At 46.8% G+C, this 71,081-nt stretch overlaps 1 protein-coding gene across 1 annotated transcript; it reads right to left on the reverse strand.

Moving 5' to 3' along the window:
* Positions 1–35,628: 35,628 nt before the first annotated feature.
* On the reverse strand, positions 35,629–55,762 carry LOC136003559 (zinc metalloproteinase-disintegrin-like NaMP). Its single transcript, XM_065659272.1, has 24 exons — positions 55,586–55,762; positions 53,044–53,144; positions 52,593–52,669; positions 51,004–51,082; positions 49,946–50,022; positions 48,767–48,962; positions 48,430–48,492; positions 48,140–48,211; positions 47,488–47,657; positions 46,752–46,836; positions 45,414–45,544; positions 44,463–44,640; positions 43,633–43,722; positions 43,042–43,237; positions 42,236–42,338; positions 41,505–41,661; positions 40,777–40,857; positions 40,153–40,231; positions 39,945–40,035; positions 39,507–39,606; positions 39,187–39,252; positions 38,822–38,899; positions 37,799–37,867; positions 35,629–37,697 (listed from the first exon to the last, which is right to left on the reverse strand). The coding sequence occupies exons 1-24, from the start codon at positions 55,635–55,637 to the stop codon at positions 37,665–37,667; spliced, it is 2,424 nt and encodes an 807-aa protein (XP_065515344.1). The 5' UTR covers positions 55,638–55,762; the 3' UTR covers positions 35,629–37,664.
* Positions 55,763–71,081: the final 15,319 nt, after the last annotated feature.

A 71,081-nucleotide genomic window follows, 5' to 3' on the forward strand; every position in this document is an offset into this window, starting at 1 on the left:
GAGAGTTACCTGGAAGGGCTAGTTCACTGCTCGGTCGGGCTGAGTATCGGTGGTGGTATTGTGTTCTCTTCCCTTGTTATTTCCCTTATCATTGTTATTACTGGTGGTAGCAGTACTGGTTTGGGTTATACCTTAGTTACTGAACTGCTCTTATCTCAACCTGTGGGAGTTGCGTTCTTCCAATTCTCCTTCCCATCCTTCTGGGAACGGGGGCAAGAAAGGCTGGGGTGAGTACACAGTGTGGTTCTGATTTACAGCCTGGGCTTAAACCACGACAAAAAACTACTCTGAGGGTTTGGTGACGTCCAGTGAGACTTCAACTCGAGTTCACTGCGCGTTAAGCTAGGTTGTGTTGCACAACTCTACACTAGTACATAGCATACTCCTAGCTCGGTAACTGTCTGTGTGGATGCTCATGCCTTTGTAAATGTTCTGATCACGAGCTGTAATGAAAGAAAATGTTGGTTTAGAACGGTTGATTTCCACTTGGGTGGAAATGATGAGTCCAGAGCAATTTAATTATCTTAAACCCCCACTAAACTCTCCACACCCCCCCTCATTGTAATCAAATCAAATAGAGGATTTAGAGAGGAAGATTAGCTTCATCCCCCAAGTCAGGCTGCTGCAAAAGATTAATGCTTTCAGATGCTTCTGTAGTTACTTTCCATGCTAAAGAACATCGTTTGGCTTTGATTATGCATTGTATTTACGTTGTGTTCATTCAAACAAGTATTAATTTAGAACTGCAGCCTATTACTTTCTAATTTCATTTTCCTTTGCATGGTTGCGGAAGGGCTGTTACTGCTTGTTTCAGTGAGTGCTGTAGATTGCATCCTCCTAGACAAAGAGATGCCCATTAATCTTACCGTTTAATCCTGTAAAATGTGATGTGGAAGTACCAGCTCCTGATGTCCTAGGGCAAGACCTTCAGTGGAGATCATGAAATAGAGGATAGGAACCGCTTTGGGAGTTCTCTGCTTTGCTGCCCCTACCTTTCCTATTTTGCGGTGTGTTGCTTCAGTAGCTTTAGCATATGAAAGCTGCAGTTGAATACAAAGTTCGTTTCAAAGGGGTTTTTAAATCAAAAGTTTCTTCCAGCGCTCATTCCTCATAATGTGTCATTTTGTTTCAGTTTCTCTTTTAAAGTAGCACAGAGCATCCTTGTGTGAAGGAGCAGGATGGGTTGGAATGGGAATGTTTTGAAGAGAATAGTGCCTCTTTGTTATTTGGAATAAAAGCACGAGAAGAAAGTAGTTCTTGCATTGAACTAGAGGGACTGCTGCCTCAGCCAAGATGAGAAAGTTCTAAATTGCTTACCAAGGCAGGATTATGCTTCCACTTCATAGGTCTAGCGCTTGGCTGAGATCAGAAGAGTGTGTATGGTGAAGCTGGGAGCTTGCTGAATGTCTCATGCACCTTTGGGTGCTAACTCGGTGTCGAGGCTGTGCTGTAGCACCAACGAAAGGGTGCTCTTCAGGGCAGGCAGAAACCACCTCTTTGTCCATCCCTAAAGGATGGATGTGGCTAGGGATGAAGGATGCATTCTGCTGTCCTGATTAACTTTTCTTTCTAACTGAAAGCTGTTCTGGTGCTGCAGTTCCAGAGGAAATGCTGCCTGTAGCCTTAACATTTGGGGGTGATCATGGGAGGAACTCAGTGTTATCTAAATTAAGCCACTCAATAAGGAATGCTTCCTGCATTAGCTTCGCCCTAGCCTGGGGCCAGGCATCACTGGATCTCTAAAAGGCTCCCTTTTGTGTCTCTAGCCATGATAAAATTATATCCTTGTTAGCTCCGCAGGGGATGGCTTATTTCGGTCAGGATGTCAGAGCTGATGCACAGCTGAGTTAGCTCCTGGCTTTTTCCTTAGGACTCTTTCTGCTTTTCTTGATCAAAAGGTTTGCAGTTTTCCAATGGAAAAGTAATCTTGTGGGAAGTCTGATTAAAGCATAAGACTTGCTATAGCTGACAGGGATATGGTTGGTGCCACGTTTGGCTGCCTTTGATTTCTTATCCTGAGGGATCAAATACCCATTCTCAGCAGGCAGAGAGCAGACCTTGTCCTAATGCTGCTCTTGGTGCTGTGAGATGCCTCCCATCCCTTGCTTTATCTTCTTTTCTGCTTCCTTTTATACAGGAAGGCACTGCAGGGGCCATGGCAAAAGTACTTTGGGTCCCAAGTGGGGGCAAACTCAGAATCCTGCTGAATTTGTCATCTTCCCCTGCTCAGACAAGGAGCTTGCTGTGGGTGGGAGTATAAAATAGGTCTGGTTCTTCTTCCAAGTTGGAAACAGTAAGATGCCTTTGCCATAATTACTCTTTATGTTATAAAACTGCAGTGATTTTTTACTCGGAGCATTGGATGCGGGGCGCTGAGAAGCAGCATCATCAACTTGTGCTTTCTAATGGCTTCATTGCTTGCTGCTGTTTAGTTTAGTGTTTGCTTCCCTCCATCATGTCATCCTCTGACCTGTGGCTATTACTACACTGGATCATTCCCAAGGGCAGTGACACTAAAACTCTTGGCTTTGCAATGAGCTTGGTTGAGTTTTCTACAGCATCACGCTATCTGTGGAGCTCTGAGTACAAGCTTCTGATGTACTGCTGTGGTACCCAGGCCTGTTCAGAAGACCCAGTTGGGATGGGCTTGTAACTGCTGGTGTAACAACACAGTGGTCATTTACCTAATGGATGTGGGATCAGCACAGTACTCAAGGGATAGTTCTTTGGGAAGGAGCACTGGAAGATGCACACTTGCTCAGGGTGCAGTAAAGTAGTTAATCTCATTTGATCCCTGGCTGTTTTCATTACTGGCATAGCTGTAGGACAGTCTGCTGCTATGAATTAAACCAAAATCAAACCCAGACAATGCCCCTTAACTTGGTTGATGAGAGGAGATCTCCAAGGCTTTAAAAGGGGAAACAAAGTCAAGAGTTTACTAAAATGCACCGTTTATTCTTTGCCATCATTTCCATGATGAACCAGTTTGTGCTTGTCCTGCAAGAAATGTCAGCAAAGGTTATTGTGACCACCGGGATCTACTCAGAAGCTCTTCCTCGAGATGCAGCGCACAGCCCTCTTAATTAAACACCCATCCTCATAATCAAATCCCTGGCTTTTGGAGATGTCACCTTGTGTAACTTGATTAGATTTTACTCTGCTAGAGGCTGGAATCAATTTTTCTTCTAAGTTGTTTGCTAAGAGGTTTTTTATTAATAACGCAAATGGCAATCTGACTTGGAAGGTCTCCTCCTCATATAGATCTGGTTCTTCTTGCCAAGTCTATGTTCTTGGCGCTGTTGCTGAATCAGTGATGACTTTGGCTTGTTCTGGGCCCTGTTTTTCCCTACATCATTTCCTTGTGCCAGTTGCTTGTCTGTAGAATCCAAGTAGCTCTTCCCTAAACTCAGAATGTGATGCCCACAGCAGTGTTCAAGGCCACATTGGATGGGGCTTGGAGCATCCTGCTCTAGTGGAAGGTGTCCCTGCCCATGGCAGGGGGTTGGAACTGGATGAACTTTAAGGTCCCTTCACCCCAAACCATTCCACGATAATCTCTCGCTACTTTCAGGTATCCCAGTTCGCTGGCAATGGGGGTTGTAGATGGGTACAACCTCATGGGGTTTGTCCCTTAAGGTTTGCTTCAAAATCTCAGGTTACACCAATCAAACTTGGGCGAAGACGCAAATGCCTTGCAAACCCAAACTCTGACACTTGACAAGCAAGCAGGTTTCCTGGGGTAAAGGCAGGCCCGTCTGGATTGAGTGGCTCGGACGTGTTGCGTGACTGCCTCTTTCTAGAGCTCCAATTCACTGATGCAGTAAAACATTTATGTTGCAGAGCAGCAGGGCATGTTTGCAGGGGTGAAGGGAAATTGCTCAGGTAGCAAATGCTCCTCTGGGCTTCTCGTCCCTTTAGGCAGCAAATCTGTGTGCGGATGGGCAGCCCGGACACTTGAGAAGCCCCTGCGTTTGATGCCTGCTCAGCGCTGGGATGTATTATTGATGTATTGGGAGCAGATGTGAAGGGCTACGTGTGTTGTGGGTCTTAATGCTGTTCGTCTCCGTGCATTTATGAACCTACATAGCTCTGCAGGTCCTCTGTGTGTGTGTGTGTGCTAGGAATGAATTGTAAATCTTCACTTGTTTTAAGATCCCTTTATCACATCTGAGAGCTCATTAAACAAAGCAAATGCAATCAGTCAAATTCACTGCTAAAATGTGATGGGCAGTTACATTAGGGGATTAGAATCATGGATTCCTGGAGGTGCTGTGGAACAGAGCAAGCAAAGGGCTCAGTTCAAATGGGCTGCTGGAAGGATTCTTGTTGGACTATAAACCATTAGTATAGAGTTTTCCAAAGTATCCTAAAGGAAATTCAATGAGCTTTCAGTATTTAAGTCCCTTCTTACCTCTTTGCCTTATGTGCTCCATTTCCCCCTCTGTATCCCCCAGCATAGCGATACCTTCTTCTTCCTCTGGTTGTTTTTGGATGTAAGCATATACTGCAAAATAGGATTTTACTCTACGGTTGATGGTTTGAGGCTTCAAAGTCTAACGCCAACCCAAACCAATGTCCCTGCAGGAGGAGCTGGTATGATATTCGCTTAGAGAAACTGCAAGCCTGCTTTAATGATGCACCAGATTTGTTGCTCTGTAAGCCCCGATGTAATTGTTATAATAAATAGATACTGCAGATAAGCGTATACTGTAAATAAATGTGACTTTTAAGTTTAATTTCCTTTGGCTGGGGAAAAGAAACACACCAGAGTGCCATGGATACCCATATCCCTTGATTTACTTTGGTCCCAAATATGAATACGGCTGGCTTTGAGTCTAAATTGGAGATGCAAATCTTGCCTTTTAATGACTTCAATGTCACTTTGTCCCATGAGCCTCCGTTTTCTATGTCTAAAGTCTTAATTCAAAAGGTGTATTTTCAAGTGCAGATCAAACAACCCTCATTCTTACTTCTTTCATCCGCTTGGATCCCAGCATGCGGGTGCCAGAACATCAGGCTAGAATTAATAGGCACTGAGCAATTAAAGTCAGTGTGGATGCACTAACATTGTATTTGGATAGAATAAAGCAGGCATGGTCCTAAGCTCCCCACACCATCCATTAACTTCTGGTTAGTGCTTAGTTTGTATGCGAACACAACAGCAGCAGTAGGGAGTTACCTGTTTATTACCCGTCACCCTTTCATAAGGCTATCCTTAGTGCAGAGTGCTTTCAAATGCCCTGTGAGTCAATGGGATTTGAAAGGTATCCCTAGATCTCAAGGTCTGGCCCCATGATTCCTTTGATTTAAGGGACCTTTTCGCAGCCCGGTGGGTCTGCTCCACTCTGCAGCAGATTAGCTCATCGTTAGATCTGTCTCCTGTGCACACAATGATTAATGGTGCCATCAGAGGCTTGAGACTTGCATAAGCTCCAGTGACATACTCTGCGGTAAGTGGGCTAACTCCTGCTATTCATCAGGGTTGGGAGGAAGAGAGGTTCCAGGAAGCTAATTGGAGGTTTGCGATGGGAGTTGGAAGTCAAGACTCCAGGCTGCTGCTCCCTTGAGTCTGCGGCCACGCTTCACTTCCTCATCAGTTAGGAAATGTTAATCCGCGTGCTACAGCTTTCATGGAAAGCCTTTGTGCTTTTGTAGTGTACAAAGTAAAAGCACTGGAAAGCCCGAACGAGTTCGGTGAGCCTGGGGGAAGGGAATGGAAAGGGGACTCGGAGCCTTGACTCGATGCTATTAAAGTTGTATGATGCTTTGCGGATGGCTGGGTATAAATCTCTGAGCTGCCCACCTATTGCTTTTGCATCGTGTAGTGGCTAAATATAGACAAGTGTTTCTTTGACTGGCGTCGATAGTACAGCTCTGCTGAACACAAGGGACCTTCATCAGTTTGTACCGGCACCGGCTTATTTTGTGATGGAAAGTAATAAACTAGAAATGACCAGGGCAAGTTTGTGTTGTTTCACTGAAAACACGCAGTCTGGGTCCTTAAGCACCTGCATCCCCTGCTTCCCTTCTCCATCTCTGCTGGCATCAATTCCTGTGGCTCTGGGTACCGAATTCTTGGTGCTATCTGGGCGCTGTGGACGTGGTAGTGATGGGGAGACTGCCAGAGGCAGCAGCTTTAATGGGCAGAGAATGTTGTAGCTGGGTTCTGAAAGATGGCAAATCTGAGACATACGCACATCCGACAGTCCCCTGAACAAAACGCTTCCTTGCATCATGATGAGTTTGGACTTTTTAATCTATACATTAACAAGCAAAGGTACCTGAGGGATGATGGGGGAAGACGGGAAAGGGGAAAGGCAGGCACTTAGCCTCCACAATTGTGATGCACATGCAGATATTGAATGATTCTATGTATCAAACTAATTACAGTAATGAAAGCATAATAATAATCCTCTAGCAGCCTCTGAGATTGCTTGATGACATATTGAGCATTGTTTAGTTTCCACTACTTTAATCCATATTTAGTTGATGACTAATGAAATACAACCCAGAGCTCTTTGTTATGAGCCCTTTTATTGAAATAACTTGGGGAGCTATTTATTATCCAGTTCCTATTTTAGTTCCCAATCGCTTTCTGGGGTATGGCTGCAATGAGTGTTTAGAGTGAAAGAGAGGGCTCTGATTTGTGATGCGGCTCCACGTGCAGACAGAAATCACCATTCTGGCCCCCCAGCAATGATGGAGCCGGGGTCAAACTCCACTTGTGCGCTGGGTTTGCTGCTTCTGGTCTGGAGACAAACAGACCTTCAGGCATGGAAGGTAATTTTGTATGTTATTCTATTAAGGTGGGCATTTCCTTCCTGACAGCTCTGCCTTGAAGCAAGAGAACTGATTGATGGCCCGTGTAGCTGATACATGGCTTAAATTTGCACTTCAGTGCGATGGACAATAAATGGAGCAAAAAGTGCTTGGTGCTGAATCAGTACAAGCTGGAATGGTGCGAAGTTGTCACCTTCCCTGCGCGCTGCTGCGTGCAGGCTTCCAGCCACATCTGTCACATAAATAGGATGCGCATCTTCTGAGGGACCACGGGGAGTCAAAAGGTGGTGAAAAATCAACTGCTCACTTGAAGCTGAGGCTGGAGGCATCACTGCTGCTGTGCTTCCATGCTGCAGGGTTGCTCAGCCTACGTAGGGAGGGAGTAAAGTGGAACTGAACCAGTAGAATAGCACATTGCTTTGGTGTAAACGCCAACAAGCTGCGGAGCAGGGAAGAATCAGTTCCACAGAGTGCAGGGGTTTGTAGTGAACCTTCTAAATCGCTTCTTTCCCAGAGACACTTTGGATTTATCTGTGGAGTCAGTGTGGAAATTAAGGCAAGCAGCCTCTAAGTGCGGTTTTTCCCTCGGGGAGCTGAATGAGGTTTATTCTGGGATATGAAATGTCAGTCAGCCGGGGCAGCGTGTAAAGAGGCAATGTTATTTGTGAGGCTGCAGCGTTCCACTTTGTACTTATTGTTCTGTGCCTGGTGATAATGTTTGCATTTCAGCCTGCCTGACCTTGACTAGCAGCACTAAGTCAGTGTGTGTTTCAGTCAGTACTGATACAGGAATATGGATATCTATTATACTAGACAGGGAGCGGGTACTGCAGCATTCACACATCACAGTACCCTTCGCTAGCCCCGGAGCTTGCAGTGTGGTTCCTTCCCATAATTAGCTGAGTTGTTAAGTGCCTGAAATAGCTTTTATGGAGTGAAGAAAGTAGCAGAAAGCAAGAACTAATGGGGAAAAAGGGCTATGAGAGAAACAAATCCCGAGCTCCAAGGCAAAATAGGTAGGAACGTGCCTGTTCATCCTTGTGGGATCCAGCCCTGCAGAGCTTTAGCACGGCTTTGGTGCTATAGGAATGTCTGTAACAGGCAGCTTTGGGGCTCTGAGCCCATCACCGAGTCCCATATGGCTCTGTGGCCCAGAAAGCATGTGAAGGGTTAAAATTACTGCTGGGCCCAAGCACAGTGTCAAATAGAGCAGGATTGCAGTACTCTGTGGTCGGGGATCTTGCATTGCTTCTGAGAAGTCTGTGGAAGGGAGCTCACATGCCCTTCTGTGCCAGGGCTGGTGGAAGCTGAAGCAGGTTCTTACTAAGGATGCTCCTGCCAGGACCACCTTTGTTCCGCACGGGGCAGGCAGCTTGGTCCTGCTCCTGCTGCCTTTGGTGCTCCAAAGAGGGCTGCAAAGGTGAGAAAGGGATTTTCCCCAAAGCACAAAGCGAATCGGTGGCTGCTGCAGCAGGAGCTCTGGTTTCCCAGCATCGAGCTGCCTCAGAGGGAGGGAGTGACTCTTTACAAGGACAAACCCCTCTAACACTGCAGAAATCACAACCCAGGAGCGTCTCTTTTTAGCAGACACCTTGAAGTTTTCTTGTTGATGCTGCAATTGTTGCATAAAGGGCTTGGTCTGGTGTTGCCGGGCACAAGCAGCTTTGTCTAATAGGATGCTGAGGACTGGTACCCTGGAATAACAGCAGTGATGCTCCAGCCCAGTTCCACTTGCAGGGCTGGGCTCTAACCAGGCTCTTTGCTCCAGCTGACTTGCAGGCAAGGAGCAGCACAAAGTGCTCTATGTATATTAAGGTGAAACTTTAACTGCCCAGAGCAATTTTCTTGCTGATCCTTTTGTCTGGCCTGCTGCTGTTTCTTGTGTTATCCTTCGGTCTTGCCAGCGTAGTGGTAGTGAGGGAGAAGCTGCCTTAATTACTGCAGATAAAATAAATCAGGGGAATCTCATTGCAAATGCAGGGAGACGAGACAAGCCTACAGCTCCCTGAGTCATCCTGCCAATAAGGCTATTAATTTTAGTGCGAGGGAACAGGCTGCATATTCAGAGGCACTCTGAAGAGGTATTGCAGGCTTTCGGGTCTGTGGGATGCTTGTCCCCATACTGATGGCTAAAGGATCCGGCCAGATCATAGGTGATGTAATGCTGTCTGAGTTGCCAAAATGAAGAGACAATGCATGGAAAGACTCCTGGGTAGAAGATCTTAAACCTTATTTTCTTTCGTGATAAGATTGATGGAGAAAGTCTGTCATGTCCCTATCTCTGTAATACCCACAGTAAGATGTGCTTATTGTATTGTATTGGATCCAGTGGTCACACACCCAGATTTGCTAATTTGATTGTACGAGTAAATGAATCAAAGGCGGATTAGAGCAGTGACTTCAGACATGAGGGAATCGTGTGTCCATTCCCAACTCCAGCCCTTGGCGAGTCACCTTCTTTCTCACTGCATCAGTGTTCGCCTTACCTCTCGCTGAGATTATTGTAGCAGTGGGTCCTAAACTGTGTCCTCAACATCTGGTGCTTGCCCAGGGTGTGGAGGGAGGGCCATGCCTGAGGTCTTGTACAATGTAGTTTGGTCTGTGACCAGTATTGGACTAATGGATCTGCTTTGTAGGTTTTACAGTATTAGCCAATGGAAAGGGTGATGCTTCTGCCTTCAATCTTTTATGCGACTGAAGTTTAGGACCAGAAAAGGCAAACTGAGGTGGAAAGCACAAAGGTGGGAGGCAGCTGGTGATGGCAGTGCCAGAAGTGTGTCAGGTGCTTTAGCAGGGGTTAATGCTGAGGTCTGAGAGCTCTCTGCCTACAGTGAGCACAGGGGAAACCAGAAGTGTCCTGCATTGTGCAGGCAAACTCCAGGCTGCCTGTGACTGGGTTTCGCTGCCCTGTTCACTGGGTATGTCCCCCCGTTCCTGCTATGCACAGCTGTAATTTCCACTCGCACATCCCTATGCGGATGTCTTCTCATCTCCTTCCTGTTATGCATCCTTTTCTGGCGCTGGTTCACAAGTGTAAATTGTCAATAAGGGTTTGGGGTTTTTATCTTCAGGGTTTTTTCCCCCCTCTTCCTTCTCCCCTGTGGCTTATGGGAAGTTCCCTCCCATCTGGTCCTGCCATATGTTTCTGGTGGCAATTTGCCCCCTGGATTAGAACATGGGGATGGTTGGGACATCGCTTTGCAAAGTGGGATTCAGCTGCGCCTAAAAAAGAGCCCAACCCAAGCCCCAAACGTGCTGGTTTTCCTCTCTCTGTGTGTTCACGCACACAAAATCAGTGGTCGGCTACGTTAAAATCAACAGGAGGCAGGTTTTAATCACCCCTCCTTAGCTATGAAGGAGTAAACCAACACTCCATAAGGCTCTGGATATGCAGACATCACACACAGCCCGCTTCAGTCCTGGAGGTAGTGAGCAATCACTGCAGCTGCATTAATTGCAGTAATCATTAGGCTCTACTTCTCTAAATGCCTTATCTGAGAGGCAGCTTGGTTTGCTCTGACCGTGTTCTGTACCTGCTGCATCACTCCTGGAAGATCTCTTTTCCTGCAGTGGAACAAGGGAGAGCTTCCATCACAATAAATGACAACAAACAGCAGTGCTTCTGCATTGCTTGTAAGGTCATTCTGTCACTTTAACGTAACGTTTTCATTTGATGATACCAGTGATTTACTAGTGGTATTTCTTCTAGTTTTTCCCTCCCCGTATCTTAGTGTGGACCTGTTTCTCTGCTTGCGTTTCCTTCTCAAACCCCCAAATACAGCGTGTGTTTCTAGGTGCTAAAACCCAAAGTGGTGGTGGAATTTAACCGGAACACAAAGGCACTGTGGGGTCAGCCTATTCGTTATTATAATTAGCCCTGTACAGTTATTAACGTTGCATAGTCCTGCCAAGAGGTTTTCTTGGGCTCGGAGCAGTCCCGAGGGTCAGCGAGTGGTTTTCTGGTTGTCTGCTAAAAGGAAAGCCAAGCTCGTTGCTGGATGCTGCTGTTCCAAAGGCAGTGCTCTATTCCTGCTCTGCATTGCTGCAGATCAGTGCCATCTGCCAACAGGCCCATAGATGTAATGGACTTGAGTAGGTTTGACCTGGACAGCCTGGGTTTGAGGTGTGGCAACTGAGAACCCAGCTGAGATGGCCAAAGAGCGATGCTCACACAAGTGGAGGAAGCGGGGACGCTTTGCACCCAAGACGTAGAATCATAGAATAGTTACGGTTGGAAAGGACCTCAAGATCATCCAGTTCCACCCCTCCTGCCATGGGCAGGGACACCTCACACTAAACCATCCCACCCAAGGCTTCATCCAACCTGGCCTTGAACACCGCCAGGGATGGAGCACTCACGACCTCCCTGGGCAACCCATTCCAGTGCCTCACCACCCTAACAGGAAAGAATTTCCTCCTTAGATCCAATCTAAACTTCCCCTGTTTCAGTTTGAACCCGTTACCCCTTGTCCTGTCACTGCAGTCCCTGACGAAGAGTCCCTCCCCAGCATCCCTACAGGCCCCCTTCAGGTACTGGAAGGCTGCTCTGAAGTCTCCACGCAGCCTTCTCTTCTCCAGGCTGAACAGCCCCAACTTCCTCAGCCTGGCTCCATACAGGAGATGCTCCAGTCCCTGCTCATCCTCGTGGCCTCCTCCGCACTTGTTCCAGCAGTTCCATGTCCTTTCTATGTTGAGGACACCAGAACTGCACACAATGCTCCAGGTGAGGTCTCACAAGAGCAGAGCAGAGGGGCAGGATCACCTCCTTCGCCCTGCTGGTCACGCTCCTCTGGATGCAGCCCAGGATGCGGTTGGTTTCTGGCCTGCAAGCGCACACTGCAGCCGGCTCATGTTCATTTTCCATTGACCAGCACCCCAAGTCCTTCTCTGCAGGACTGTTCCAGGCATTTCCATACCCCAGAGCACAGATTTTAAGCTAATAACATGGCAAATTTATCGCTCTCTGAAGTTGCCAGCCCTGGGTGAGGCTATTTTAGAGCCTATACTCCAGCGTGTGGCAGGCAGAGCTTCCTGCTGTGGGGTTATGCTCACACACAGCATAGCTGCAGAAGTCCCATTTGTTTTCAAACAAACCTGCTAAAAATGCATCAAAACGGAAAGGTTTGGGTCCTGTTCCTTCCGCTTGTAGCAGGAGGTGAATGTGTGGGGTGGTTATCCCACGTTTGCATGCTCTGTTGTACCTCTTGTTTGCTGGATGCTCCTAATTTAGTTTGAAGCCTACAAAACAGAAGTAACAAAAGGCTCTAGAATGAGTTTAAAGCTGAATCTGCGTCATACAAGCAGGATTTAAGCAGGTTTCTTCAAAGGCACAGCAGACCCATGGGCACTGTGTGGTTGCGTCTTTAAATCTCCTTCTTCTACAGCTGAAGGGTGGTTTTTCTTTCCCCCATGTAGAAAACCCCACCCATATCTCTGCAGTATCTGCAGCAGGAATTAGAAAGTCCACTGGGACATCTAGGTCAGCATGAGCAGATCTGACATCAGCCTGCAGATTATGCCCACGATCAACAGTGCTGCAGTTGTTTCTCTTCCCCCTCCCTTCTTTGTACTAGGGGAAAATGAGTCTCCAATGGCAATGCTGAGAAATGCGAGAATGCCTTCACAGGCAGCCCTGTCAAAACGCCATCCTCTCATCAGGAAAACCTCCCATTGCCTCCTGTGTGGCGAATGGATATAACCAAATAGGGTATATAACCCTAATAATGTATATAACCTTAATAATGTATATACCCCAATAATGCATATAACCCCAATAATGCATATAACCCAATAATATATATAACATATTAGTGTATATAACCCAATAATATATATAACCTATTAGTGTATATAACCCAATAATATATATAACCTATTAGTGCATATAACCCAATAATATATATAACCTATTAGTGCATATAACCCAATAATATATATAACCTATTAGTGCATAACCCAGTAATATATATAACCTATTAGTGCATATAACCCAATAATATATATAACCTATTAGTGTATATAACCCAATAATATATATAACCTATTAGTGCATAACCCAGTAATATATATAACCTATTAGTGCATATAACCCAATAATATATATAACCTATTAGTGTATATAACCCAATAATATATATAACCTATTAGTGTATATAACCTGATAATTTATATAGCCCAATAATGCATATAACCCAATAATGCATATAACCTGATAATATATATAGCCCAATAGCGTATATAACCCGATAATGTATATAACCCATTAATGTATATCTGCTAATGCAGCATTGACTGGAATTCAGAAGCCCAGCAGACGTCAGAGGAGCAAAACTGAACGCTGCTGATGATGCAGGGAGGAGAAGTGAGCCTGTGTTATCTGCTAAGCAAAGCTTTCAGCAACAGGAGCAGTGGCCAGGTTCAGAGCTCAGCTGCACTGTGTCAAACCAGAGCTGCTCCACCAGCTCCATAGAATCGCTCTGCCTGCTCTGCAAGTGGATTTGCCCTGAATTGGCAAATCTACACCAAAACATAGGCCCTGCCTCTGTTCCAGTTCCCCCTTCAGATCCATACATTAAGATACAGTTCTGAACTCTCCAATTTCCTGTGCTTTTCCCAGCCCCAGGGGCTGTCTCTTGCATCCTATTTTTACACTATTCTAATTATGCTGTCCTCGGTGGAACGAAGCCCGATGTGTCCTAGGGTAAAACTAAACTCGAGCTCCCCGACTCTAAGCCCAATTATACATTGGTGTAAATCACTGGAATTAACCTTAATTTTACCACATCGTATCTTGGGACCAAATTTATCCCTCCAGATATTGTTAAAGCAGCTGGGAATTGTCACGTTCTCTCACAACTTGGCTTTGAAGTGAGGTAGAAACCTTAAAGATTGCCTAATTTCCTACAGAATGTGAATGAGTGTTATACCTTCACTATGGGCCATCTGAAAATGGAATAGGGTCTGGAAACAGAGTCCACATCAAATCACACTCCCTATTAGAATAAACCCCATTTACCCACTGGGAGATTTTGCACAGTGTAGGCAGCACTTCCCTTCTGATCGCAACCCATTCTTTTCCAGTACATGAGGTCTGGACTGTATCTTACCACTCCTCTCACCTGGTGAACATCCATGTCTGGGTCCTTTCAGCAAGCTGCAAGAGATGTCAGCGCTTCCAGTGCCCTTAAATCCGGTGATGGGCCAATAAATCTGCACAATGAACTTAAACGTGCCCATGCAGAGACAGGCCAGGAAAACCTGGGTGACTTCATGTCAGCTTGAAACAAGCCTGCCTTCATTGGGTTTATTGCTGCAGTGCTGATGATCTAGTGGGGAATCCTGGTATCTTTTCCTGCTATTCTCGACGCAGAACAGCAGCGCCAGATTGAAGCTGCAGAGATTGATGCCACTATGCTGATAGTGGGAGAAGTAATAAGTCCAAGCCGGGTGCGATGGCTGTTTCTTAAGCAAAGGGCAGGACTGGATGGTGCCTTTTTGTCACTGGAGCGGTGACATGCTTGGATTACTGTCCTGAGGAGCCTCTTTGTTCCCCTGCAGAGTGCCATTAACTTCCCGTAGGCAAACGGGTCTGTCTTTGAGGACTCGGTTGCAGACTCTATCTCCTGCTCGACATGGCTATGAGTACTTTGTCTTATTATTTTCCTGACTTGAACACCTTCCAGCGCTGGAATGCAGTAAAAATGACATTTAGAGAGCAAATTGTGACATAATTCTGGGTTCTAAAGTATATTGGAATAGAAAGCTCCGTGGAAGGACAGAGTAAGAAATTATTATTCTCCCTCTAAATGCAATGACCTTTCTGTCCTGTGAGAAGACAAATATTTTTAAGTTCCTCTCCTTTCATAAATGCAATGCACTAACTTTATTCTTCCTTTTTTCCCTCTTCTGGAAAGTAGGACATCAAAAAGGTGGCAGCTAAAGACCAGCCAGCAAATTATGGTGGTACTGCTGCCCTTTTCCTTCTGATGATGGTTTGGGGAGGGGAAGTAAAAGCTTTGGATGGGATTGTAAAAGGCTTTCCCTAGCATATCTTTCTTGCAATGCTTGAAGTATTACATACCAGTACCTTGATGTAGCTTCTGTACGCCTAGATCAAACAGGACATCTGTCTTTAATGCCTGTGAGTCCTTCAGCAAAACTCTTTGGGTTCCTACACTTAAGGGTTAGCTCCGTGATTTTATAGCAATAAGTGGTCCAAAAAGCTGGCACAAGAGCAAGGGCTTCAACACAAGGATTCCTTCCGAATGGAAGTGTTGCTGGTTTGGATCTGGGTAATGGAAGGGTGAAAGAGTTTTGGGATGAAGATGAGAGGAATACGAGTGAGCAGCCGGACACGGCTGCATCAGTCACAGGACAGCTGTAGAGCACGAGCAACGTTGTGGTTCTGTGCTCCCTGACTAATGCTGGGTGTGAGAAGCACAAAGAGCTGTGTAGGGCCACTAAATCCCCGCACTGGGGAGCGAGTCTTTCTGCTGGGAGAAGGAGGTAAAACTGGCCGCAAGCTGTACCTTCCTTCAAGGCTTCACACTGAGACTTAAATAGGAGTCCTGGGGCTGCCAGGCTTTGGGTGAATTTGACCTACAATGCATACAGATGATCTAATTGTGCAGCATCTGTTTAATAGATGCAATTAGATTGAAGTGCTGGGACTCACCTGGAGCTCTGGGCCATGCTGGGAAGTGTTTGGGTTGGCATTTATTGCTGCGTGACTATTAATTCCTTTTTCATTTCATAATCTGAAACGTCATTAATTAAAGCACCTTTCTCTCATGGATGCAACGCTGTATTGAAGGCCATTGGGTTGAATAAGCCTGAAGAACATCCTATATTGATAGATACAGCCGTAAGGACCTGATTAGATTATTAACAAGTAATGAGTAATTTTCTCCCAATTACTGTGCTGCAGCTGCAGTTATACCCTTTAGGAAGGGGCTCCGGTGTTCCAAGGCACAGGACTGCTCCTGCCAGCCCTTTCCAAGCGTTGGCAGCACAGTCGGTGCTTCCCTGACAATAGCGACACATCAATTTAGTCCCTTTGGCCCCTGTGGGTTGTATTGGACAAAGCCGAGGTACAGCAGGAACTGAAGGCTGACATTTCCAAATGGTTTGAAAGCAGTGCCCTTGGTTTGCAGGTGTGTTCTGAGCATTCACGGTACACAGATGGGAATTAAATCCTGTCTCACCCCGGGATCTTGAGGGGCTTTAAGTGCTCAGCCTCCCTCTTAAGTTCATATCAGGAATTATCACTAAACCTAGAGCAGAGTGAGCTGGCAGAGAGAAGAGCACAGCTTGGACCCAGAGGTGCAATGGGGCTGACCCCCAGTCCTGTCCACCAGGCATGAAGGGGACCACAGAGCACGGCACTGGAGATGATGCCACCAGGTTCCTAGCTTCTGTGTGAGTTTAGTGCTCTCCTTCAGGGCTGTGCGCTGGGGTTTAACCATTGTGTTTCAAGAGCTGTTCAATAGCAACAGGAACAGTTTCGTATCGGCAAGTGAGCCAGGAATCCAGGAAACTGTTCTTCGTTTGGCTCAGAGGTCACCGCTGCTGACAGAATGCAATTAACCCTCCCGTCCTCCCCCCAGACCCTCACGACAGCACAGGAGGCAGCTGGGATGTGCTCAGATACAATCTGAAGGACAAGAAGATGCTGAGGATGTGAACCTGGAAGGTGGTGATGCGGCCATGCCTGCCGTATCCCTCCCAGGCTGCACTGGTGATGCTCTGCAGTGGGAAGAGGGCACTGATGCTGAATGACAGCATCCAGCTGGGGCTGCTATTGCTCCAGTCACTCACTAGAAGAGCTTGGGGTTTTTTGGGTCTCTTATTGCGAGCAAGAAGACTTCAAGCATGTGCTTTATTTGCGTTTTTAGAGCTGAGAATAACTCCATTTGGAAGGAAGCTTTTCCCTCTGGACTCTGTTAACTCTAGCAGAGCTGGTGCTCCTACAATGAGGCCACAATAAATACCCAGTTCCTGTGCAAACACTGTGCGTGCCCCAGTCAGCTCCTGGACTGAGCAGATAGAGGGTTGAAAGGGAAAGGTTCCAGCCCTCAGCATGCAGGGAGGGAGGCCAGGCCTTGTTCCTTCAGTTCCAAAGTCAGAGAATCATAGAAACCCAGCCTGGTTTGGGTTGGAAAGGGCCTTAAAGCTCATCCAGTTCCAACCCACTGCCATGGGCAGCATCACCTTCCACTGGACCAGTCTTGGCCACACAGCAGCCGTGTCTCAGGGTGGCAGCCTGTAACCATAAATTAATGTCACTCCCAAAGCATCGCACTGATTTCATCGCTCCAGTGTCTGCAAGCAGCGTGTTCCACTGAAAGGGCTGATGTAGAGCTTGGCCTCTGCATTGTAGGTTCAAGGGCAGTATCAAATCATCTTAAAACAGCACCGCCGCTTCAATTGCTTTGGTTGTCATGTTGAAGGCAAAGTGATGTGAGCCTTATTCAGCACTAAACTTAATATATTTTCTGTTTAGAAGCCTGAGCTGAAGTCTGAGACGGTGGGGATACATCTGGGGTTGTCTGCTCTGGTCCTTTCAGTTTAATGCCTATCAGCCCTTAATATTGTAAAGTTAGTGAAACAAGATTACACAGTTCCCTATCCTTGAACTCAACCTCTGCACACAGCTATCTTTGTCTTAATGCTGTCTTTTAGATTGCAGCCTGAGGGGTTTAATTGAGTCTAGTCAGAATCAGAGATGGAAAGGAAACCTCGTGTGTCAAAAAGAAGTAGCTCAGAAAAAGGTGATGTAAAGGGATATGGGTACGTCAGGATGAGGATTCCACCCTTCCTTCCCTGCTTTTTTCCCCTCCAGACTTTCATTAGTCAAGATGGGTTTAGCTGCTCTCACATCAGTTGGGCTTAGCAGGCAGGACTCGGATGCAGTGGAGAGCCAAGCCCACGGAACCGATATTGCAGGGGTATAAATGAGCACATTGGAGGCCTGGCCCACCATGGCCAAGCAGGGTCTGCCCGGAGCATTCACTCAGTGCTGACATTCAGCCTCTTGTTAGAGGGCCTGATTTAAAAGCCACTTGCAGAGCAATTCAGGCTGGAACTTTGTGTTCTTTCCAGACAAATATTGTCTCATTAGGGAAGTAAATGACGATAACATCTTAAAGCTTCAGCTGGGGTTTGTCTTTGAAGGAGGTTTTCAGCCCTGACTCTCTTTTAGCCTGATAAGCTTGGAAAACCTCCAGAAATCCTTAATTAATTGGCTTCCTCTGAATGTGTCCAATTCCTTCGTGTCCTGAGCAAGTTTATCTTTGGAGCACCGCGTTAATGCGCTGAATGAACATTGCCTTGCTCCAGTGACTGCATGAGCGTGGGTGACCTGCTGCTTCTGTCCGGTTAACTTTCTGTTTCCAAATAGGATCTGCCAGCAGAAGCTGTTCAGGACACAAAGGCAATACAGGGAATTCACGGTGCAAGCCAGTGATGGGTGTTTTGCAAACCCGCGGAGCTGTTCTGGTTGACAGCATCAGTTTAGTTTCTAACCCTGGGGAGGAGGTGGTGCTGCACATCTGCATGGGCTTTCCATGCAGGGGAGGCTTAAAAGAATGGCACTTCCACACAGACATGATCTTGTGTCCTTGCCTCCTGTTGGGTTACCTGGCTTACTTCAGGATAAGCTGTGTGGAAGGCCATGAGATGGCACTTGGTGACTGCAGCTGGCTCAGTTGGATGCCCTCGGGTGCTCTGCTGCACGCTCCTTCAACACCCAACAGGTCTGCCCAGCAAAGCTTTGACTTCCACAGGGTTGGGAAAGGGAGGAACTGGTGCTAAAACCAGCTCTTAAAATGAGGACCCCAGTGAATGCAGATGAAAAAGGGAGGATAAGGGGCCCGTAGGCATTGCATGAACCCTCTGAACATGGAAGGGTTTTCCCCAAAAGCTTTGGAAGATAAAAGGAGCAAGCACAGGGGAGATCTGCCTTTAGCTCAGGGAGATGTTATAAATGCTGTGCTAGCTTGGTATAATTATTAGTCGCATGATTAAGTGTTTGATGTTCTTCATAGCCAAGTTATCAACATGTTCAACATTAATTTTGCTTGTAGTGCTTTATGCAACTTTCATGCCCCATAAAACGCATGTTAAGTACTGGGGATGTTTAGTAATGATGCTTTCACTAGGGTGCAATCGTGAAACTCCCTGGGGTTAAAACAGATGAAAACCAGCAGTGAATACACTTTCCTTGACAGGATAGGTGAGGAAACAGAGCTACAAGATGGATCTTGGTGCGATAAAGGTAGATGGTATTGAACTTCTGTTTAGTTTCAGTGGCACTGCCTTGAACCAGCATCGAAGTCCATGTAGTGATTGGGTTTCCTTGTGTTAATGTTAAATTAAAAGTGAAGAGCAATTTAGCTGAGAGTAATGGAAAACTTAATTCAACAGGAGCAAGTGGTCCTGGTTCTCTCTTCAGTTGTGCCAGGAATGATTGCTCTGGTCATTTCAGGATATATATATTAATGTATATGCTTACTTATCATTGGCAGCTGCTAAGTGGGTGACAAATAGGTACAACATCTTTGAAACTGCTCATTGACAAAATGAGATGGGGAAGATTCTGTGCTTGAGAATAGCTGAGGAACATGTAAAAGCTTCAAGCCACGTTGGGTTAGATTATTGCAGCAATTTTATGGGCCACTGAAGAGCAAAAAGTCTATTTCTCATACCCTGCTACTCTGTATAGTAAATCAATAAATAACTAATGGCAATCGTTTTAACTTCATCCCTAATGGATTGTTATCCTGTTATTAAATGTGTGCAAATTGAAAAGAGTAGGGGAAAAAATGATCCTGTGTGAGTCTGTTATCCCAGAACTGCTGGGAAACAGGAAATACAGCTTAGGGTTAGTGCTTGATGTAAGTGTTTGTAATGAAATCCAAGCATTAGGAGCAAGCATCGGGGAGAAGAGTTCGAACTCAACATAGCGCTTTCTGATAACACAAGTATCCAAACCTGCGGGCTGGTTTGTCTTGAAGTCATGAGAAGAGCAGCTCCTGGGATGGGTGAGAATGGGAGACGGCTTTTGGGGTGGCCAAGGGGATACTAGAATAAAAAGTAAAGAAAGTGGGTTTCAAATCTAAATACTGAAGCACATGGATGCTGCGGTTTCAGCTGGGGGGGGTGATTTGCTTCCATTTCTGGTTACAACTTGATTTTCAGCATTGCTGTTGGGCAACTTCCTTGTTCTTACCTGCCTCTCTTTGGCTTCCCCATACCACGTGCTGTTTACCCTGTACATACACAGAGCCTTTGTTTGTAATGTGCTGTTTTATTCATACCCCTGATGTATTTACCACCATTTACCAGGTGCTAAAATTAGCTGCAGAAGCAGAGCATTCATCAGTTGATGTCTATACCTGGTGGTTTGCTGCGCTGACTCCACGGGGTAGAGCTGCGTGTAGAAACTGCAAGCCATAGCCCTGAATTCAACTGATGTTTTAGCTGAGTAACCTTCGTTTGGGTGACTTGGTTGCAGCAGTGGGTATCTCATCACCCACTCGGTTTCAATATTCTCCACCGCAGAGAATTTGTTGCCTCTGTCAAACTCTTCTGTAATGAAAAACGCTCAGGGAACTTGTCGACTTCATCCACCTCTTCAAGATGCGCTGTTAGTTGCTGCAGAGAGAGCCTGTTTCTGATGTACTTTTGCCCTTAGCAGGGAAGCTGCTCAATCTCTTAAAACTAAAGAAGAAAGGAAGAAAAAAGCCAACAGAGCACAAAATCCACCATTAATAGTTGTGGGCTCGCTGCCATTGTCTTCAGCAGAGTCGCATCTCTTTATCCCAGTGGCCCAGTTCATGTCTGAGGCTCAGTCTCTGTTTCCCTTCCTAGCAGGGGGGATTGTTCTTCTTGCTGCTCTGCAGACAAAGGGGCTATTGTCTATGCAGCGCAATGGAATGCCAAGGAAGGAAGGGCAGGGGAGCTGGCACTGAAAATCTAACTTGTTAGGTGCATGTAGCTTCTCCAGAGGATAATGCAACCCAGAACCCCCCCTGTGTGCTGGGCTGCATCCCCGGAGCGTGAGCAGCAGGTTGAGGGAGGGGATTCTCCCCCTCTGCTGTGCTCTGGGGCCAGGGGGCTTGGAGCATCCTGCTCTAATGGAAGGTGCCTGTGTCCATGGCAGGGGGCTGGAACCGGATGAGCTTTGAGGTCTTTTCTCAACCCAAACCATTCCAGGATTCCATGATAATGCTTTGTGATATCCACTGTAACTGTGTTAGATGTTGGTTATTTCTACTTAGTATTGTAATGAAGATATTCTCAGAACTATTACCACCTGAACGTCTTGCCGAGTGAAAAACTCCTGTGTTTGATGCATAGTTACTAGGTTTAAATGAATGTATAGAGAAATCAGTTTATAAGGATTTAATTAAGAGGGGGAGTGTATGTGATTTCACACTCTGAACACGTGTTGGGTCAACTCTGTGTGGGAGCTGTAACCAATCTTCAGATTGCTTGCGAGTGAGAGAACTTCTACAGGATAACAGAAATGTATTTGACAACATTGAGATACGCAACTGTTTCGTCCCTGCAACTGAGATCTCCTCTTGCCACGGTGCCAATACTCATTATTCAGCTCTTCATGTACATAAGGCTGGACCTTCTGTCTAACACAGATCTCTTCAACCTTCAAGAGCTCGTCAAGAGTGCGCCAAAGTAGGACAAAGCTGTGTGCTGCCCTACTAATGTGCGGCAACATTTGGTTTCGGTTGCCTGCCAGTCGAAATCGTAGTTCAGTGCATAAACATCTCTGCAGTCATAGTAGCAAAGAGTCATCCTTTAACTTCCTGCGCGTAGAGTAGGCAGCGACGAGAAACTTTGGAGTACAAGTCATTGCTGGGTCATCTCTCTCTTTATTTTGGCTTAAAGACTCAAAGTTCCTGTGTCTGAGAGAGAAAATAGCTGGCACTTGGGTTGCTTGTGGCTTTGACCTTGCTGGCTTGTCATTTACAGACTGAGATGTTTTCATAAGTTCAGATAGTTCTAGCTCAATAAGGGAAGTTTATTACTTGTGACTCCTGCTGGTTTGGAGACCTTTGTTTGGGAAATGGCAAATGGGAAGGTGCTTGATGTGGCCCATAGAGCAGATTTACTGCAGTTGCCCTGTGGGTGATACTCGCCTACTTCACAGATGTGTCCAGCGTAATAGAGTTTGACAGCATTAATACGTTTAGAGCCATTTAATCAAATAGGAAAAACCAATCGTCTTTTCTTGCTCATAGAATGTAATCTGGCATCGGTTAAACCAAATCATCAGGAAAATCAGAACCTGGTATTTCAGTTATTTCAGTCCATTGACCTGAAAGGAAACCAGAGATCCAGGCAGGGTTTCCAAAGCTGGATCCCAGTTCAGACAGAGCCTAATGAATTGGTGGAAGTGGTTTTAGCTCTTCAGAGCAGGGGTTTTAAGTCTCCCAATATAGCAGTAAATTACTGTCTCAGTCACAACAGTAGAAGGATAATTTGTGATTATGTTTTGTGGAGGAGACCAATACATCTTGTCCTTCCCCACCTCTATCTCCCTTAGCAGAAAATCAGTAAGGCAAAATGAGGCTTACTGGCTTCCAGTCTGCTTTGCCTCGTAAAGCTCTGCTCCTGAGAGCTGCTTGCCAAAATCTGCTTTGAAAGGGGATAAGTTCTCTCCCTAAGTCTGACACTGGACTCTTCTCATTAACCTTAATGGGAGTCTGTCTCTTATCTGTATTAGTGCAGATCAAAGTGCCTGGTAATGCATATGTACGGGCTGAAACCCCAGGGCTCAATCTGGTAACCCAAGCCCTAGTTCAGTGCCCTGGTCCTTTACTGCAGGTGCTCATGCTGAAGATACCAGCATCTGTGACAGCCCATTTTGGCAGGTATCAAGAGGAAAATCAGGAAAGCCATCCAGAGGATCAATGGCTGTTGATGTAACACTGAACACGCCACTGCTCCCATGTATCCGCTTGAGTTGATGGTGACATGGCTCACAACCAGCTTGACAGGGAGACAGCAGTGTGTGACCCCAGCATTAGCCATCAGCTTGCCTGATAGCAAACATCCTTTTAAAGCAGAGAAAGTCAAAGGGCAGCTGCAAGTGACTGCAAGAGACAGACAATTGGGATCTCGGTATCTGCATGTTTCAGTCTTGGATGCGTCCTGGCTGCCAGAGCAGCTCTGTGACCCAGGGAAGAAGGGGACCGGTGTGTTCTTGCTCTTGCTAAGCTCAGTGTGAGCCTGTACAGCTGCATTGCTCTTGTCAGCAGCACAGGTATTGCTCTGCGCTAATTGAAGTTCATCTCAGCTTTTTGCCCCTTCAATGGGGAGCAGAAAGGTCAGTTCCCAGCTCTCTCATCAGCTTGTGACTTGCGTATGGCAGCAATCGCCCATAGAACTGCTTTGCCAGGTTGCCTCTGGGCACGAAGCCAGTGTAAATGGTGAAGGAGACAGAAGTCAGAGGCTTTTCTGTTTCCTTTACCCTGGTCAGAAACCTGGCCCCTGAGGGCTCCTTGGCTCTGCATCTCATGTGCATGCAGGGAAGATGGGGCAGGGTCCGGTACCAGCGCTTCCCCCTGCTTTGTATTTCTCCTGTCTGGAAATGACTGAGAGGGAGGTTAAACTGCCCATAGCATTTCCAATCCAGTGTGTCGCAGGGAAGGTGAAGGTGGCCATCCTCTTTGGGGTGCAAAGGCAAGCCAAGGGTGGTGAGAGCTGGTCCACATGGAGCTGGCAAAAGGCAGGGCCAGATGTGTAATGAGGGGTCATGGATGTCCCACTTTACTGGGAAAATAGGTGACAGTGATAATAGTATATAGTATCTTTATAGTAATGCAGGTATATAACTGAGAGGATTGTGTGTGTATATATATTAAAGAATACTTCCATAATATATACAGATCCACAGTGAAAATTAAAAGTGAAATTGTCTTAAAAATAAATTTCAAACTATATATTTTTAAATCGATACCACTTTTTATGCAATCTCAGCTATTGTCAGAACAAACATCCCATGTTCAGGTCTTCTCCCCCATGTATTTCCATGCCTTTCAGTGTCTTCACTGTTGTAGCTTTTAATACAATCCTCAGGAGTGTTTGTTTTCAGGATAGTAACTCTTGATGTAAATATGGTGTGCACATGACAGAGGAAATGGGACAGAAGTGAATCTAGGAGGAAACAGGTAGAGAGTCAACGTGTAAAGGTTTAATGAACACACAGAGACTCATTTTGGGATTGTGCCTTTCACAGTGAGCGGGATCAGACTGTATGGCTGATGTAGAGCACTTTGGTAGGACCTGCACAGAGGGATAATGATGCTCAATCCCTGCTCAGAGGGAAGTGTTTAGAAGGTAAATGTTGATTTCTGTCTTGTAGACCTCACTGTCTGCTCTTTAAGCTTTCTGGACTGTATCTAGTACATGGACATCAGGGGTTTTGTGTGTTTGCAGAGCTAATGGTTGCTCATAATTAAGCTCTAATTAAAATATGGTTTGTAAATCCCATTAAGAATATTATTAATTAAATGAGCAGCCGGAGTGGGCTGCCTGGGGTTGCAGGCAGCAATGCAATGAGTTACAGCAGAGACTCAACTGCAATGCAGAAGAAAGAGCATTCAGTGTGTGTGTGAAATCCAGGATTTAGGAGATATCCTTCAGAGTCAATTTACATCTGTATCTGCCTTTGTCTATAAGAGCAGAGTATTTGACATCGATCCATGGTTTAACACGGGTGGGTTTCTTATTCCCCCCTCTCCTGGGGGAAGGAGAGGCTGTTCCAGGTGTTTGAGAATAGCAAGTAGTTTAGGAAGGTCAGACTGTGAGAACATGATGTCATTTGTCCTCTTGGTGTGAGGGACAAAGGCTGATGCCATCGTTTAGCTGGTGCATTGCTATCTCTGCATTGCTGAGATGGGGTGGGAGAAGCGCACTGAGATGAGGAGTGTCTGAGGAAGAGCGAGATAAGATATGGGTTAATTAAAAGCTGAATCCATGCGAAGATACTACAGTGGCTTGAGGAGATTCAATTTAGAATTGAAGTGACCTCAATCTGCTTTCAAGGTTAGGATGTGATGGGAAAGAGAGAACCAGTGAGCCCAAGGAAAAAGGTCCATTGGAAAGGATGAAAACCAAATTGTACCGTCCAGCAGTTTGGAGAACTGGGAAAACATTTGCAATGTGCTTTGATTTACAACTCGACCTACGTAATGCCCTTACCACCTCTGTCAGAGGGTGAGGATAGGTGGGTATTTCTCAACTCATAGGCATATATAATTCAGAGAGTGGCTTATTTGCAGTCACATACGCTGTTTGTGGTAGAGTAACTTGAGTTCCTGCATCCAGGCTCTGCTGTTTCAGGACCTGTGCTGAATGATGAGTCTGGGTGTTCTCTCCTTGGATGCACTGCTCATGGCACACAGGTACCCATTTAGTGGGGAAAGAAGATCCTGCTATCTAACAAGAGGCCAGGAGGCAGTTACAGGGTGGAGGGAGCGATTCCTGACCAGTCATATGCTACAGGTTGTCTCTGTGTAGTAACCGGCTTTTTAATTGTGGCTCGGTTGAAAGAGCTTGGCAGTAAAATTGCTTCCAGTGAAGCGGGTCTTTAAACTGGGAGTGCTGGGTCACATTTCCCTTTGTCAGCTGAGCATCCGCATGCTTTTGCTTAGCGCAGAAAACACGACAAATCCTATGGGGAAAATCAGCCTCATCTTTTTGTCTGTGTGACTCTGCCTCTATCGCCGTGAAATCAAGTACCACCAATGCTCCAGGTGAAGCCATGGGTGTGCGGCTCCGTTTAAGCCATCCATCACTTTTACCCTTGACACGAAGTTTCTTGCTGCTGCTTTTCCCCCCTTTCTCTGTTAGTTTTCCTTAATTGCTTGTCTTGGCAGCAGCACATTTCAGCCATCCCGGTGGCGGCCGCAATCCCGCTGGGAATGGTTCAACAACGGCTTCTGCCGAGTCAGCCTTTCTGCAAACAAAGCAGATACCGAGGCTCACAGCAGAGGAGCGATGCCTCCAGGTCACATTGTCACTTTGATGGGTTTCGCCGCGTAGGGGAAGGGCGCGATTGCCTTGAAATCTTGTCTCTCCCTGGGTGCCTTGAGAAGAAAATGATCTTGGTGTTAAGGGCGGCTTGGGTATTTGGAGCCTTCTTTGTTTCTTGAGTTATAACGCTCATGTGAAATAATCACAGATTTCACCCTAAATCCTCAGTTATATGACAGAAAGAAACACCTTTGTCGTATTTGTTGCCTATCACTCTTTAATCCTGTCCAAAAGGTGAAACTGTTTAAGAGGGAGTTGGAGGGTGAATCACATAACCCTTGAGCAGCACGAGCATCTTCAGCTCCACGTGTTACGTGGTAAATGGCAGGAAGATTAATTCTGTGGAATGAGGCAGCTGCTGTTGTCGATGGTTTCCAGCACCTCCTGTGGAAGGGATCTCATCCATCACAGTAGTTTGAGATGTTAATAAAGAGGTTTAAGGTATTGCATGGAAGCAGGGGACGTTTCATCTAAGCCTGGAGCAGTCCGAGGGGTGCGCTTGCCCCTTCTGCAGCAGGGATCTCATTAAAGGCAAAACCTGATTGAGATTTATTGAACACATTCAGCCCATTTGTGACTTCTAAGATAATAGCAATTATTCCCTCTCCTCTTTTCACTGAAGAACTGAGGATTAGCTCCGCTCTGTCTCCGCTTCAACATCTCCTGCTTTGCCTAAGCTAAACTTGGTGTGCAGGATTTATTTAGACATCAGTTTTCCTTCCACTGAGATTTGCAGCAAGGTGTTGCAGAGCGCAAGTGCTGCTTGGAGAACGGCCATTTACTTTAAATAGCGAATGTGCCTGGAATTCATAGGAAGATTTTAAGTTTGGAAAGCTGCTTGGAATTCCAGCCCCTGTGTGTTGGCTGGGAATTGGTTTTTCCCTTGTCAGCGTCACGCTGCTGCCTTGGATTCCTTGCTGCCTCAGGAGATGCAGGACTTGGCCACTGCACACAGCAAATCCAGGCTGGATAATGTGATGGAGATAGCGGCTCCCACCGTATTGACACGCTGACAGTGACACTGAATGTGTCACCGAGCTGGGTGGGTGGAACACGGTGTCAGACAAAGCTCTGTGTATTAGGTTCTGAGGAGGGGAAGCTGCTCGATTCAGTGCCTTATGAAATGGAATGTGTTTTCCTAGTGTGACCAATCATGCTATGTGTGATAACGGAACGCTTCAGGAAGTTAAGGAATTCTCTGCAGTGAAATGGTCCCTCACTATCCCCGCGCACAGCCCTGTACAGGTTTCTGACTTACTGGGTTTAGTCTTTCTCTCTGCATGACCTGATCTTTAGAGTATTTTTGGCTATAGCCTCCTTCGAGGATTGAGACTCTGTCTACACTGACCTTCTATTTCTACAGCATCTGTTTGGAGCCTTTTCCTTCCTGCTGTGACTGATGTGTTACTTCTGTCCAAGTGGAAACATCTGCCAAGAGAGAGGTGTAAGGCTGCCTGTGAAACCTCTATTTTCAGGTGCCCCTGATAATAAGTGTCTAAGTGCTTTTTCGCTGGAGCAACCCACTTATCCCAGGCTTGTTCAGCAGCTCAAACCCTTTCTGACAATATCATCAGTGAAAAGGTGGAAGGAAGTTATAGCAAATTATGTGATATGGTTATGCCAGCTGGGAAATAGATTCTGTAGTCAAGTGAGTCCTGTTATGCTAAATAAAGTTGGCGTGTGCAGCCCTGGATTTGAATAACACCAGGAATTGCATTTGGTCGGCAGCATTCAGGAACGATGCCGGCTGCATCCGTGTGACCTGCTGCTGATCTCTGAGAGCATCTTCCAGTGAAGGGGGGCTACAAGAAACCTGGAGAGGGGCTTTGGGCAAGGGCCTGTGGGGCCAGGCCAAGGGGAATGGCTTGAACCTGCCCGAGGGGAGACTGAGCTGAGCTCTTAGGCAGAAGCTCTTCCCTGTGAGGGTGCTGAGGCGCTGGCACAGGGTGCCCAGAGAAGCCATGGCTGCCTCATCCCTGGCAGTGCTCAAGGCCAGGGGCTTGGAGCAAGCTGCTCCGGTGGAAGGCTATTTGGAATGGTGGCTTGCTTAATGTTCAGTCTTACTTAGGCAACATCCACATGCAGAGTGCTTCCTGCGTGCTGATGCCTTCAGGGCTCTCTGCAGCTCAGCCTCGTCTCCTGGCTATGGGATGGTGCACTCCACTGATCCATGGCACCGGCATGACGGACTGAGGTCTCCCAAGGCTTCCGTGTGAGGCAGTGCTGCCTCCCAGCCAGTGGTCCCACCAGCGTGACAAGCTGGCTTGTGCAGAGAAAGAGGCTGTCCTGGGGATCTTGCAGCTTGTGTTTTCTCCCAGGCCGGGGTTAGATCAGGTGCTTTTCAAGTGCCGTTACCTTGTCTGTACCCATGGCTTTAAAACTGAACAGAAGGCGCAGGATTTAAAGCTGCACAGGAAAAACTGAGCATCTAAGCGTAACGTCTTACAGCTCAGAGTCAGCCTGTGCCTAGGGGAGTTGGAAGGTGGTCAGACTTCTCCGGAGCTCTCTCCTGTCTTTCCCCCTGTGCACACATTAGCAGTTATGCCGACCCAGGCCATTTGAAGCTGCAAGAAGTCAGCTTTTAGCTTTTGGAGTCACCAAGGGGGGTGTAGAAAACGAGCTCCACGATGTGGGGAGGAGGTTCTGTTGCCTGAACGGCCTTAACCCCAACCAGAGCGTTTCACATCAGCAGCATCTCTGCAGCCTTTACTACTGTCCCTCTGTATGGCCTGAGATCAGATGCTCGGAACATGAATACAGCCTAAATCAATGTGTCTTCATTTTGAATGTCCTTTTCAGAGCGCTTCTGAAGAGGGTTTTGGAATGTGTTCCTTGTTTTCAGGAGTCTGTGCCCCCACCTTCTAATGTGTCCCATACAAATTCCCTGTGTGTGCCCTTGCAGATTACATTATGCAGTCTGGGGTTGATGGACTTCTTAATAAAGTGCATGTGGGAGACAGATTTGATAAAAGACATGCCACATCTAATGATGTTTAATGAAAATAAAAGCTTTTGGGGTTTGGTGTCCTGCCCATTAACGTAAGTGTGATTGTATTTGTTGTCCGTCAGGCAGCTCTGACACGAGCTCAGTCACCAAATGGAACCTTAGTGATGCAGTAAAAATGGAAACGGGATCAATGCTCTGGCTGGGGGGTTGTGAAAGTCACATTAGATCCATAGAGAGGTTGCCACTGATTTCAGCAGGGATCGCACTGGGTTGTAAACGTTACCAGAGAAGAAACAAGGATAACCCTGCCGGTATTGCTGGTTCGGGTTGAAGTCGTGTGTTTGCTGTGTAACCAGAGCCTTATGTTTTCCCTTGTGGTCTCTGCCTGTTTCTGATGGTTAGTTCTGGATATACTGGAGTATAGCCACTGGATGTGCCTTGTTCCAGTTCTCGCGTTGCTTTCCTGGCTGGGATGGGCTTGGCAGGATGCAGTCACAGCTGAAGGTGCTCTGTAAGACAAGCAATAACGGCAGGGAAGTGCAAGCAATGATGCTACAGGGAATGAGAAGGATTTCTTGTGGGTTCAAAGCATGTGCTTAAACCAAGGCCAGGTTGCATGGGGCTTGGAGCAACCTGGTCTAGTGGAAGGTGTTCCTGCTTGTGGCAGGGGATTGGAGCTGGGTCATTTTGGGGAGGAGGGAACGGGTCTGATGTGCGCTTTGTCTTTCCTTCTCCTTTCCTTCTTTGTGTAAAAAGTAATAAAAGAGCACTATAGACACTATAGACACTATAGACACTATAGACACTATAGACACTATAGACACTATAGACACTATAGACACTATAGACACTATAGACACTATAGACACTATAGACACTATAGACACTATAGACACTATAGACACTATAGACACTATAGACACTATAGACACTATAGACACTATAGACACTATAGACACTATAGACACTATAGACACTATAGACACTATAGACACTATGGAAAGGGAAATGGGGAATTGAACTGCTCTGATTTTTCCCTTCGAACTAGGGAAAGTCTGCAGCAGTTTGAAAACGCCTCAACAATCCTGCTATGAAAAGGGACCATTTTTTCCGCTGGATAAAAAGGAGTATTTCAAACCTATCACAAGATGAAGTAAGTTTTGTCCGGCTGAGCACAGGGAGCCAAAGCATCTGCATGGGGAAAATGAGACAAGAAAAACGGTCAGGAGGTTCTCTTTGAAGTGGAGCAATTATTCAGCTCCTCGGGTTCAGAAGTGATGAGAGCTTCTGGCTTGCAGAGAAATCAAATACAGAGTCATTTAAAATAAACCCTGTTGAAGGCTTTTTGTAAATGTCATTTACAAACCCAGGTCCCACTGGTCAGGTTTCAAAGGGCTGGCTGGAAGAAATAGTAGCTGGCCATAAAGGAGGAATTAACAACTTGAATAATACATGGGATAGAAAGAAATGAGGTTGACCCAAAACTGCAGCACTACAAACACATTCTGAAATGAAGATTTCCATGTTAAATTAAGTGTTTTCTAAGTTGTCTTCTGTACATAGAGATGGCATTAAATACCCAGTGGGCTGTACCTTCCATGTGGTTTATACTGGATACAGCATCTATAGATGAGTATGTCACAGTTACCACATCCAGCAGCCTTTACCTTCATATACCAAAATGTTTTAGGAGTGAGCACAGCATGGGCTACACACATTCATACATAAATCTGAATACTTATTTCACATGAATACAGAAAACACCTTTGAATCTTTCACACCCTGGGGATACACAGCACTTTTGCAGAACAGAGTAATGCTCATAAATAATAAGAGCAGTGCTTCTTGCTTTATTCCATGAGCAGATAGCAGCGAGCATCTCTGTGTGTTCTTGCCCTTGGGTGAGCTGAGCTGGTGTCTGGCTGGTGGGTACCACTTGCTGCGGGAGGGATGAGAGTCCCTGGTGGTACCCGGGAGGGAGAGGAGATGCTTTTATGGCTTCCTGGCAGGAAGAGGAGTCAAACCAACGTGTTAGGTTAGACCTGCTCCAAACCTGGGTGGATTTGCAAGGCAAACCTTTGCTGGAGGGGACGGGAGGTGCCCTTAGCGACAGCCCCAGCTCGCTGGAAAATGAGCAATGGCAGCGCTGCCGACTGGGTTGGTTTCTGCTGAGCCTCACAGTGACAGGACTGCACCACCCACTCCTCACAGCAGGGTCAGGCACCAGCAGCTCTCACTTTATGGAGTAAGGGTGGTCCAAATCCCCAGCTTATGCGAAGCCTCCCACTCTCTGCCTTCTCCTGCAGCTCCTGAGATGCACTTGGCATAAATACAGCTTGCTGAGCCCATCAAAATCACTCCGGATGAACAATGCTGTGCAGCTTGGGGAGTCCCCTCTGCCCAGGGTGATGTGCCTGCCTAACAAGACACGATGCACAAACTCAGCAGGCCAAATATTGGCACCTTTCTGCATTCTGAGTAACACTTACTAACAGGTTTATTTCTGGTGTAGAGAAGCAACTGCTGGCCCATGAATTATTTAAGCTAATATTGAAGCTTCTATGCTACTCCTACACGCCGTGGGGTGCTCTGCAGATGCTCAGTAGCTGCATATGGTTTGTCTTCTCCCCTTTCCATTAGGCATAATATCTATATTTCACAAGCATATATATCTATATTTCACCGACATGTATTTCACACACATCTGTGCTGCTTGTCACGTTTTAAGTAAGTAATGAGATGCCACCATTCTTCTGATTGCAGCATTCCTAATGATGGCAGTGATAAAGTAAATGTCTCTAACCCCATGTCAGGATGGCTTTCAAGGCAAGGGAATCGTGCCATGAATAAGGAATAGGTGTGAAATCAGTAACGTGATCCTTCCAGGGAAACAAAACCTGTGCTGTTGGCATGAGTCGGAGCTCTGCTTTCTGACAGAGGTTTTGTGTTTCCACTCGGGGTAAATGTACAGAGTTTTGGGTCAGGTTTTATCAGTGAGAGAGGGAAGTCTGCCTGCTGGTTTATAATGTCTAGACAGCCGCTGAGTTATCTCCATCAGCGCACAATGAGAGCTCCTTCCCCTACACTATGGGCTTTGTGGCTGGCACTGCTCAGCCCCATGGTTGGGAAGGAGACTACTTGGGGTGCTAACCCAGGCCAAGCCGTGGCTCCAGTGACAACCAAGGCGGCTCCTCCTGCTCTTGCCTGTGTGTTGGACAAAGAGGGAGCAGCTCCATGGGGCTGAGGTTTCCCTGCCCTCATTTGCAGACCTTTCCCTGCAGTGGCTCATTAATATTTCAGGTTGATTTTTCCCATCCGGCTCCGTGCCTGCAGCCGATTCCAACATGAAAAATTCACAGCGAGTCCCAGGGCCCGGCTCCCACTGCTGCTTCTGCCTCTTCTTCTGCCCCTGTTTGGGTGCTGGGTACTTGGACCTGTGCAGGGTCTGCTTTCAGCATAGGGATTGTCATGTAGAGACCAATCCCAGCAGAGCGGTGTGGTGGGAGGTGGTGGCATCAAAGGTTTTTAGGACATGGTTTAGTGCTGTTACTGCAAGTCATTCTTGCTGTTATAGCCTAAAAAAGACCCGCATGGGCACCTTTGTGTGGGCTGCCATCAATGCACAAAAGAGTGGGGATCCAGAAAGGTACATACAGCATGGAGGTTGGATAACTGGTCCCAATGGGCTCAGCCCCAAACTGCGGTTCAGCATCCCCTCTGCAGTGGAGGCAAGTGAGAGCCTATGGGTTTTGGGAGATGGGGCAGATGGGGAGAGGAAAAAGGAGCCGGTGTCCTTCTTTTGAGCAGGCAAAGCTGAAGCACAAGGAACCGAAGGCTGGAATTGAGTTTCCAAGTGAGTGAGCTCGATGTGCTGGGTGTGTGGAAGATGCTAAACTCTCCTGAAAAGCCAGCCCTTGGTTGCTGTGTGCTATGAGACCTGACCACTGCTGCGGGAGTCCTGTACCTTGACTAGGAGACTAGGCTGTGTTTTCTTTGTTTTCTCCTCTGTTCAAGTCATCTCATGGGTTTTCTCCTGTTACGAAGCCTCCTCACAGACTGGGGCTGGGGAGCAGGGCTTTTTGGATGAGCTTATTTATAAAACATGCCTAGAAATTCACTGCAGCACTTTGACGGGATGCAGCCGCTGATGGGATTCAGGGCCATGTCTCTCAGCGATAGCTGCAGTGAGTAACATGGAAAATACATTACTCCAGTGCACTTCAGGACATGGAGAAATGGGTTTAGTGTATGGCAGAGAGCTGCTCATCTCTCTGTCCATGCATGAACAGATGTAAGAGAGAGATGTCTGTATCTGCAGCACAGAGTGAGTGCGTTTGAGGTCTGTCCTTACCTGTACTGAGGCTCGCTAGGGAAGTGCTCCAGCCTTCCACAATGGATTTTGACTTCGGAAGGGGGATGCCTCCACTTCCAAAGTCCTGCCTCAGTCGTGCTATTCTTTGCATTCATCCTGTTGCCTGGTGCTGTGCGCTCGCATCTGCTTTGCCAGGCTTGCGATGCTCTGGTCCTGGGTGCAGTGGCTTAGACCAGTCCCATGGGCATTGCCTTCCCTTTTCTAATAGCTCTTGCAGACACATCTATCAATATTTCAGCCTCTTTTTTTTCCCCTGGACCTTCCAAAGGCCAGAGCCACGCGTTAGGTGGGATTATTTACGGCTCTAATGTCACTAACAGCCTCTCAGTACCTGTGCCACCTCTCTGCAGGTTGCTCTCAAGTGATCCGGGACCCGGGGTAGCTGCTGGCAACCTGCGCACCACCCCTGTCCCTTTCCTAGGGCCTCCCATTTCCCTGGCACCAGAGGAAGATGGGAATGATCCAGCAACGCTGTGCTCCATCAGGTTATAAATAAAGTGGTGGTTAAAGACTGGCGCTTCTCAGTGAAGAACAGGGAGGAGCTGATGGCTGAGGTTGGCGTTTCCTGATGCTATCAGATGGTGGCAAAGGAAGAGCCGTTTGTTTCCTGACACTGGAGAGCCATTAGGCCCAGTTGGGTGACAGACAGACGTGTCTAAATCCTTAGTGCCTGTCAGCTAGGAAACCTTCAGTATTTCCATGAGATTTCGTTGATTTGAATAGGAGTGGATTCAGCCTGAAGCCTTTTATTCACTTATTTAAGGCAGCGATGATTTATGTAGTAGGAGGAGGCTATAGAGATCCTAGAATCATAGAATAGTTAGGGTTGGAATTTAGGACCGTCTAGGTCCAGGCATAAGGAAGCAAAGGGGGCAGAAAACTCTTTATTCCAAGTTACAAGTGATAAATGCTCCTTTTGCTAAGGACCGGTAGGACAAGAGCTTGTTTTCTGGTCACTAAAACCTGGATCATCGAGGGCTGCTTCTTGCTGCAGAACTTCAAGCGTGCCCTGTCTGTTGGTGTCACGTTTGAAGGGTTGGGTTTAGCCTCTTCATTAGTTGTCTGGTGCCTTTGTGTCTGAGAAGCTGAATGTGCTCTCATTTCCCCACTCTTCCTGGCTGATGGCATCCTTGTTAATGTCCCCTGAATCTATAGCCCAAGGTCAGAGGATGCAGTAAATGCAGAATTGATTCGTTTGAGGTGATAGCCGGCATCCCATAGCAAGCAAAAGGAATTTCTTTCCCATACCCCATTGCCCTCTAATGGCCAGTGTTGAATTTGCACAGCGAAGTGGACGATTCAGAGCGCCTGATGGGGAACGACTGGGGAAACTGGTGTGTACTGGTGGTGCCTTATTTCCAAGAACCCCCCCCAAAACTGTTAACAGCAAAGACTGGTTCGGGGTGCAAAGGGCGAAAGGTTTGCTCCTTCTTGGTAGCACCATCCCTTGGAGATGGAGGGGAGGGAAAAGAGGGATGAAAGAGGGTGGTAAATTCAGAGGTTGGAAAGAAACACGGGAAAAAAGGCTTTTTTGTGTTCCTACGAGTAAAGAGAGCTGGAGGAGTGCTCACTCATACTAAACCAAGCACCCCACAAGCAGTGGTAAACTGCTTTGCTTTTGGGTTGGGGGCTAGAGAAGGGTCCATATAGCTCCTGCATAGCAGATCCGAATTCGGTCCCTTCTGATTCCTACTATGTGATGCTGAGAGGTGGGTTTGCTGCTCTGCTGTACCATGTGTCTGCCAAATCCCGCTGAGCAAGGAAACCTGAAGCAGGAATGAGGGAATAGCTGGACTCAGACCAAACGATTGCCATTGTGTGAGACTACAGAGGTTGATGCATCTGGTGATGTACTCACCCTCTGGGGCAATGCACTGCAGGCTCCTGACAACTGGAGCGCTCAGCATGTTTTCAGTGTTCCTGGGTTCACTTTTCTCTTGCAGTAGAGGCTTTTTAACAGTAGATGTCACGTTTGCATAAGGGAACAATAGATTGTCACCCCTTGTGTAGCCTGGCAGACACAGAACCTGCTCCAGAACATGCTGTCGCCTGCCCTAGGGATGCTGGAGCCAAGCGAAGCTGTAAATCATAAACTATAGGTGCATGTTCCTGTGTATTTCTCCTAGGTTGGTACCGCAGGTCACTGCTCAGATGGGATGGGTGGTGTCAGAACAGCACTCGCACTCCGCTTGGGTGCTGGGGTTCAGGTTTTACCTGCTGGAAGTGTTCAGGAGCTGGATGATCCTAAGGTTCTTTCCAGCCCCAACCATTCTATGGTTCTATAACCCTTATAAATCTAATTCAGGTTTCCTGGCTAACGTGGCAGGGATTGTCAATACCTGCGAATAATCCTTTTGGTCCGAATTTGGAGTTGTAGGGATTTGGCAATGTTCTAAATGATCCCACTTTACACTGTTCTCATGTGTTCCATGTGCAAAATGATGATCTTTGAACAACCAAGCCACCTACCTCCAGTGTAGATACAGTACTTTTAATACAGAAATCTTTGTAAATACATTAATTACAGTCCGTAAAAAAACAAGTCCTGAATCTTTACACCATCCAGATAGACTAAAATCCATTTCTGACTGAAATAAAGAAGCATTTCTCTAATGGGGAAGAAAGCTATACTCTTCCAATACAATCTATCCTAAACCACAGAGACCCACCTCGCTCCTCAAGCTGTAATTTCATCACATCAGTGTTTGCAGCACATAAAGTACTTGATTGGCAGCCCCAAAGCAAGCCCAGAAGAAGAAACAGGGGGTTTTAATGTGCATTTTGGTATCGGAGAGGATGGATCTGCAGCGTGCGGCTGCAGCAGGGTCACTGTACAGAGCAAGGCTCTGCATTGGAAACGTAACTGGACAGTTGTGTGTTCAGCATCCGAGCAGGATGATGTGGATCAGGGTTTCAGCAGGTGAGAGCTGGGTTGTGACCCTGTAGAAGGTGTCAGGTCCTCCGTGGGCTGGGCTCTTTTAGGTCCTGGTAGAACCTGGTGAGAGCCAGGCACAGGTTGGGGTTGGCGTGTGCGGTGCCGGCCCAGGGCCCCAGCTCTGGTTTGGAAGTCAAAGTGATCTTCTCCAGCAAAGCCCCTGTGCCCGAGGGCTGGAAACTGCCTTCCTGAGCCACCCTGTAACTGATTTGGATCCGTGTTTGGATTTTGATCCTGGTCCAAACTCAAATCCAGTTCAAACTGGACTGTCTGTAAAATCTGGAGTGCGTTTGGTCCAGGGCAGTTCTGTTTCTCTCTTTTCTTTTTCTTTATTTTTCTGGTAAAATTTCTATTCCTTGAAAAACACTTTTGTGTGCTTAAACTTGAAAGTCTTGATGCCAACCACTGTTGAACATCATCAGTGCCAAGGGTAACAATAGCATCAGTGCCAGCACCCTCGCAGTATCATTAGCATCAATGCCAACAGTATCATGCCAGCAGACCAATAGTGTCAACAGTGCTGATGCCAACAGGCGTGAACGAATGAAGAACCCCTCAGTCATAAACCATCACGCAAAGCCTCATGCTGTGATGCTGTCCCATAATAACACCCCCCCCCGTGCCCAGCCTGGTTCTCATTAGCAACTTTGCAATAACACCCACTGGCACAAGAGCAGTGAGATGAGAACACCAAGGCGTGTGTGTCCTGGAAGGGAGAAACACTCGGATAGCTCTGGAGCCGTGGGGCAAATGAACTCCATGGTGGAGTTTGTTGGCTCTGCCTTTCTAAACCCTTCTGTCCAAGTGCGGTGGTGGCAGCTGGAGCTCTCCTTCAACTGGCACAGCCAGAACGCTGGGAGCACTTGCAAGCAGCGAGTGGTTTGGCTCCTGCGTGCTTTGCTTTGGAGCACGTCTCCGGCTCTACCTGCTCAACAGAGGAATCTTGTGTCACAGGTAACCTAAGGGACTAATAAGAGAATTCGGTCCAAAAGGATCTTTCCAGAATCAGTGCGTTTCCAGTGCATAAACTCATTATTCCAAGGCAGGTTGAGGTTTGAGGACACAAACTGTTCTCCAGTGAGAGCAAGAAGGATTTTCCTGTTCCCAGAACTCGAAGGATGAGACCTGGTCTGATGTTGAAGAGGGGGCTGCAGAGATCCAGAAATGGAATCAAGAGTTTACAAGCCTGGATCTATACTTCCCTCATCCTCTCAGGTCTGTACCCAGGAAAGCTGTGTAGGTGCAGAGCATCCCAGTGCAGCCACCTCCTGCAGCGGTGGCCTAGGAGTTAGGACGTGCTGCAGCTTTCACAGCTTACTCCCAGTTTACACCTCAGTGCAAGCAGCAACTCTGCTTCTGTTTGCTTTTGGACAGTAGCTTGGTGTCATCACCAAAGAGTTCCTTGCTCTTTGCACACCAAACCTGTTCTTTCAAAGCTGTCAGTTGGTTGTTACTGTATTAAAGAGCACAGGAAGGCATTCTTGGTTGTCTTTGCAGAAGTGGAGGAATCAAGGGGCAAACAACTTGTCCCTGAGGATTTCAGGTATCTCGATCGGCCCAACTTCAGAACTTCATACTCTGGGGTTCATTGGAGGTTTGAAAGCCTGCATGAAAAAGGCAAGAGTTAAATGACAGCGTGCTTGGTGCTCTATATGAGTGAAGTACATCCCGAAAGAGCTGCTGCTCATATTTAAGCTCAGGTTACCTTTGGTGGAGGTGGAGGTGGAGGTTTGCCTTTGGGGACTGGAAGATGAGCTGGCTTTCTCTCTGGTGCCTGAACAGGAATGAAGTTAAATGTCATTAGGCTTCCTGAGCAGCTGCAGGACCTCCCCAGACTTCAGCTGCTCCTACTGTTCTCATGTATTTCCTATAGTGTTTTCCTAGCGGAAAAGCTATGGGTGGATTAGATTAATCCGTCCACATGCAAGATGTCACCCGTAATGCACAATGGGTATAGAGCTCCTGTTTCGGAAGACCACGGAGCTATTCTCATCGTTTAGATTCATCTGCATCAAGTATCCATGCTCTGCTTGGGAAGTCAGAGCTGGTTACGTGGTCAAGGTGCGTGTTGAGGAAAGCATCTCCGAAGACAGGGGGATTTAAATGTCTTTTCATAATGCAGCTGATATCTGGTGTTTAGTCCCGATCCATCATTCTTTAGGCAGGCAGGAGCATGCAATTACGTTTGCGGTCTGAAGATGGTTTCTGTACCCTTGTGTCAGAGGGGCAGGGGGCTCAAATGACCAGATGGTAGATATTCGAGGGAGGAGTTTTCATTTAAATAGGATGCTTTGGGTTTATTAATGGCAAATATTTGTATTCCAAATATTTGTAAGAATTCCAAATGTGCATATATATGTACATTAATGGAGGACCCCTCACAGGTGGCATCTTTAGAGAACTTCCTCAATACAGGGGCCATTGCAGACATCTGCAGTAGCAAAGATGCTCATCATTTACATTGTGTTTCCACCTGAAACCCCTGTTGGTTTGGACTCTGTGTACTATTGCTTGTGAGATGTCCTTGTGATGGGTTACAGGACCCTTTGGCACACATTAAGAGCCTCTTGTGCAGCTTAGGATTACGTGGCACAAAAGGTGGCTCCTACCCTAAAGGATGTGTGGTTTAAACGTCTGTGAGCTATGGGGGGTTTAGTGAGGGTCAGAAACCTACAATCCCAATTGACACCTTTGCAGCTTGGTGTGAAAGTTACAGGGTTATACTCACAAAGATCTCTTCGGTGTGAGAAGGGGCTGGTTTGGTCAAAGGAACAGGAGGTGGGGGACCTCTGGGCCTTATGGCAGGCTGTGAAGGCAGAGATTACAGGATATATTGACTCTATATACATACTGTGAATGGATGCATTTGTGTTCTGTAGAAAAAGAGCACTAATAGGGATAAAAGGATGCATCCTTTTCGGAAGCAGGGATACTTTTTGCTCTCTGACCCTGGGAAAGCACTCAGGGCCTTATTGGGAGTGCAGGGATTGCTTTAGCCTTTGGGGCTGGGGTTCTCCCCCATGGCACGAACTGGTGGGTGCTGCCTTCCCCAAACACAGCGCGGAAGCAAAGGCATTGCTGGGAAGGACTTACACTGTGCAGCTGTGGTTTGCTGTCCTGCAGCGGAGGTACAGGAAGGAGAAGTTTCTTGTCGTTCATCTGAAAACAGGGAACAGTTACAGCTGATGGAGCCTTTATCTGGTTCATTACCTCCGCGTGCTGCCTTACTGCACACAGGTTACTCTGGGACCTAGGGCCATGTGCTTTCATCATGCTGGGATTCACAGCCCTGCCCTCTCAGCCCCAGACAAGGGGTTTGAAACCCTGCTTGAAGTGTAGCACACTTTGATGACTTCTGATGTTCCAAGCCCTCCGTTACAATCCATAGGGACCAGAGCTGACCCAGCTCTTACCTTCTGGGCAGGTACTGCCAGGACCGGGTGTTCTCTGTGTCTTTGTTCTTGATCCACAAAGACTTGGTTCGTGGCTCCAGGTCCCCTTCTGGTCTGGCAGCTAGACAAAGATTCCATATAACTGTGAGTCTTAACCTGACTGAAGCGAAAAGAGCTTGCTGAAGTTGAGTTCCTGCCTTATTCCCAATGGTGTGGTCTGGAGCCACGTCCTTTCTTCCCCTTGATTATTTAAGGTTAATCTTGAGAGCTACACTTTCAAGGCTTCAGTCCTCTCCCAGCTATGGGATTTCTGTCATGGACCAACTTCCTTGGCTTCCCAGGGCCCAATTCCCTCTACCCCCTTTGAAAACCTTTGCTTAAAACCTGTGCAGGAGTTGCTTGGCTTTAGGTTTTGGTTGCGTGGGGAGGGGGTTGACTCAATAGGGGTAAGCTTTTTACCTCTTCTTGAACACTCGCAAGCGGATAAGGACCACTGCTGCTGTTGCTGTGGCAGCGAGGACAACCAGCACGCCAGCGACTATAGCAAAGCCTGCCAGGGAGAGAAGACACAAGTTGCTGTTCCTTAAAAGATCTGCTATTGCTAAGAGTTTTCCTATCACATTGGTTGGCAAAGTGACGCTTGTCGCCAGGTCTAGGTCCTGCTTACTGGTAACTGCTGAGGAGCTGTCGCAGGTCGGTGGTGCCCATCCTTCCTCGCACTGGCATTGCAGCTCATGGTCACACACCTGGGGAAGCACAGATCACTTCAGGATGGGAATATGAGTGTAGCTCTCAGTGGCTCCTGGTAGGGTTATTGAAACTAGGTCTGGAAACCCGTTTTACTTGCACTGAGATTTAGCATAGAGAATAATGGGCCTGTGCAGTAAAGGACAGGCCTGGTTGTCTGCTACCATGTGCCTTTTGCAGGTGTTTCTGCAGTAAAAGCTGCAGTGCAAGGGTTACACCTATAGGTCTCTGTATGTTCAAATGGGATGAGCACAGTTATCTTCCTAAACCAGAAGATGATGTGCAAGAGAATAGCTGTGATTCTGAGGCTCAGAGGCAGGGCCAGGCACAGAATCTGTGTCCATCTCTTGTTATCCCTAGCAAAAGCATTGATGCTCTATCAGGTTAGATTTGTTTTCATAAGGATACAGAAAGCTTCTGACTCCACAACCTTTGCAAATCCCGATCCCAGTGATCTAAATACTGTCATCAGTAAGTTCTGTAGCTGATACGCTTGATTTCCTTGGGTATTCTAAGTTAATAGCAACAAACACTGGTGTCTTACAGCATGTCCAGTACACTTGGCAGAGCAGTTGGTTGATCTAAAGACGTCTTCAATGTAGACACATTCTCCATTGCTGCACACCTGAAATGCACAGAACAAATGGTAACGAAGTGATCTACAGCTTTCAGAACAGGCAGAGCTTGCACTTCATTGCGTAGAGTGATGGGGAGTAAAAGGAGGCATAGAAGCAGGTCTGCAAATCACTAAAACCCACATTAGGGAGTCTGAGATGTGAATATGATTTTTTCACTTGACTTTTGGGTCTTTTCTAGCAAAGGGGAGTGACCAAGATGTCCCGATATCATTGCTTTCCACTCCTCTTCAATCCTTCACCCTGCGCTCGCCTCCCAGTAGAAATATATAGCAAAGGAACTGGGGATAGCACTTGGTGATGCCTAGCATATCCATTATGGAAAGAAAGAAAAGTATAATACAAGTACGATCTTTCAACCTTCATAAACAGGTTTGTTCCCGTTGCCATGTGTATTTTTGTCAGTAAACAAGTAAGACAGCAGTCAAGCGTAAGGCAATGGGAAAGATTCTGTTTGCTTTGCTGCTGGCTTGTGATAGGTGAAAGGCAGAAGATCTGGCAAATCGGATCAGCAGAAGGTTAAGTGTCCACTTCAGTCTTTCCAAGTTAAAATCTCCCTTGCCTGGTAAGAGGGCTGAGGGTGTAAGCAGCGTTGAAAGAGGGGACACAATAAGGAGGAAAGCTGTTTTCTACTGACCATCCCATTCCCGCACTTGGTTCCATTGAGAATCATCCCTGGGTCTGCTTCTCCGTTTCGAGGGAAACTTGCTTTGCAGGACTCGAACGTCACCAGGCTCCCATCCCGGGGCATCTCGTTCCCCCCAGTGCAGAACAGCTTTCCACACATTATATCCCTGGAAGGAGAACAAGAGCTGCTACGGGGCAACGGCACCGCAGCACTGTTGGAGCTGGTCTCTCCCCCAGCCTGTATTTGTTGTGTGCTGGAACTCCGAAGAAAGGGCTTTTGGTTTCGGGTGTTCCCGGGTTGGTTTGTGAGCAGAAGGTGGCAGGTTCCTGATTCCTCTGGAGCTTATGAGGGAGCCCAGAATGGGTTGCACAAATCAGTATTGGACGGTCCCCAACTTCGGGGGTTCACCTGAGGCCCGGGTTCCCTGTCCAGAAATCCCTTCCCTGTACTCAACTGCTCACACATGCAGATGCACGCAGGCTTGCACATCTATATGTACACACACGTACCAGATACACCCATATAGGATACACATACATAAGAGCTCCAGCTCTTTCACAGACTGATTGCATGATTTAGAAACCAGTTTTCATAGAACTGGCTTTACCACATCATTCAAACTGACCCAGCAGGGACACGTTGGTGCTGTCTAAAACAGCGCACTCTTTGCTACCGTCTCTTAACTGGAATAGGACCGGTCTCTTCCCGGATCCCAGCAGATTCCATCACGCAGTGCTTACTTTTTTTCACACGGGACGTGACTACCTTTTTCTTTCCTGCAGTATCCATAATATACCCCTTTCTCGTTCATCCGGTAACAGGAGGCTGCGCCTTCGGTGGCCTCTGTGATAGAGGAGAGTTCAGTGGGGTTAGTTTGGGTTCTCTGCCTGTGAGACCTCCCAACAGTCAGTTTCCTTTACCTGGGTGGGAGATAGCCTTTCCCAGTGAAGTTACCCATGGGCCTAATGACCCTCTAGCCCTTCATGCATTAGTTCTGCAGCGTTGCTGTGTGCACCAAGCAGAACCTGCCCTGTGTGTTTTCCCTATGGACCAACAGACCTCTCCTAAGAGAAGGGGCATAGTCAGGACTGGAGGTGGTTTAGGGCTGGGAAGGGGATAAGCCACCACACACCTTCAGAAACATCAAGGCATGCCGAATACGGACTTTAATTTAGAATACAGGCATTTCCTCTTCCTAACAAGCAAAGAGCCAGCTCCATTCCAAAGTTCCCTTAAAAGCATTGTGTGAAAGAGAAATGCACTTCCCACTTCCCATTTCTCCAGGAATAGCTGGCATTGTACGCTCTGCGCTCCTGCTCAGTGATTGTAACCGCTTAGGATTACATATAAAAAAACCAACTGAGTACAAACTAGAAATCATATACACTATATAAAGCATAAGTAGCGTATATGCTCTCTATAAAGCATAAAAACGCACTGCTCCTGCTTAGCAAAAGGCCTTTGATTTGCCTGCAGACAAAGCCTTTCCCTTTCTCTCTTCTTTGACCTATGCAGACCGATCTTCCCAGGCCCCGGCTGTACTCACGTGCCCCAAAAGCAGCTTTGCACTGGTTTTCCCGGGTGGGACACTGCCCCATGTAGCAGTAGCCCTCGCCGTAGTTGCAGGGATGCCCATTCACACGGAATCGATCGGCTGGGCAGTGCTCCGAGGAGCCGGTGCACATCTCAGCCAGGTCACAGTCGTGCTTAACTGCTCTGCAGATAGCTCCTGATTGCTTGTACTGCAAGGAGGAGGAAGCAATGCCTCGGGCTGTTTAAAGAGCCCACTGAACCAGGGGTGAAATTAGGGGGGACAGATCTCAGCCTCGCCGCGCAAGGTGCACGAGGAGCCGGATCCGTGTCTAATTTAAAGACAAGGTTTCTGCCTGGTTGCGCCCCAGCTTTTCTTTCCAGGAGAAACTGGGTAATCAAACCGCTCCTTTCTCCAGGATGTCGGGAGTGAATTGGTACTTGTGGTGTCGTTTGGGATGGACAAAGGGCTCTTTGATTACGGGGCTGGGTCAGTAATCGCGATTAAAGGGGATTGGCTCTTTTGAGAGGTGCATTACTGCTTTCTCCTGGGGGGAAACCACTGTACCCCCAAATGTGGGAAGCTGGAGGTGGCAAGGAGCCTCACCTGGCAGTTTTCACAGCACTCTCCATGCGCACACGTGGAACCTGCAGTCAGTTTGCATGACTCGGGCTCGCAGCACTCATTTGTGCACTCCTGTGGTAGAATCAGCAGTCAGAGCTCCGCGCTTCAGGGTTGGGTCTTCTCTGCACTGCGTTCCCAATGGCCCACCCTGTACTTGGTTACTGGGGGAGGGAGGGATCCATTGGACTTGCACTTGGCTTTCCTGGCAACCGTGTTCACTGGAAGCCAGGCCAGTCTCTGTGGGCGAGCACATAAAGGATACCGAGTGTGCTGGGTTGTGCAAGTGCGGATGGAAGTTGTGCAGGGAACTTGCTTATTTCTGCCCAGACAGTTTCGTATGTGTGGCTTTTCCTCGCTCTCAGTTCCTCTCTTATAGAATTGTGTAGGTTGAAAAAGACCTTTAAGATCCTTGAGTCCAACCGTTAACCCAGCACTGCCAAGCACCACATCCCCAGGTCTTAGGGACGGTGACTCCATCACTGCCCTGGGCAGCCTGTTCCAATGCCTGACAACCCTGTTGCTGAAGAAGCTTTCCCTAATATCCAACCTAAACCTCCCGTGCTGCAACTTGAGGCCATTTACCCAAACGCAGCACAACAAACCATGCTGTCATCTTTCCCACTGTTGGGCACGCGCTGTGTACGGGTGGCTGCATTGCAGATCAGCAATTTGATGCCCACGGTTTCTACCACAACGTTTCAGCTAGCTCTGAACTGGCTGCTTGAGAAACTACCAGACACCAGCTCCTAAACAGCCTGAGTAAAGCTCTTTGCCCCTTCCAAGTATTGTTTTATTCCCGTTAATGCAGATACCTCAGGAGTACCACAGTCGCATTCCTCTCCTTTCTCCACAAAGCCATTCCCGCAGGATGGAGGTGCTATGATGCTGTTTTTATCCGGGATGTCAGTTAAGCACTTGGGCATGTCACTCAGCATGTATTTCTCGAAACTTTGGAGGCTGCAAGAGCTGAATTTCTCGGGGATGATGGAACTGCATTGAGAAGGCAGAAGGGTTTATGTTAGGGTGGGTGTAGGCAAGGGGAAGCAATACTCTTTACAAGAGAAATTCAACAAGTGACCATCCCCATTGAGTGCAACCATTTATATATATATATTGATAAGTACAATGACTACCTCCTATGGGGAAAGAAAAGTGCAAACAAGCAGATCAGAAGTAGTTAATGTACTACATGTAAAGATTTAAGCCTGGTCTATACGGACTGTGCGTGGATGCTTCGTGCATTAGGAGTTTTCCATTAGGACATCCAGCAGCAGCTCAGGATGTTCAACCAGGGGTGAAAATTGAGCTGAATTCCTCTCTAATGGGTGTTTATTGCGGGTACAAACACCTGATGTGGCTCTCATAAGAGTCATCAGGGTAGAGAATGAAAACGCACTGCAGGTTAATCCTGGGGAAGCTCTGTCCTGAGATCCCACAGCCGGTATGTGCTGTCCTCACTGTAAGGGAGGAAGGGTGCATGGTTTGATGTGAACGCCTCCACCTCATGTGCAAAGCTAGTGTTACCCCAAAGTGACTAAAGTTGGGTTCGGGTTGGGTTGGGTTTCTTTTGGAGGGGCTGTATCTGCCTGGGAATGTCTTACAAGGGCCTGGAATGTCTTCATTTTTCTCTCTGTATAATTAGAGTAGAATAATCCATTAGCAATCGATAATCACCAGTCCATTTGGAAACTGGCAGCTTGTCCAAAGCCCACCATGAACCACCCCATGTGTTAGCACCATCACCTTTCCATCCTACCTCCTACCTGACAGTGTCTGTCATGATGCAAACTTCCGCGCTGCACGTGCAGGCTTTGGTGTCGTGGCTCATGCCAAGGTTGTGTCCCATCTCGTGGGCCATGGTAGCTGCGACTGCAATTTCATTTCTGTTGTGGTCCTGGAGAGGTAAGAGCGAAGCGTGATTTCTGTGGGTGTTGTAGAACAAGTGGGAGCATCTGAGCAACCATGTGGGTAAGAAAGAGGGCAAGTCAAGAGCAGCATAAGGATTGGCGTGGTGTTCAACCCATGAATGCCTCTACTCCACGCTTTGTGCTCTACTATGTTGTAATAGCAATGCGATGATACCGCTAATGAACATGAGTAAATTGGTATAATTAGTGTTTAAATTAACAGGAGGAAGTTAAGCTGCCAAGTAACAGTGTTAAGGGGAAGTGAACATCTGAAACCCTTCATCTTTCTGGGTAGATGCCTCTGTGCTTAGGGTAATTACGTGGGTGCGATATAATTGTTACTCATTACACCAAGGTAACTATTGTGTACGGTGCTGTGCATGCAGGGTAAGGAAAGGCAGATGCCGTGCTCCATCTTTGCTCTTTGCTTGGCGTTTTGTGCCACTTGGAGGGAGGAAAGGAAAAGTCCTCCTCTTTTGAGTGAAATCCGGATGGATAAACCCAGGTGACAGTGGAAATACATAAAGCACACAACATTATCCTGGCCATACTTTTCCAGCTTAGCACTGCAAATCATTCTGCTCACAAATGCATCCCTGCAGCCTGAGAAGTGTTCTGGTTTTATGTTCACCCTGTGGTTTCCTAATGGTGGGGGAAAGCTGGAATTTCTTGTGGAATCTCTTAGCACCAAGTCCAGCCCCTGAAGCTGGGTACAGCAGTTGAGCTCCCGGTGCTGTTGGTAAAGTTTGGGATCTGTGTTCCTGTTTAGGCTGAAGTTCACATGCAGCACTTCAGTCAGCTGAAATTGAGGGGCTAAACTGATGGTATTAAATACAACAGAACTGATTTCCCCTTTGAAACAGGGAACCTTAAGGTAGAGGCACAAACCCACTTATTTCTCTCTTCTAACTCTAATGGAGCCTGGTACTCCAAATACAAGTGTCTGAGGTAGATGTTGGCATTTAGGTAACACACACACACGCACTGTGCTTTGTGTGTGCTTCCATTATCCCCTTTTGGATAACAATTTCATCCAAAATCCACCTAATTTCAACTCAAATCTGACTGTGAATTTCTAGTCTACTAAATCAATGACACACACTGGAGGTGTCGCACACCCCGCTGCTCATGGGCGTTCTTTGCTGGTTGAGCAGGAAAACCTTTAGGAATAATATAAACAAAAAGAAATCGGACCTGAATAATACCTGCAGAATATGTATCACTGCAGATGGATTTTAGAAAGGCTAATCCAATTGTCGTCCCCTCAAAGTCATAGCCTCTGCAAGGAAGAAGAAAGAGTGAAATGCAACGCTGTGACTGGGGAGCAGGTCTGAAGTCAAGTTGGCTTTACTAAAACCAGGCTGAAGGCTTTAAGCATATTCTCATTTCCAGCTCTGGTTTGCACCCTGATTTAACACAATAGTTGAGGATGTGTTTAAAATCACTGCAAATCGAACAGAATGGAATACTCTTTTCATTTTAGTTCTTCACTTAAAATATGTCTCAGTTATCGGACTTGAAGCATCCATTTGAGTGTAAAGAGCCTGATGAAGTGCTCTAGACGCAGCAAAGCACTCAGATGAATCAGGGCCACTGAACGTGAGCCAGGAGAGCCAAGTGAGTGCTGGTTTAGCTTGGCCATGTGCGTTTCCCAGCTGCTAAACTCCGTGCCATAGCTCTGGAGGTGTTAGACCACGCTGCAGTCTTCAGGGCACTCGGCTGTGCCAGAGCAGGGCAAAGAAGAGACTGAGATGGAGCACAAGGGATTCACATAGAAAAGGGAGATTCTGTGTCCTAAGTGGTGATTGTGCTCCAGGAGGAAAATCAAGGTAAGGAAAAAGAGCTTGCCTTTCTTTCTTTTGCCTTAGAATTGGTACAACCTGGTATTCTATGGCTTGGGAATGCGAATGGGAAGCGGAACGAAACGTACGTGATCAGCTGAGCGTTGTCGTTCCTTTTCCTCTTCAACAAGTCCGAGAGCCTCCACTTGGAGAAACTGTCCAGCGTGAGCCCTGCAGCATGGCTCAGGAGGCATTTGTCAGCATCTGTCCAGATCTCCAGGCCAATTAAAGCCACGTAGATGTTAATGGCCTTATAAACCTGCAGCAGAGAAACAGCGAAGGATGAAGGATGTTACAAAGACCCTGGTAGTTGGTTCCATTTCTCACTTGAAACAGAGTCCACTCCAGGCCTGATTTCAGCTTTTCCATTCTTTAAAGTTGCAAAAAACCTCAAGAAACAGAACATGAAAACTTATTTTTCCCCCACTTTTAAACCAACTCCAAAAATGGCTTTAAAATGCTTGGGAATTCCAGCAATATTTTGGAAGAAATCAAGAATCACTTAATTCTCCTTGATGGATTTCAATCGTTTTACCCAAGGGTAAAGAAAATATGGTATAAATCTTTACCAAAATCTCGTATGTGAAGGCAAGGGCAGGATAGTGTGAATGTGTGTTAAATTTGTTTCAGAAATGATAATTTTCAGTTCGGCTTTCTTTCTTGTCTGTAATAATGGAAATTCATGAGGTGAAAGCAAAGGAGCTCTGAATCACTTGGATTTTAGTCTCATTTTGCTCTTACCGTGTTGATGTAATTGACCATTCCAAAGATCCTTTGCCTTACAGTTTTCACGTTTTTCTCATACTTCTCATACTGGAAAAGAAAAGAGAGTGTGTTAGGGAAAGGAGAGGTAAAAAATGATGAATCAGAATAGTCCACTGAAGACTGCCTTGCAAACCCCCCCATGCCTGCTCTACTTGCTGTCATCTTTCCAATGCAGTGTTCTATCAGACGTGTTTTAAGATCAGGCCCTTTTCAAATGTGTATCTATGAGTAGGATGCAGAAGAGGACAACTTGCTTCCATACTCACCAAACTGTTGTCTGCAACTACGTAGACTTCCAGATACTTTTTTGCTTTCAGGTATGCTTTCATCTAGGGAAAAGAGACGTTTCAATGGCTTCTAAGACCTGTTGCAGTCTCAACCTTTGCAATTCCAAACCTTGAATCATAGAATGGTCTGGGTTGGAAGGGACCTTACAGATCATCTCACTATGAGGGTATTTCTTTAGCCAGGCCATTCAGAATGGGACTGCCTTGTTTGAAAATGATGAAAGGTAGGCTGGGTATTAAAATGATTGAGATTAGGAAAGACAGGCTAAAAAGATAGGCCTGTACTTACAGAACTGTTGCTTGACTAAGGACTTACTTCTGGGTTGTTGCTGGATTTGAAGATGTCATCAGTGGGGTCATTTGAATCTTCTTCCCAGGTATTATTGACTAGACCGCAGGTTTTGATGGACTTCTGTTTGAGTTTCTCATACTTGTAGACTGCGTGTTCATCGCCGTCTGAGGCTCCCAAGGGCTCAATGAGGTACTTCTGACCACGGGTCTCAAAATAGCCACTAAGAAAAGGAGTTCAAGGGTCACCATTTGAATCCACAGGGCTGCTGAAGACAGCAGCGTTACCCCTAGCAGCATTTAGCCCAGGCATAGGCACCACTGCCCACACTGCCACAATGGAATGGTTTGGCAGCCTGCAGGCAGAGTGTATGTACAGCAGTTTAAAGGCAGAAATCAAAGCTGCTGAGTCAGTTGGAAGATTTGGCTGGGCAGTGAATCTCTGAGACTATCAGTCAACAATAAACTGGTTTAGCAATTAATTCCATTATACTGGGGGCTTTTGTGCTTAACAGACGTGACCGAAAAGTGAATTTCACTTGAGTGGGGAATTCAAATGTGTATTTCGACCTTTAATCGGGATGAAAAGCTGCGATATTGACAGGAATTCAGAGTTCTGAATCATTTTGAGCAGCAGATGTCAAAATAAGCGCTCTGTGTTCACACGTAAACGCCACAAGATACACAAGAATTGGGCAGAGACAGCCTGGGGTTTGGCCACATGCCACTAACCACGGGGGAAACGTTCTGCTGCAGCTTCTCAGACTTGAGGGCCTTCCTCTTCCCTTTTTGTGTCGCACTGCTGTGTCTGCAGGGATTAGAAAGATTCCTCTAACTGAGCTTTGCATACAAAAGCCTGAGCTTCCTGACCCCGTAACTGCTGTGGCGCTGAAAATGATGTAGCCTGCTCTTGAGGCGTCAGTGGAACATCTACAGCTCAGAAGCATCAACCCCAAGTGTTAAGTGTGAGCATCACTGAGTGCTGTGTGTCCTGATCTAATGTGGAATTTGTTATGTAAATGTATTCTTATAGATGTTTCTTTGGCTTCAGATTCAGAAACTCTGGACATTGAGAAAGGCAAATTTTTCTCCCTTTTCTCCTTAAAGGCACCCTTTTTTTCCATACATCCTCATCCTTTTTATATTGGAAAATTTATCTTCCTAGAGAATGCACATTCTGCCACTGGGAATTAAACCTCCAACTTACCTTAGGCCATTGCAAGCACTGATGCTCGCTATGGAATCAGCATCATTCTGAATGTAACCTTCATAATAACAGTGATCCTGTTCAGAAAGAAAAGATAGATTGAAATCATTTGATTTGGGCCAGTTCATTGTAGTCAATGAGACACAGCCCACTTTGACAGATGCCAAACCACACTAGCTACAAGCTACAGCAAACTATGAATTAAAGGTCCATGCAGAATAGGTGCTGTTTGCTTTTCACAGGATCCATTCAGGGGGCCAAAGTAATTGGAGTGATCAGAAATGGCATCTTCCCCCACCAGAAAACACCCGACCACAGCTCTTTATGCACATTTATTTCACTCAGGGTCCTCCTGTTCCTGCTGATCACTCCGTGACAAAGAATGTTAGGCTTTGTATTCCAAATCATGTGTTAAAACACGCTGGGCATCATCGGACAAAGAGCTTCAGGTGAGAGCTTTGTGGAAGATCAGACCCATGAGTGCACAGTAGATTAAGACAGAACGAGTACAGTGGCTTCCTTTGTGCCTGCATCTGAATGCCTCATTTGTCACGGCTCAGAGAAACCACCTGGGGTGACCTGCAGCGCGTTTGTGGGGAGCGTGGGTGCCAACAGGAACCATGAGGAGATGTCTTAATCAGGATCTGTGATCTCACCGAGATTAAGGGGGAAAAGCAAGTCAGGGAGTTGTGCAGAATAAGCAAAGTCAGGAGGTGGAAAGCAGTGGAATGGCCTTGGCTCCACTCCCTTTTCTGACAAAAGAGGGGGATTTGGCTCAGCAAATGTGGTCATCAGCCATTCAGTGGATGGTGGTTGACCTTTGAAAGGCAAACTGCGTGTCTGGTTGGCAGCAGGTATAAATCAGTGTAGCTCTGCCAGTCACGCGCTGCCTCTTCCCTGTCCCTTCAGAGGCAGCCTGAATCGCAGGGCTTAAACCTTGCTTTAAAATCTTTTCTCTCTGTCTCATGTCTACTGTTATTGACCCGTTATTATGGACCCGTGAATCTCACCTTGACCTCCTCAAGACTGCAAGTATGAGGGAAGGAAACCTTCGTTACCTTGATCTGAGGACTTGTGGTTATTGGTCGACCGTCATCAGAATAAACTGTTTCAGTATAGTCTCTATGCAATAGGTGCCTGCAAAGAGTCAAGTGCCATTATTATTCAAAAGGAATTGGAGCCATCTAGAAAGGAGGCAATTACATAGCACACAAAGTATGGAGGGAATGCAAATGATTACTCAGGGTATTATTAGTAGTATTAGATTGAAAACTAGGGAAGCGAAGCTGCTGGGTGGGGAATTCTGCCGGTTCGTAATCCTTACTCAAACAAAGGGACTGTTCTAAAATAAGAAGGCAATTAAAACCTACTTAGTTCATTGCTATAAACTAATCTCCTTGTAGATCTGAAAGTAAATGTATAATTGCATAGGCAGTATTGATCCTTTTTTGGCCTCGGATTTGTGTAGGCTTTCCCAGCACTCCACGTGTGAAGTGATGCTGCTCTGGTGGCTGCCCAGTTCACCCCTACTGATTTCAAATAGCAAAGGTCCAAGCGAAGGATGCTCTGTCTGAAGAAAGCTCTCTTTGTACCCATACGTGCTGCTGGACCACCAAATTGAAATGTGACTACAGAGCGAACGATCTCTTTCTGCTGGGAAAGGTGCTTTGGGGTTCTTGTTAGCAGACACCTTTGTGATTTGCCATGGAAGGCCAGACCCCGCAAGGCTCTGCGCTTTCAGGCTCCTGTGCAGGACAACACTAAGCAGGTGCTTAACTTTAAGCCAGGTCTGTAGCCCTGCTAAACCTAGCAGCTAAGCAAGTCTCCATTCACTTCTGTTTGGGCAACTACCACAGATTGCCCCAGTACTATTTCTTTTCAGAGTGGGATTTAGTACAATATAATTCTCCTCCTTCCCCCCCCTCCAATTATTTAGATTAGATTAAACCAGGGCTAAACAGTTAATTATAGTCTCTATTTAACACGAACTGATTATAGTACTGTTGTATTTACACAACCATTTGAAAAGTACCTATTTGAGCAGATTTGTTTGATCCCATGTTAAGTATCATGGCGAAGCCAGCAAGCACAAAATCAAGGGTGTGCATTCTGTCAATGCCAGTGCACATTTGGCTACTCAAAGTCCAGCGGCAGCATCATCAGTGTTAGGGTAGGCAGTGCTGGAAGCTGAACTATTAAGGATTTTACATTTATTATTCCTATTTCGCACTTTTGCTGTAGCCAGCACGGCCCCATCGCATGGATATCTTGTGTTTCTCTGTAGCTTCTCCCAGCATAGAACAAATAAATATAACCCATAGACAAGGAAAACATGTGGAATAGTATTAAAGCATTAAACATTCAGTGGATTTAGCCACTTAGGAAATAAATGAGGGAGCAGAGTTAGCAATACAGACAGGTCATTCCATCATGGTTAACATCATGTGCATGTGTAGTTATTCACGTTATCCAAGCAGTGACATGATGCTTTCTCCCCCTGCTTCTTACTTTGGGGTTGAAAAGTTGCCTTGACCAGAATACCTCTGTTTTACAGGAGCCAAAGAGCTGTTTCATTATGCCACCAGAGCCCTGCAGAGCCATTGACAGTGAGGAATAATGCTCAAGGAAAACGCTGAACTGAACCTACTTATTCTTTTGTAGATGCAGTATGACTTCCTCTCCGTTGGCTTTGATTCCATACTCCATTGTGTCATCGTATTTGGTCTGTAAACAGATGGAAGTGTTAGAATATGGGCTGCTACGAGTTCTGGCTGCTACCAAGTCTCCAACTGCCTCCTTTCCCTCCTCTTCCCACCAAAAATAAGTATTCTGGCAGTGCTAGAACAAGCAGGAGGTCACTGGGCTTCGTATTCTTTGATTAGAGGAACAAACTCAGCTTTGCAAATGCATTTCTACATCATGAGCACAAGCCCAGCTTTACCCAACATGAGATCACTCTTCCAGCTCTTCCCTTTCATTTCCTTTTGCAAGATCGAGTGTCTGGCTCCGAATTCTCTTACCCTTGAACACCAAGGGCACTGTGACTGCAGAGAACCTTCCCCATCTCCCAGCAAGAAAAATGATGTCTCTTTTCATACCTCTTTGTTTCTCTCTACATCTCTTCTGTGCACTGTGTGCAGTTTCCGTGGATAAACTATCTCATATTGCTCAACTTCAGGTAGCTGCTTGCTCGTGCTCCCTAGGGAGAAAGAAATGGATATTTAGGCAAGCACAGGAGTAACTTCTTAAACACCGTGTCCCCTGTCTGTCAACACCGATCCTTTTGGGCTCTATGGTCATTCATCTATTGCACCACTCGTTTCTCATGTGTTCTCTGCACGTGCTCATCTGCTCTGCTGAGCAGTCACCCCCATTACGTGGCCTTAAGTGAGGTTTGTTGCAGTCTGGGTTTCAGATGTTGACATACCCAGCTGTTTGCATGCATGAAAATACTTTATGCAATGCACTTGGGTTTCTTTCCCCAGCATCAGTAATAGCTGGTGTGCAGCATTCGGGAAGCAGGGATGTGTTAGTTTCTGACAAGGCAGCAGCAGGTTTTATCTGCCTCCTAAGCTCTTTAATGCCCTACAAAAGGGCATTTCATCTGAGCTAGCAAATTCTTGAGCACTCAACACTAAGCACAAGAGCCTGTAGTTATAAAAACCCCAAAGAAAGCACTAAGGACAAAGGGAGAGTGCAACTCCCATTTTAATTGCCTCAAGGTCAGGTTTTTACAGGGCTGGGGCATCCAATTGCTGTGATTTTCTGTATCTGGAACAACAGGGCACATCCTCGTGCAAATTGTTCCACTGAAATGAACAGATTTATTCTTCAAACTGGTTTATTTGCTGTGCCCTTTCCAAAAGTAATTGCAGAATTAAGCTGGTTGCATGCTGCCAGAGCTGAGTGCTGGAGGATGATAGTAGGCACGATAGTGTAATGGGTGTAAGTCCCAAGAAGTTGTCTGACATCAGCTGAGCACAGTGCACAGTGACTATACATGTACAGTACTCAGTGCACAGTGACTATACATGTGCAGTACTCAGTGCACAGTGGCTATACATGTACAGTACTCGGTGCACAGTGACTATACATGTGCAGTACTCAGTGCACAGTGGCTATACATGTGCAGTACTCAGTGCACAGCGGCTATACATGTACAGTATTCAGTGCTTAGTGATGACTATACATGTATAGTACTCGGTGCACAGCGGCTATACATGTACAGTATTCAGTGCTTAGTGATGACTATACATGTATAGTACTCGGTGCACAGCGACTATACATGTGCAGTACTCAGTGCACAGTGACTATACATGCACATGCTGTTAGCAACCCCAAGTGCAAGTTTGTTACTGTGATTTACAATGGTATAGTTTATATTTTAAGCAATTATTTTTACTTATAAAAACCTCTTTTTCTTTGCAGACTCAGCCTTTCCATGAGCTTAAAGCACATCCTTATGTAGTGATCCCAGTAATATTTTAAGCCCCTTCAGAAGAGTTCTGTGCTCCAATTTTGTCTATGTACTCCCTTTGCTGACTCTTTTTAGGGGGCCAGCTGTAGCCCAGGTGGTTTAAGTTCAGGCTTGATTTGAATGGAGATGCAGAACTAAACTTGGCCTTTTCCTGCAGTGTGGCACAAACAGCATTCGGAGGCAAATGGGTGGGTTTTGTTCCAGGACAAAGTGTTTCTTAGAGGTAGTTTTGGAACCAACTCTTTATTGTCTTTGTCCGGCTTCAGGCGTTGTCTTGAGTCAGTAGCTTTAAGGAGGAGAGAAGTTCCTTGGGCTTTGTACAACAGGTGGGAAAAGTGCTCACAAGGAACAAATCAGTTTGCCCTTTTCCAAGAGCCTCAACCAGGAAGAACAATCACGAGTGAGGGTTTCAGTGATAATGAAGGCTTGGTTTCGTTAAGAAACAAGCTCTGTAACACCCGAAGCATTCCTCCTGTGCCCATCTTCAAATGTTCTGTGCATCTAATGAGATCCTAAAGGTACAGGAATGCCAGGGCTCCCTATAGCTCCCTATAGCTATGGAACCCGTGCGTGCTTGTGCATGCCAAGCTCTGCGAAGCTCCATTCCCTGTTGACATGAGCTGGAAGAAACAGCGCAGGCTGTTAAGGGTAAGGCAAATGAATACACACAACCTGAAGTGCCACAGCTGGTAAGGGTACTAAGTGTTTGGATTCAGGGAATGTCATTAACCAAATTCGAATAGAAGTCTTTTACCTCTGTAATGTATATACAATGCCACTGTATATACAATGCAAATGTATATACAAATACCAAGCGCTGTCAGTGTAGTAAGTTGTCCCAGTTGGATGAATTGTCCACTCACTCGCAGAGGAGGTTATTTCCTAACTGGCTCACAAAACTAACCGGTTCTGGGTCTTTAGGCAATCCATGGCCAGTTTTTCCCCTAGTAAATAGTTCTCTAACTAAAGAATGTTAGGTAATTGCTTTGAATAGAAAGAGAGAAAAAAGCAACCATCGCGACCCGCAGCAGGACCGCTCTTTCCATGGCTTTAATCCACTGTTCTTCTGTGTTACCTACGTGTTAATCATTACAAATTCATAAAAGCTGTTCAAAGATCCCTAGCAACCACCGGTAAAGGGTTTCAAACCATCGAAGCCATACCTTGTTGGAGCAAACGCAGCAAAACAACAGCAAGAAGCGGTGCAAGAGTCATCTCAGGTGTGCTTGGCCAGCGATGGTCGCGGTGGTGGGGAGCGCCGGGCTGCCAGGCTGTGAGCAGTCCTCCCTCATGCACTGAATGAGAGGAGAGGGAGCGAGTTGTTCAGCTCGATTCTTGTTCCTATATGAGGAAGTGTTTACTAAAGGTGTTGCACAACTTTCAAGTCACAGACTGTTACAGCAAGCGGAAGTTCCTGCTGGTTAGTGCATGTCACACGAATTGTGATGTATCGATTACCCCTTCCAAATAGGTTCCCTAAAAGTCTCCAGCGTAATAAATAAAGAGGGAGTTGGAGGGGGCCTAAAGTTCTCTTTTTATACCCTGGCTGGCAAAAAAGCTACAATAGAAACGGTGGGTGCCACGCGAGGAATGGGAAGGTTTCCAAGAGGTTCAGGGTAAAACAGGTACGTGGGGCTGGCGTTCAAGATGTGTTTCAGTTCTTGCTGTTGACCCTTTAATCTGTGTCTGTGAATCATACTTGCAGTGTAAACACTGAGTAGGTGCTTCTCTGCCTTTTCTATATTAGTAATGTTTGCTCGGGGTTCATGTGATAGCATCTCACTAAAAGGGGATGCAGAGAAGTGAGCAACCAAGGTGGTATCTGTCAAATAATGCTCAAAAAATGTGTGCTAGAAACTTACCACATGGACATAGCCTGTTGTAATAAGATAGTACTGTGTGCTTCTTAGGGCACAGCTTTCAATGGAGAGCCATTTTATACTTTAACTTCTTATATGTTAGAGCAGGGATTACAGAGTACATGGCACTGGAATGGATCATGCTGTATACTTCAGTATATGAATATAAATCTGTATTAGCAACACATGTGCCAGCTTTGTATATTCATTTATTATAGTCATGTATAAATAAGTAACTATGGAAGTGAGCCTTCCCAGGACAGAGCTGCAACCTAAACCTCCTGGGACAGGAATGTGGCTTTGGTAGCAGCTCCATTGGGACATTTTAGCTTGGAGACAGAGCGAGCTTGCATTCTGTAAGAGAAGTCACATACCATAGGAACCCGTGATGCATCCCGGGTTAGGAAAGAGCACTTCAGGCAAAGAACTCATGAAGCATCCTTGTGAAGAGTTTGGACATCGCCCTGCCAAGGTGTTTGTTTCATCAGAGAGGAGCTGGGTCATCTTTGTCGGTGCCTTTTTAGTTCTGGTATGATAAAGCTGAGTCTAAAGGTGGACGATTTGGTATTAGAAACATTCTATGGGTAGAAATGAGCAGTGCAGCCTTGGACTAAATCTTACAAAGATAATTAAGATAACTGAGCTTTGGAAATGAGTGGCTGCTACCCAGGCATTCATCTCAGCTCATTCTCTCTGCACGACGCACTCGAAAACCATGTGCTGACCCTACCAGTCTCCTAAACTAATGTTCTTATCAAGCTGTGCTTTCATACAGTGTAGAAAGGAGAGCTCCTTTATGAACAGACCCCACACACCAACAGAGAGCTGGCATTAAGAAGAGGATGGGATGTGGTGAAGGTCTTGGGTAGACCTGAAAGGGAATTGGATGTCATTTCCTTCTGTGAGTTGAGCAGCATTTGGCGTTTCTGCCCTTGCTTCTGCCCTTGATTCCGTAACAATCCAATGGTGGCTTCTTCCTGCAGAGGTGGAGAGGGGGGTACCTGACAGGAGAACTCCTTCTGGCTCTCTGAAACCCCTTTACAATTGTGCATTGTCTCAGCTGAGCAGTTTGGATGCTCGTGGCAGGGTAAAACCGGATGACAAGATTGCCTCAGCATTCAGTAACTGGGATATCGGTGGTTTTGACTCAGGTGTGGTCTGCTCCATGAAAAGAAGGAAGCAGAAAAGGATGGAATTCACTCCTGCACTGAGGTTCTGAACAAATGCTGAGATTAAGCTGAGTCTTAAAGGTAAAATGGTAGCTGTGTGCTGGGCACTAGGCTGAGCTCAGGAGCAAACAGGGTTTGAAGCCCTCCTCTGCTCCTGCCTTGTCCTGAGGTTCACTTTGAACGGGGTTTACAAAGGTATTAATGCACCCAAGAGGGATTTTCAGGAGTGTGCAAACAACACGTGCGTTTCCCCTGCGCTTCATTAGACACATGCAAGGACACCCATAGAACCACTACAGACAGAGATAAGCGGTTGAGAGAGATCGTTCAGTTCTTCCATCTATCTCTGCTTGTTCCCTTCTGCATTCCCCCCCGTCCGACCCTGGCACAAACAGCTCAGCAGCTCTGCCGCTTAGCTCAGCATCCACATCCTCTTCCTCCTGGGAGCAGGTTCAAGGAATGGATGGGGTGTTTCGCACACGGGGCCAGGCGTGGGGCTCTTGGTTCAGCTCTCACAGTAACCTCCCTCCGCCCTCCTTCATTTGCTTCTCCCAGGCTTCCACCCAAGCCAGCCTCCGGGTTGTTTTTCTCCGATGCACAAGCAGAACCATGGGGCTTTGGCTTCCGAGTTCCAGCCCTGCGCTCCTCATTGCTTCCTCCATCTGTTGGCGGCTGCGTTCCAGTCTCCCCACAACCGGCCTCTCCGTGCCAGCCCCAGCCCTTCCCCTCTATCTCCAGGCCTGATCCAAGACCCACTGAAGTCAACAGAAGACCTTCTATTGCCTTCCAGGGCCCTTGGATCAGCTCTGCAATTCCTCTTTAAAACCTACTCCTTGCATAAAGCCTTTTCTTGTGCTTGCCCCTGTTGTCTCACCCATTCCCGAAGTTAATGCTCCTGTTTATCCTCAGTTACCAGTCTTCAGTGTTTTGTCCTTATTGTCGGGGTTCCTGTTGAAGACTATCATCAGATCGCTGCTTTAGACCTATTTGGAGTGTTTGGAAAAGTTATTTCCCTTCTAGCTATAGCTTACCTGCTCCTCAGCAGCGCTTGGCTACACTTAACGCAGGGTTTGATGCAAAGTGAAATGCTTTCACCTCAGCTGTGGTTGAAACTCACTCAGCAAGCACCAGCCAAGTTATTTTTGGTGTGGCTCAAGGCAGCTCACCGACAGTCATCTGAGTTTGACTAATGAAACCTCATCACAAACCTCTCATGCCTGTCACCCTTTCTTGCCTTGGAGAGCATTGTAGACATATATGGTGTGTTACAAGCGTGTTCTTCCTTCCCTTTTCTTCCAAATGTAACACAAGAAATGGTTGCTTCATCCTCTTTCTGCATCAGTCTTTGTTAGCTGCATTTGCTTTCATTCTCCTGCACCAATGTCCTGTAGTACATAGAGCAGCAATGCCACGCAGGCTGCAGCTGCTTGAAGGTCCCCTCGGTGCTTGTAGGTACTGAAGGTACAGACCTTTGACATATTTCTTAAGAACTTCTCATAATTTCCCAACGTGAGGAAGGTGAATTTTTGAGGGTTCACGCTTCTCAGAAAACACGTTTCTGGCTGTGCCATGCGTTGTGCAATTGTGTGCACACGTACAAGCTGTTTGATGTTCTCCATCTGCACAGCAGGGGTGACAATGCAGATCATTGTGAATTGAGGACCGTGGGCTTAGTTCCCCTTTAAAGTGTTGCTTCTTGTATTGTTTGCACTTGTGGCATGTGAGGTCTGGCTTGCTTTCCCCAAGGGACCAGGGCATCCTGAGTGCTGTGACGAGATGTCTAGCACGATCCTCTGCTGGCTGGCATCCATCCGGGGCTCTGCTTGCTGTGTATGAGGCAAAGAGTGGCTCAACACTTAGAGCAGGGGTCTAGAAGGGAGAAGGCTGGGGGGATGCCTATTTAGAGCGGTGCAAGGCAATGTGTGTGCAATGGATCCACACCTTAGACCTCCCTGGACTGAACCCCATCTCTGCCCATCCTCTCCCTCCTTCACCCCTGCATTGTCCATGGAAAGCCCTGCACCTGCCTGCTCTGCTGCTGTCCTGCCAGCTCTGCCACAATCCGGCCTTTCAGCTCAAACCCTTTCCCTTTGAAGGGAGCTGGCGAGACATCCAGCATCCAGACAAGAAAGGGGAAGCAGGACTATTTTACCTGGATGACCTGTCCTAGTGTCTCCAGTCTGATGCACTCCAATTGCTTCCCACACGCATAGAGAACGTTTTATTGAGTCATCTTGCTCTGTGCTTGAGGCAAGAACACGAACAAAGGAGCAACTGTCCAACCTGAGCTCCCTCTGCAGCAGGAGGTTTTGCCTGGCATAGGGAGCTTGATGTAGTTACAGGTAAAGAGCTCCCAGTGTGGACAGGGCTATCCACCAGCCAAGCTGTGCTTTGGACCAGCAGGGTAAAGGTGCCTTCCACTCCTAAACAAGCCCTATGGGTACAGGTGTGATTGCGTCTATGCCAGGATGCCATGTCTAGCGCATCCTTATGTGGTACCAAGCGCACACTGTAAATATGCTGGGCTTCTACATCAAATGCAGCTTCTCTGTCTATTGCCCAAGTCTGTAAAGGGTGGGTTTTCATGCTGCTGTGATGTGAGCAACTGGAATGAAAGTGGAAAAGGGAAAAAACCCACCGACCACTGATGACCCGGAGCATTTGTGGATCCTTTGGCTATAGGGGGTTGCAGCACTCAAATGTGTTTCATTACCTCTCATGTCATCTTCCTTAAATAGGCCTTGAAAATGCTTATTTGACAACAGGCAACCGCTGGTCAGTGTGATAGGATAGATCAAGGGGTTGAACTGCACTGTTCCGTGAAAGATGGACATCTCTTATTCAAATCATCTCATTTTACTTGTCCAAACTGCTGTGCACGCTCCAACTGCTCTCAGGCGGTACCTGAGCCTTTTCTTAGGTGCCAACACGTACATGATGTATTCGAAACGCTGGACTACAGTGGGGATTTTGGGTTCTTTTGCTTTTCTAGTGGGCTGCGTGAAGGGTGCTGCTTCCAGTGCTGGTACTGAAGGGTCAGATGTGTCTTTCAATGCCATTCCTGCTGGGATGACTCCAAGGTAGAACTTCTAAACAGCTCTGTTTACTGGGACCTCATCCTGGTAGACAGGAGGCACAGAGGGCTTGCCAGCTCACATGGGTTTATGATGAGTCTCAGTCCATTTATTGCTTTCCCTGCAGCCTTGACCCCTGGAGCCACGTGAACGGTTTGCAGCCTCAGCTTTCAGTTGTTATTCTTGTTATGGTACAGGAAAAGAAAGCAGTTTTCTAGCTCTTGGGGATCTTGAAAATCCAAACCTGAGCACCGCAAGCTGAGAAAGCAAACAAAAAGGACTCAAATGCATCATTTGTTGCTGTTAATCTCCTGCTCTCTTTGTTATTTGTTTAGGCCTGGCTGATGGTTTTGAATGCTTGGGGTTGGCAGTCGTGAGTCCTCATCTGAGCCTTTCCCTTTCACCCAGTAGCTGCAAGCTGCCACAAGACAAAAGGTGAATTAAAGCATCAGTTTAATCCTGCTTTGTAGATGGAGGAGAGTTTGGGATTGAGGATTCAAGGTCTCATAGGAGACATAAAGGAACAATTTCAGATCCTCTAAGCCTCAGTGTTCTCTGCAGCAAAGTAACCTAGAGCCGCCACTAATGATGCTGTGCTGCTTCTGAGCAGCTCAGAGAAAGCTATTTCTAATGTTTTTATATATATATGTATATAACATAGAAATATATTTATTAGGGTTATATGTATATTATATATATTTATATATATATTTGAAGGACTATTTGAATGATATATAAATATATAATGGATATATATAATAGATATATGGGTATAAATGAGGAGAGCTGCAGTGATTTGGTCACGGAGGGGTCAGTTCTAAAAGGATCATTCCTGGACCCAAAACACCTTTCTTTGAGAAGTGATCCCTGCCTGCCCGCTCCCCTTGGGGTCAGGAGCTCATGTGGCGTGGATCGTGCTCCTCCTGCCACCCTGCACATGCCCTGGGAGAAGGACAGGCACTGAGCCTAGGAGAGAAGGAACAAAGGCAAGGCCCAGCGTGGCTGTTTGCTCACGCCATGCGCGGTTGTCTTCCATCAGATAAGGCTGTGGCCACACAGTGGAATATTCCCAGATCCAAACCAGGCAGAAGCAAAGCGAGGCTGCGGGGCAAGCACCAGACTGCTTGAGTTTCATCTGCCCCGGGTACGTACCTGCCCCGTCGAGTCATATGATGGGGAGCTGGCTGTGATTCCCATGCAGAGAGAGCCTTCTAGTTTCATCCTGCTCTAAGGTGTGCCTCGTGCTGCAGGTAGATTTTACCCACTGAGTAAGGACTTAGGGGGGATGAAGGGATCTGGTATCAGGAGTAAGTGGCATATAGTAGGTAGGTTGATGCTGAAGACATCTCAGTGTCTCATTGACACTGGAGGGCTGCAAGAGACAGGAGCCAACCATGTGAAGGACACCATTGGTGGCTGGGGATGGGCAGGTTGGCAAGCTCTTGCGTTCACTCCCCGTAACTGCATCTTTAACAGGAGCACCAGCTTAGTCCATTGGCCTGCCTTGTCCTCACTCAGTGTGTCAACCTCAGCTGATTCAGAATGTACCGACTTGCATTTATTTGCCTTTCTAAGCTGGAACACAGCCAGGCTTTAATTGATATAACCCAGCCAAAACTGATTTACCACCTTTTCCTGCTTTCCCTGTGACTTTTGGCCTGTGGGAGTATTTTAATTGGAGGCAAAGTAAAGACCTGCTTCGAAACTACATTCGTATGGGGGATGTTTTGAACCGTCCTGTTTGAAGAGCACATCTGCTGAGTGCCAAGCCAAACGCACACAGGTCCAGTCCATAGAAAAGGTCCTTTCAGAGGGTTACCTGCAGAAGGTAAAAGGAAATCAAGTAAAACAAACTTCCAAAGGCATTTAATTGAAAATCGGCATTACAGAATACTCTATGTTTATTACCCGAGTGGTTTCAAGCTGCTACTCCACACTTTCCTCTATTATTGCTGGTTTAATCCTGAGAAAACAATGAAAACCTCTTTTAAAGAGCAGGCTTAGTAACATGTCATAGAGAAGATAGCAAAGAACAGCACTTGGATATCTAGATAGCAAAGAATTATCTTGGGTATTTCTAAGGTTTCTATCTTAATATATATATTCTATATAAAATACATATAGGTGTATTCTAAGATATATCTTAGATAGCAAAGAAAGTAGTACTCCAGCTCAGCACCGCCTGCAGCACTGGGTCTGCGCAATGGCAGGAGTCCCAAGGTTAATGCTGACAGGCAGCTCCTCATGGAGTGACTCTGGTTGTTGCGATCTTGCCTTGTATTATTGCAGCTCTTGGCTTTGGGTGACTTTTCCAAGCTACCACTCTTGCTCACCTCATTTAGCTGAGGTCCTGACAGCACTGATAGTATCAGTAAAGATTCCCTGCATCCCCGCGCTATATTAATGTGCTGGGAGCAATTACTTAGGTTAGTAAATAGTGGCGGAGATACTTAAGTATTTGCTAATACCATTCAAACCCAGGCAGAACAGCATTAGTATAAATGAGAGGTAAGACCTCAGTGACTCCTTTTCTACCGCCTCAGCTCCATTCCATAGGGTGATGGCTTTAAATCTGTGCCACTTTAAACAAGTAATGGGAAAACGACTCGTGCATTTTGTCCAGTTTTACCTGTTCCCTGTGTCCCTAAACTGAGCTATGCCATGGAATCACAGAGTGGTTTGGGCTGAAGGGACCTTTAAAGTTACCCAGTTCCAAAGCCCCTCTCCAGGTTTCTTGTAGTGTGGGCATACAGAACGGTAGAGTTCATGTACAGGAAGAAACATTAAAACAACCCCAAATTCTGCTGTGGATTTGAACGTGTGGCCCCTCACCTGGGTCTTCATTGACTCAGCGTGTAGAGGCTTGGTTTGTGCTCTGCCTGTAGATAAGGGAGGAGGAGAACACGCATGGGCACCGCGGTTACAAAGCCTTTAGGTAAATACCCCATGAAATCAGTGCTTTGGGGGGGGCAATGTCTCCAGTGGGTTTAGTTGAACATTCCTAAGCTCATTTCTTCAGATGAGCCTGGTGTGTAGTTTTGAGCCCTGATCTGATGCTTAGGAAAAGGAAGGGGATTATTTTTCCCCCTCTCTCTTTTTGTTTTCAACCATGGAAGTTCGGGAAGGGCCAGAATAACCTTGGATTCGGGCTAAAATAATACTCGGGAGCCAGAGTTTTGGGGTCTGTTTTTGAAGTTTCATTAAACTTTGGGGAAATATTGACCAAAAATAAAGTGGTTTCTCCTGAGCATCCCGGCCTGGATCAGCTCAGTGCAAAAAGTGCCAGAATGCCCCAAGAAAGGCGGATTTTGCAGCATTTCCAAGCTCACCAGTGCCATGGGTAGTAAAACAGAGAGAGAAACGCTACAAGATTGGAGGAATAAGATGTTGGGGGATACAGTTGCCCAGTATTCTACTAAATGAACTCTGTCACATTGAAGGGCTTTTGTCAGCTATAGAACAGAGCAAAAAACTGAATAAAAACCCTTCATAATTCATGCTAAAGTCACAAAATTGATGAAGGATTTTAGGACGGGTCCTATAGGGAGACGGGTAAAAGTGGAAACATACAAAGCTGCTCTAAGGTCTTCCTGGCACCATCTCTGCTCCAGGCTGAGCAAGCCCAGCTCTCTCAGCCTGGCTCCATAGGAAAGCTGCTCCATCCTTGCGATCATCCTCATGGCCTCCTCTGGGCTTGCCCTAACAGCATCCCTCTTGTGTTGGGGCTGTTTCAAGAGCTCTTAGCCCCATTGCAGAACAGTTACCACTGGACCCAGAGGAGCTGGAGGGGCTTGTGGAAAGGACAGGGTCTTCCCCAGGTAGTTTGTATCCATACTTTTTAAAGATCCTAGGATTTCTATGTCCCCAGCCTCCCACTTCTTTATGCGAAAGCCAGATACGCAGTTCGCATGCGGCTCTCTATAGGTCTCTGGTTTGCACCTTATGGGGCTTTTCTGCTCGCTGCTAAGAGCAATGTGGTGTGGTTGGCAGCTCCTGCAGCAGCCAGTGTCTGTCTGGTTCAGACCGGAGCTCACGGGTCATTGCTGCTCCATGGCAGTGTTCCCAGGTTGAATTAAGAGTTGTTCTGTGCCATTATTCTTTGACCATGCAAGAACATACAGGGCAGGGGGAAGAGCCTAAGGGTAGGCACCTACTTCTAAGCTCACATAATACGCTTTTTGTTGGTGCCACTGTCTAATTCTATATAATCTTGTACTCTGGCAGCCCACCTTTATCCTGAGGAAAGGATAGTGCTCTTCTGAGAAGAATGGGTACCGTAATGAACAAAGCAAAACGCTGTCTGTGTTAAATACACCCATTGATAGCTGCAAGATGTGAAACAAAAGCTTTTCTGTGATGTGTGTGAGAAAACCTGGTGCTTGTGGTGACTTTTGGATAGGAAACATACGGCAGTTTACCCCATAATGAAGCAGGAACATCCCTGGAGTGGGATTCTCTGCTCCTTTCCTGCAGACATACCTGCAGATCATGGCTTGGTTTTCACTATTGTCCCCATTACATTTCGTTCAGTATAGCCCATGAGAAGCCAGTGGGTTATCACCCGTTTTCCATCTGTGGAGCTGGAGCTGCCATCCCAGGGGATGCTGCAGCACAGCCTCTCTGACCTGCAAGGCCCACGGGCATGCCATGTATTGGCAGGCACAGTTATGCATCCCTCAGAAGCCATCTGAAGGTTAGGGTTAGGGTTAGGGTAGTGGACAGGCAGGACACGCAGCTCCCCAGGCCTGAAGCTGTTCTAGGGACCTCTCTTTCCATGCAGGGTAGGTTTTGCTGTCACTTCTCATCGACACAAACCCCTTGGACCAGCAGCCAGCTTCTGATGGGAGGAAGAAGGCAAGAGCCAGGTCCCGAAGACATCTGCCAAGAGAACAGCTTATCCAAACAGGTCTGTTTATCCTGCAATTTGTTCAGTAAATGGCCCTGTCTAAATGGAATTTGATGGGAAGTTATTCCGGGCACGGAACATAGTTTACAATATGTGCACAGCTTCCATGCATTTCCCTATTTGAATGGGAGCAAACCTCATCCTTAGAAGGTATGATTGTTGAAATCTACCTTATTGATCAATGCTATGAAAGCAAATGTCTACAATATCAGCATTTGCCAAAGATTTAGGCCAGGAAATCTCTTCTACATCATTGCTATTTGCATTCATTAGAGTCTCATCAGATTCACATAGTCTTCAAAAGGTTCTGGTGTAAATTGAAGCCTTGCCATAGAGGTCAACACAATGAATCTGTCATTCTTTCTATTCAAATCTTAAACTTGAATCCCCAGTGCTTGCTGTTTAAAGTGAACCTGGTCACTTTATACTTCCAAAGCTTTGGATAGCCCCAAATTTGGGTAACAGGTGGAATAAGGGTAGAGGGTGAAGCTATAAAAGAGCTTTTTGTTAGAGTTTGGTAGCCTGATCTTGCTGACTTGTCCTCATGCATACTGCCCAGAGACCCACCTGCCTGTATGGCAGCAGCAGCTCCTCTGCAAATAAGGCACCTTTGCCCTTTGAAATCCATTTTTGGCTGGGATGCACTTCCTGAGCGTTTCCTTCCAGCTCCTTGCTCCGACACAGTGCAGGCATACATGAGCACATGGTCCCTCACCCATCCCTGCAGTGCTCCACTTCTTGGACAGGCTCAGCCTTTCTGCACCACTCTGTAAGTGGCCATGGATTAGAGCCACCTCTTCCTTAGCTCTGCATTGCAAACAGGCGCTGCTGTCCTGGGTTGTAGGAGATGCAGTGTAAGTGAGCTGAGGGGACATTGGAGAAAGCCACTTGTAGGTACACAGAGACAAGGAGGTTTCTGTGCATAGAATCATGGAATGGGGTGGGTTGGAAGCGACCTTCAAGCTCTTCTAGTTCCAACCTCCTGCTCACGCTGGTGGTGATGCAGCCCAGGGACATGGGTGGTTTCTGAGCTGCATGTGTATGCAGAGAAGGTGTTCAGTGTCTTGATGGAGCAAGTTCTGATTTCTGGGACAAAAAAGACTAAATAGGGCTTTTCTTACCTTTAGGAATGTATGTTTTAGCCCTTGGCCTATGATAATTTTGTGAACTTCTCACTCATGGGACCAGGTAGCATTGAGGTCTCTTAACTGCTCAACCGCCTCAGTAAAGCTTTTAGGCTCAGGCTCTTCAAAGAGTCCATGCGAATACAATGCCCGAATGCCAAGGAAGTGCAAGCTAAGCTGTAATGACTGGGGAGATGAGAGGAGGGACAATTAGGGGTGATTTAGAATCTACCTCATCCTTCTCTTTCCCCATAGCGAAAGTGGGATTTTAGGCTTCTCATAGCACACTATTAGAAACGTTACCCTTAGAAACTGTTGTTATTTGGGATGTCAGTGATACTCGAGCAGGTCAGAGAAGAACAGCTCTGCAAAACTGAAGTTTACCCTCTAAAACATCGGGAGCCTTTCCAAAGGTGCTCCAGGCTGCGACTTCCCTTTATAGACAGGGTTTTGTACAGTGTGTCCCATGACAAACTAAAGCAGGGAAAGCAGAGAGTAAGATGCAGAAGTGATTAAAGAGTGTGAACAAAGGCAATCCCTGCTCTCTAAAGCATTAAACGTTGTAAAGAAGTACTTAAGATAAGGATTTATTGCTGAACAGCCTCTCGGGCTGTGCCTTGCCAGGTTTCATATCGCTGGCCAAACAAGCCAGTGACTGTAGATTTGCGTCATCAAAGCCCAAAGCAGTGTGTAGGAATTCAGGTCTGAAGGATTCAGCAGGAAAGCTTATGGAAGGGGAAGACTTTCCCTGTCCTTAACTTTTCCAAGTGGAATCTGGCTATTCCCATTCTCCTACCTGCAGAGGCAAACCCACCAATATCCAAGTAGTCTGGGCAGGATTACTTGCACTGACATGGAGAAAAAGAGATGCCATCTACTGCATCCCCATTACATCTGCTGTGTTCCTCTTGAATGGTGACAGGGAACTGGGGTTTTAATAGGTCTTTTAATACCCTTTTGAAGTCAGCAGTTACTGTGACAAGGAGATGCTTGTTTACTTCACCTTCCCTCCATCACAGGCATCTATTTGCTCATTTTGGCTATCTTACAGCAGCCGCCTGTTTTCCTGCTAGGAAAGAGGTAGCAGAAACGAGGTATGATTTATACAGTTCTCTTTGCCCATCCTCCTGAAGCACAGGTCTTCATCTGTGCTGTGTCCTTGATGCAGCAAATACTGTCCTTGATGTTCGCCAGCACAACTGCACTCAGTTGTACCCTTGCATGCCAGTTGTTAAACCATTGCTTATTGCTTCTTCTGGTGCTTTCACAGAACCACATCTACATTCCCATCTCACTGTTACCTATGGCAAAGCTTCCGATGCTAAACCCTACGCGTGGTACCTATTGCAAGGCTGCAAGGGTAAAAAGGGAGCACCAGGAAATGCTCTGGAACTCCTAAAAATAGAAGAGTCGGAAGAGAGGAAGGATGTGGGAGGAGAAGGAAGATGCAAGAGAGCCTCTAGGAGCTTTATTGTCAGACTTGCGAGCATTAAAAGCAAGAGATGAGAGCACCTACTCAGGTCTGCAGCATCGTTTCCGTTTATTCCGGCATGAGTCACTCTGTGCCCTCAGGTTTAGAGACAAGTGAATCAGTGCTGTTAAAAAACCCCACAGCACAAATATCCTAGGCCCTTCCAATCCCACTCAGTGTGACAGCTTGGAACCAGCTGCCTGCGGAAACCTAGCAAGCCCAACTGATGTTAGATAAGTTTCTTCTCAGCTTCCCGGCTTGCATCTGGGTTTCACGTTACTGAGGAAGATTTAAAGCACTCGTAAAAGGTCGTTTCTCGCTCAGATATTTCAAGCAAGGAGACCTGGAGTCATTTGCTAAGGGCAAACCTTTGACCACTGCATAAAAGCAGAACTGAAAGAGCTTTGTAGAGCGTGAGTTTTGCCTTCAAGCAACCTGGGCGTATCAGAGAGGTTTGATATAAACTTTATCCCAGTGTAACAGGAGTTTATCCTTATTGGAGCCGTTCCTGTTATTCCATTCCTTGCTCAGGTTTTATTAGCTGGCGTTGGTGCCCAGAGCTAGATGGAAATCTGCCGATGGCTCATAGGAGCCTTCCCAGAACCAGTTGTTGAACTGTGCTTGAAAACCATGGGTGGAAAGCACATTTAAAAGTCAAATTATAGATTAGTCATAGTTGGTTCAACTGCCTTGAGGAGCAGAGGGCAGTAAAGCAGAGAGTATTCCCTTGGAGCAAGGAGCTGTGTGAGTGTAGTACAAGACCCTTGCACATCAGTGCTGTTTGGTAGGTTGAGGACAGGCGATGTGGTTGGAAGATGGAACTTGGAGCTTGTGCTGTGAGAGTGTCCTGGCCCTACCGGCCCTTGTCCAAAGCCCCTTTCCAGGTTTCCTGTAGCCCCTTTAGGCACTGGAGCTGCTCTAAGGTCTCCCCTTAAGGAGCCGTCTCTAGCCCAGTTCTAGCGGGGTGGTTCAGGAAGTTTCAAGCCCATCAGGGGTTATAGAGGCAAGGTGAAGCTGTTGCCTCCAGTTGGGCTCATGCTTGGGTCCTGTCTTGGTCCTCCTTGTGCTCCTCAACACTGGGTCCAATGCTTCTGTGTTGTGTGTTGCTGCCATCCAGAGCCCACTGGGGTGAGGTGCATTTGAAGAAGATGCTGCTACACACGGAAGGTGAAGGCCATAAATAATAAATGCCATGAATTAAGAACGATGGTCCAAAATAGCTTCAGTTTCCAGCGAGAACCGGAAGCTGCATCTGGCACATCTGGAACAAATCTGTTTTCATTTCATATTCACTCCTCCCTAGACATGGGCTTCAATGATCTCTTCAAAAGAACCTGCAGGACACCAGTGTTCACAGGTCAGCATTTCTATAAGCTTATTCAGTTAGTCTTAAATGACTCTTGATAGCTCTGTGTAAGAAAGGAGGTGTCATTCTGGCTGCTGGCTATTACAGTGATCTATCTCGCATGTGACAAGAAGCACAGATCTACCATTTGCATTATTGCATGAAGCCTTCTTGTTTCTAGGAGGACAGAGAGGATGAGAGCTATATCCCTGGGGACTGCTGTGGGGTTAGACGTGGATGCTTGGAACTGAGGTGCAGCACTGTGGCCCTCATTTCAGACATCAGCGGTTATCTGAGACATGGTTGTGTTGTCAAGATACAGCAGGGAAAGAGGCCAAGGAAAAGCATCCCAGGAAGGTTTGGGGCAGGAGAACTGCTTGTGCCGTGGGGCATCTTTGTGAGCTCCGGCATTGGAACGAGCCAGCTTCTTGTCAGCAATGGGTGCTCAGGAGGTGTTTTCTTTCCTGCTTATATTTCAAGTGCTGGTTTTAGGTCAAGCGAGGGGAGGTCGTGCTCTGACCCCGTACACCCAGCCCGCAGAAAGTCGTGTTCTGCTCTGCTGCTCCTCCCCACCCCATCCCCACGGAAGAAGGGGCAGATCCTTGGCTGGCATCAGGCAGTGCAAGTCTGTTGAAATCGGTGCCAATGACCCACGGGGATTGCCTGGGGTGTTTGCGGTGGCATCGCCAGGTTCTACCCGCACAAAGAGGCACTTGTGGCCCACTTGCTGGTTAATCTTAAAGCTCCTGCTTTGGAGTAAGAGAAAGTTCAGCTGCTTTAGAGCAGGACTGGGTGGTGAGAGCATGCACGGGGCATGGGGAGCAGAGGCAAACAAATACCAAGCAAGTGAGTCATGGCTCTTGACTTGAAAGCTCCACACTGCCCCTGGAGCGATATTCCAGCTCAGACCCAGACTGTAAATCACTACCTGTGTGAACTCGTCCATTACTCATCCATCATGTGTCCGGGGCCAAGTCCTGCCAGGCTCCATTGTCTGAAGTGTTAACCCCCTCGCCCAGGCTGGAGCCAGACTCCACTTGGACACAAGGGAACTGCATGGAAAACCTTGGCCTTCAGATAGTCTGGGAAGAGCCCTACCAGAGACTGAAGGTCGCTGGCTGTGTTGTAGCTGTGCAGGAGGTGCTTTTGGATTGACAGGTCCATCACTCACAGCTCGAGGGGCTGATGAACCGGCAGAGCTTTGCCAACTGAGGTGATGTAAGTTGGAGATGATCTGGTTTTCTGCTTCACTTGCACTCCTGTACTCATCAGGATCGTCTCGTCTCGTTCCCATTTCAGTTCGAGGGGATGCAATAGGAGGAACTGACTGGGTGTCGTAAGGAGCAGGCAGATCCCACCCTGTCTGCGAGGTTCAGGTTCACTCCACATCTTATCCCAGAGCTGTCCATGAGCTCACAGAGGGATGTAGAGCTGTGCAGAGCAGCGCACAGGCACTTCAGCGTGGTAGGACAGCCATGGAGACAACAAAGCTTTATGTTAGACAAGATCAGAGGTTCAAAGGACCTGCTTCCTTCCCCTCTGTGAAGGTGTGAGGCAGAAGCAGGTCACCCACCCTCATAAAGTGACAGGGATCGGACAAGGCTGTTGTGTTAGAACTGGGATGAGGCAGCTATGGGCGATGGCATTGATAACCCCAGAGGCTGAACCAGATGCACTCAGGCTTGTTTTGCAGTGAAGGAATGGGAGAGGG

The sequence above is a fragment of the Lathamus discolor genome, chromosome 22, assembly GCF_037157495.1.
Source record: "Lathamus discolor isolate bLatDis1 chromosome 22, bLatDis1.hap1, whole genome shotgun sequence".
NCBI classification, from domain to species: Eukaryota; Metazoa; Chordata; class Aves; order Psittaciformes; family Psittacidae; genus Lathamus; species Lathamus discolor.

Excerpts from the sequence above, each read along its gene's own strand:
- LOC136003559 (XM_065659272.1), bottom strand. The coding sequence starts at position 55,637 with ATGACTCTTGCACCGCTTCTTGCTGTTGTTTTGCTGCGTTTGCTCCAA. Across the intron at positions 48,493-48,766 it reads AATCCAGCAACAACCCAGAA|ATGAAAGCATACCTGAAAGC; the intron begins GTAAGTCCTTAG and ends TCTTTTCCCTAG. Across the intron at positions 48,212-48,429 it reads TAGTTGCAGACAACAGTTTG|TATGAGAAGTATGAGAAAAA; the intron begins GTGAGTATGGAA and ends TTTCTTTTCCAG.